Source organism: Ascaphus truei, chromosome 13, assembly GCF_040206685.1.
Source record: "Ascaphus truei isolate aAscTru1 chromosome 13, aAscTru1.hap1, whole genome shotgun sequence".
In the NCBI taxonomy this organism is placed as follows: Eukaryota; Metazoa; Chordata; class Amphibia; order Anura; family Ascaphidae; genus Ascaphus; species Ascaphus truei.
In genome coordinates, this window is record NC_134495.1 from 20,666,458 (window position 1) to 20,738,546 (window position 72,089).

Consider the following 72,089-nt stretch of genomic DNA (forward strand, 5'->3'; position numbering starts at 1 on the left):
AAGTTATGTTTTGGTTTAGCATTTATAGGGTGTGATTTACCATACATAATATTTGCTTCATATGTGTATTTGTATGTGTTTTTGTTTTGTTTATTTCATTTATTGATTATTGTCTTTTGGTCACAGTGACCGTTATTACATTTTGTGATACACTTTTTACTAATCTGTGGTGCGCTTGTGTGTGTTTGCTTTGTCTTACATTGGACGCAGAAGCCAACAACTAATACAGATTACTGGTTGAGCATATTTGGGGTTCTCGCTAAGCAGACTCCCCGCAACTTTTTCATGTATGTTTTTGCCTTTTCCAGGAAAGCTGACTTCCCCTCTATGGATGATTTAAGTTTCGGGAAGTAATTGTTTAGGATCTGCCTTGACATTTAAAGGCAATCATAGTAATTAATTGCGTTAGAAGCATCCGTCCTTACCCCAATATATCTGCGAAACCGTGTCTATTTTTGACGTAGGTGATGTTCCATTTCCTGCAGAAGCTCAAGGCTGAATCATCTTTAAATTAAAACAGTCTCCTGCCCAACAGGAATCTGGGAGATGCACAGAAGCGAGCTTGGATGGGCTTATTATCTGAAGAGCAGGCAAGTGATGTATTATCATGAGGGGTTTGGCATTGCTCTACTAACTTGAAAAGCATTAACTATCATGAACATGAAAAGTCTTTTGGACATGTAACCAGCTTTACCGTTGAAGTTTCAAGAAGAGAAAGAATAATTACAGGCAGGATAACAGGACGCAAAAAACATATCTTGTGGAGACGTCTTATGAGAGACATTCAAAGGGGCAGTCCGTCCAAGGACAAAGGTGAGCCAAGGACTGTGGCACGTTATATAATCTCAATGGAGTTGGTTGATACCATTAAGGAAAAATAGTCACTTTTAAATCACAAAACATACAGGACCCCTATAAGCTCATATTGAACCCCCAAAGCAACCACAACATATATATATGCGTATAAGTGTCAAAGAGGAGTGCTACTGAGCATGGCAATATATATTTAAAACCAGAGACAGAACATGAAACACAGACAGAGCCCAGTGCTACATCCAAATGACACAAATACACAGTACAGTGCCTAAATATATATATACTAGCTGAGAGACCCGGCGTTGCCCGGGAGTCACACTGTCCCCCCCCCACACACACACACTGTCCCCCCTCCCCCACACACTGTTCCCCCCCTCACACACACACACACTGTCCCCCCCCTCCCCCACACACACACTGTCCCCCCCTCCCCCACACACACACTGCCCCCCCTCCCCTACACACACACTGTCCCCCCCTACCCCACACACACACTGTCCCCCCCTCCCCCACACACACACTGTCCCTCCCCCCCACACACACACACTGTCCCTCCCCCCCCACACACACACGGTGTCCCACACACACTGTCCCCCCCTCCCCCCCCACACACACACACTGTCTCCCCTCCCCCACACACTGTCCCCCCTGCCCCACACACACACTGTCCCCCCCTCCCCCACACACACACTGTCCCCCCCTCCCCCCACACACACATCCACACACACACTGTCCCTCCCCCCCACACACACTGTTCCCCCCTCCCCCACACACACACTGTCCCTCCCCCCACTCACACACGGTGTCCCACACACACTGTCCCCCCCCCTCTCCCCACGCACACACAAAGCCCCCTCAAATCTGCCAGGACTCACAGCACCGCTTCTCTCTCCCGCGCTCCTCCGATTGTCGCGCGCCTGGCCCTTCTCTGCTCTCCCTCCTCCCGTCCGGGGAGCGCTGCGCACGCGCCCCCTCTCTGCAGAGCCGCCGGGAAACACAGGGAAGGTGCAGGGCATGTCCGTGTGATGGGAGTGACGGCCACCGGGGGGGGGAAGGTGCAGGGCCTGTGAGCTCTGCGCATGCGCCCCCTCTCTGCACCTGTGAGCGCGAGCCGGCGGGAAACGCAGGGAAGGTGCAGGGCCTGTCCGTGTGACAGGAGTGACGGCCACCGGGAGGGGGAAGGTGCGGGGCCTGTAGTGACGGCCACCGGGAGGGGGGAAGGTGAGCTGCGGTCCGGGTGACGGGGGAGAGTGACGGCACCGGTAGGGGGGAAGGTGAGCTGCAAAGGGGCCTGAAGCAGTGGTGTGAGTGTGTGAGGCCAATGAGAGGTGTGCGGGGGCGGGCCAAGGGGGCCTGAAGCAGTGGTGTGAGTGTGTGAGGCCAATGAGAGGTGTGCGGGGGCAGGCGGTGAGTGTGTGAGGCCAATGAGAGGTGTGCGGGGGCGGGCGGGCCAAGGGACCAATGAGATTGCCGCTAGGGACAGGGAACACAGTACAGACAGAGAAACATACAATGCTTTCAGAAATATATAGTAAGATAGATATATTTTGAATACATTTATAATAAATCACTCTTCCTGGTAATGTACAGGTTATTAAGAATTTATTTTAGTGTTAGGACTCTTGAAACGTGGTCTGCCTTGGAGGGGCTCAAGGGCTTACAACACTTTGGCCAAAGAGTTAAACTAAAAGACCATTTTATTCAAAAGATATATATATATATATATATATATATATATATATATATATATATATATATATATATATATATATTTAGGCACTGTACTGTGTATTTGTGTCATTTGGATGTAGCACTGGGCTCTGTCTGTGTTTCATGTTCTGTCATGGTAAACAAAGGCTCAGAAAGATTTTTTTACTATTTTTATTGAATATCTTTTGGTGATAAGATAGCTTGTCAGTTCTCATATCTACAGGTAAATTGTTTTTTTTGTGCTCTGTTTTTGTCATTTGTAATTATGATGCCATAATGAATCGAAAAGATACAAAGGAAAGGGTTATTTACAGTAAGGGCAGTTACACTGTGGAATTCATTTCCCAAGGAGAATGTGATGGCAGATACAATAGATATGTAAAAAAAAAAAAAAAGTTGGACATCTTTTTAGAAAGGAAAGGAACACAGGGATATACCAAATAAGTATACATGGGAAGGATGTTAATCCAGGGAGAAATCTGATTGCCAATTCTTGGAGTCAAGAAGGAATTTATTTTTCCCCTTATGAGACATCATTAGATGATATTTCACTGGGGTTTTTTGTTTGCCTTCCTCTGGATCAATATACTGTAAGTACAAATATATAGGACAAAGTATCTGTCGTCAAAATGTAGCATGGGTTGAACTTCATGGATGTATGTATTTTTTCAACCTCATCTACTATGTAAATAATACTGTACGGGCAATAAAATATTTCAAAGGAAGCCGATTACGCTGATAAGGTGTGTATGTGGGGGGGGGGGGTTTGGGTGGGGGGCGGTTTATTAGCTGTGTGGGTCCAACCCTTCAACACCATCACCAATGAGGTTAAGGAATCCTCGGTTTCAAAAATGGAGAAAAACAATCGGTGCCCTGAGGACCATGATAGGGCATCAAAGGATATATATTAAAAGCAATTTATTTGAATGGGTGACGTCATGGATTATGGCAAAAGGTACTCTGACGCGTTTCGCGCTTCACGGCACTTTGTCAAAGAGTGTCACTACAACAAAGATCATCAAGTCCTACTTATATTAATTATTTTTACTGACTAACAATTAATATTCATCGAAAATCAAAACCCTATTTCACTGCTTACCCTGCAGCACTGGTTTTGAACTTTTTGTTCTATTTTTGCTTGTTCAATGAGGTTAATTTATTTTGAAAGATGCCAGTCTTCATACAAACACCCCTTTGGGAATATTGAATGAGCCCCCCCTGGGTGTGTTTTGCTGGTAGCCAGATGTAGGAGCGTCACAGGATTGGAGATTTTCATGGCCCTTTTCCCAATCCCTGTTATATTCCATGCACGCAACTTAGCTACAAATGTGAAGAATGCCCGGATACACGGACTTGGATGTGTCATTCTGGCCAGCAGAGCACGGTAAGCGGGAGCTGGCCAAGCAAGAGGGGCAGGCTGGGAAAACTGACGTGGGTATAAGGAAGACTGGTCATACACATATATATATATATAATTTATAGGACCATCCCCCTGCCAACAGAAGTCATTTTGTACCTGGGAAAGAAGCGTATGGACGCTCTCCAGCCTGCTGATCTAACGAAAGCTTGTTTGGAAAGGGTACACGCTGTGCATACAGTATACCAGGATAGGAAGACGGATATACAATAAATGTCACTTTTTTGCATTAAGCGACGTGCAGTTTTCGGTTTTTTTTTGTATTTATACAGCCTTGTAGGGATTTGCGGTTGCACCCCAACATTGATAGTGTGTGTGTGTGTGTGTGTGTGTGTTTATGGTGGGTAAAAAAAGTTACAAAAACCCTCCACAGCAAAGCATATAGCAAATGGAAATATTACTGTATGCTCATCTGCATGTCTTAGACAGGTCTGCAACCCCGCCTTTCACCATTATCACCCAGCACACAGCACTTCCACTGCAGCAAGGGATTCTGGGAAATGACATGCAAATGAACACAATGTGCCACCTTTTGCTTCAAAACCATAAGCATGGTTCCCTATAGGCTTAAGCTTGCTGCATGGTCACAGCTTTGAGCACAGCCAGGGTCAAGTATCATCATCGTTATTAATATAGATATAGAGAGAGAGAGCAGAATATACACATTTCTATGTAAAAAAAAAAAAAAAAACAGCAAAGCATGTATTTATGGGCCTCATGCAGTAAGCGCCGATAAGCTGTTTATCGCCATTTTTGTCGGCAAATTTGCCCTCCTGATTCAGTAAGCGCCGATAAGTGGGAATTATCGGCAAGTTTTGTTGCCGATAAAAACTTATTGGGATCCGGCTGCCGATAAGCCACTTATCGGCACTTTTTGAACTCGGTGGAATTCAGGTAGCCCCGATCAGCTTTTCGCTGCTGATCGGCACTCCAGAATGGAGAGTTTTTCGGGAATCCAGCCCGCCAACTAAAGTTGGCAAGTTTGTGGAGGAGAAGCATCGGCAAGGGCGACACTTAGAAAAAATCAGCTCTTTTTCCTGCCTGTGATTGATGCCGGGGGTCTCCGGAGCTGATACCAGCACCGGAGCCCCCTGGCATGCATCCGAGGCAGGAAAAATGCATGTACAGCCCACTTCATTACCTTAGCGGCTAACCGCTAAGGCAATGAAGGGGTTAACCCACCATGCCAGCTTTATTGTGGGTAGCGGGGGTGGGTGAAGGGGGTATTTGGCCCTTGATGTTTGTTTAGGGCTTGCGAGGGGGTTGCGGGTGCACATAACCCCTTCATGACCGTAGCAGTTAATACCGCTACGGTCATGAAGGGGTTAAGGCCTCCCGCTACCCACCCGCAAGCCCTAAACAACCACCATTGTGGCTAATACCCCCTTCACCCACACCCGCTACCCACAATAAAAAATAATCACACACAGCAGCCCCACACTAAATAAATAAATAAATATATCTAAATAAATAAATGAATATAAATAAATAAATATATATATATATATATATATATATATATATAACCCCAACAACCCCTATAACCCCTAACATACACATATATGCACATCAATGATACTATAGGCCGGCGGGGGCCCTCGGGTGTTACCCGCAGGCCTGCAGTACCAATTATGTGCCCCCCCCCCAAATTAATGTCAAAACACATACATACTTATAAAGAAACCCCCCACCCCCCTCCTTAACACATACAGTATAGTAATGGCCACAATTACTATTATCCACAAATGGATAATAGTGAATGTGCCCATTTAAATACATAAACACCAATCAATACATTAAATACATATAGTACTCACCCATGTCCGGCTGCCACGATGAAGGCCCTCCTCCTCTGCATCCTGCCCATGCGCCCTCCGCTGCTGCAAAACAGACACAAGAATGAAAACATCCAATGTAATGTCCCCTAACCCCTTAATCACTATAGCGGTTATTAACCGCTACAGTCATTAAGGGGTTAACCCACCCTCACCCACCACTCGGGACGCCCCACCCCATGAGGCCTAACCACCCTCACCCACTACCCACAAGGGAGGCCTACCCACATACCGTTGGGGAAAATACCCCCCCCCACCCCCAGTACCCACAATAAAAACAATACACAGCCCCACAATAAGCATCATTCTATTTATTAAATACATTACCCACCCCCTGTGCCCCCCCATAAATACATGATTTATCCTTTTACAAACATGGTTCATAACACAGCCCCACGCGAGTCCTCGGCGGGCTGGCGGGGCACCTGACAGACTTACAGGGTACCAGCAGCTCATTTCAAACCGGTTCTGGAGGCCTGTTGGTGGGTCCCGCCAAGCGCCATGGCCCCCAGGTGGTCTCCTTGGTTCACCGTGGGCCACAATTGGGTCCCCACGGGGGTCTGGGGAACTCACGAGTGCTCACTACGGGTCCGCGGTGCCCCCACAGATGTGGGACCACCACTTCATCCCCGCACCTATGGGTCCACGGTGCCCCCACGGATGTGGGACCACCGCTTCATCCCCGCAGACTACGGGTCCGCGGTGCCCCCACAGATGTGAGGCCACCGCTTCATCCCCGCAGGTGTCACCCGTGGAACCACCAGCCTGATACCCGTGAGATACCCCAGGAGACCGCAGGTGGTCTCCAGAGGTCTCACGCAGAACCAAAAGGAACAAACCCTGAATGTAAAAAAAATAAACCTGGCCGATACATTTAATACATACACCCTCCCCCCCCAACACCTACAGTACAATAATGTGCAAAATAACTATTATCCAGATAGGGATAATAGATTATTTGCCCATTATTAAACACATTAACTAGCATATTCAAATAAATAAAGTACTACTGACCTCATCAATAAGAAGCCCCCATCGCCAGCAACATCCTGGTCTTTCGTTGCCCACAAAATACATAGCCAATACAAAGCCAATACATTGCAATTACATTCAGATATCAATTAACCCCTTAAACACCTTATCGGATAATAACCGCAAAGGTAATTAAGGGGTTAAGCCCGATACCCACCCTTCACCCATTCATTTGTATAGTGGCTTCATCATGCAACTATATATATATATATACAGAGAGAGAGAGAGAGAAAGAGATATATACACACACATGATGAACCAATATACAAATAAATGTAGAAGGGTTATCAAAAACATGCTGTACTCCAAATAACACTTCTCCATACAGACACACTACAATAAAATCAATTTCCTTTAATAATCCTATCTGACCTTACAATCAAAATCCTCAAATGCCAATCAAAAACCTCAAATGACAATCAAAACATTGCATTTACATTGTATATATGATGCATACAATCTATGCACCATATACATTCTGCAAATGAATGTTAACAATAACATTCAAAACAAAATACCAATACCTCCAAACAAGTATACTATTTTAACCAATCCAGTAAACATAAATCAATTAGCATTCATTAATGACATCCCTAAACAATTTACATTCCATCCCTAACAATTAAACAATTAAGTAATTCAAGCGTTGAACAGAACAATTTATCCTGTGAAAAAATGTAAGTACCAACAGGAATACAATATAGAAAAGCAAGCCTCACCCTGACCTAAAGTACACCATACAATAGCAACAATTACATCTATCTAATTTTAAAATACATTATACACACATTTAAGCATAACAGCATAGCCAAATTAATTTAAAACACAGCAAAGCAAGCTTTTAAAACAACATAATTTCTTACCCTGTATGTATATATCGATCTAGACATACATACATACATACATACAGTGGCAAGAAATGATATACCAAAAATAAAGAAATACACATGTTAAAAAAGCTTTTAAAAAAATTAACAAGTTAAATAAAATACATTTCTTTAGTTCACTTACCATTACTTGACCCACTCACCGACTCCCGTTGAACAGCTTACTCTCGAACCAATCCACACACAGGAACCCATAAAATAAAAAACCATAAAATAATAAACTTTCAAATAAAAATCCAACACAATCCACGGGTCTTCTATTTGTAATCCATGTTCATCTGTATTCTTCTTTCTTCTATCTGCTGCTCTCTTCCGGGGTCTTCTTGTCTTCTACGGCCACGCCCTGGCCTTCTTCTTCTGTAGGAGGTCCTTCCTCCTCAGCGTCTTGCTTCAAAATGAGACGACATAGGCTTTTAAAGGCCTATGAAGTCACATTTTCGTCATGGTTCCCACGGCCCTGATTGTAGTGTACATGTGCGGGGGGTCTCCGGAGCTGAACCGCATTGGTTTCAGGTCCAGGGACCCCCTGCTTCCCGAGATACAGGCCCCTTTATGAGGTGCCGGTATCCCTCTGCATTTAAAGGTCCCGATCACGTGACCGCGGAATGTAAACAAAGCAGTTTTCCCCAACGGTATGTGGGTAGGCCTCCCTTGTGGGTAGTGGGTGAGGGTGGTTAGGCCTCACGGGGTGGGGGGGTTAGTGTGGGAGGGTATGTAGGCGTCCCGAGTGGTGGGTGAGGGTGGGTTAACCCCTTAATGACTGTAGCGGTTAATAACCGCTATGGTGATTAAGGGGTTAGGGGACATTACATTGGATGTTTTCATTCTTATGTCTGTTTTGCAGCAGCGGAGGGGGCATGGGCAGGATGAAGATGAGGATGGCCTTCATCGTGGCAGCCGGAAATGGGTGAGTGCTATATGTATTTAATGTATTTATTGTTGTTTATGTATTTTAAATACACAGGGGGTGTATGTTGTTTATTGCAATGTTTATTGGGGGCAAATGTCCCCAATAAACATGCTAATGTCCCCAATAAACTGCCTTAACCCCTTCATTGCCTAAGCGGCTATACGCTATGGTAATGAAGCAGCATTTATGTATTTTAATAATATTTTGTGGAAGCAGGGGGTCCCCTGAGCTGAACCGCATTGATTTGTGGCTCAGAGACCCCCTGCTTCCCGAGTTACAGGCCCCGGTTTGGGGCACCGGTGCCAGTGTCGCCGCCATATTTATAGTGGACATGGCGCGAATGGGACGCTATAAAGATGGCGGCGACACTGCCACCCGATGACACATACCGGGGCCTGTAAATCGGGAAGCAGGGGGTCCCTGGTCCACAAAGCAACGCGGTTCAACTCAGGGGACCCCCTGCTCACAGTACACTATTATTAAAAATGCATTCATGCTGCTTCGTTACCGTAGCACATAGCCGCAAAGGTAAGGAACGAGTGTTTATTTATATATGTGTTTTAGTCATAGTGTAGGTGTGCAGAGGGTCTCCGGAGCTGAACCACTTTGGTTTTAGGTCCGGGGACCCCCTGCTTCCCGAGATACAGGCCCTTTAGGGGGTGCCGGTATCCCTCTGCTTTGTTTACATTCTGCGGTCACGTGATCGGGACCTTTAAATGCAGAGGGATACCGGCACCTCATAAAGGGGCCTGTATCTCGGGAAGCAGGGGGTCCCCGGACCTGAAACCAATGCGGTTCAGCTCCGGAGACCCCCTGCACATGTACACTATCAGTAAAAGTTGTTTATAAATACTTTATATTTTGCCGATGTTTGCGCTGAGAGAGCGGCTGGTCTCTCTCTGCTGCAAACACCTATCGGCAGAAAAGGCCTATCGGCAGGTTATCGGGAGCCAGGCTGTTTCGGCACAGACTCATCGGCAGTTTTACTTTCGCAGTGATTCGGCAGGGATCGGCATGGATTCGGCCCTTACTGAATACTGCGAGGGCAAATCGCCAAAATAAGGCCTATCGGCAACCCTTGGCGATTGCACTTTTTCGGCGCTTACTGCATAGAGCCCTATGTCTTGATTTATATAGCGCCATCTATGTACATAGCGCTTCACATCACTAATACACTTATAGCCGTTATAATATAACACACAATGGGAAGAAGCACTTGTGACATAAAAGTAACATTAGGGAAAAGTGCCCCTGCCCCGAAGAGCTTACAATCTAAGTGGAAAGTAGGAAGAACGTACAGAGACAATAGGAAGGTGTTATGGTAAGTGCGACTGCAGGGGGTTACGGTCGATGTATGAAGTGCATAGCAAGGTTTTCTGTGACATGGCAAAAGAAAGTATTTTTTGTTACAGAGACCAATACCTATACCAATTTTTATACCTATATATACAGTATGCTGTATATATATATTTTTTTTTAAAGTTATGGTGGGTGATAAAGGCAACAAAAAACCTCCACCGTTAGCAACTAGCCAATAAAGAATATCATTTGTGATATATATATATATATATATATATATATATATATATATATATATATATATATATAATATTTTTCATATATCTATTTTTATATGTGTATAGATGTATCACAGACACACACAACGATTAAAGTTAGTAACATATTATTGTATCCACAGTCTCCTTTATAGCAAAGCGTTGCAGGCCCCCGGCGGCACTGAAGATGTTAAACCTACCTTGGCTTGCCCATGGACAGTTATAAATGGAGCTGCAGTAACCTTTAACCACAATGCATTTGAACCTCCTCTAATTGCACACTGGGTTTGGTCTTTGGGAGGTTTCTCTGCCCCGGCAGACGATAAATTATTTCCTTTTGATGAAACTATCTTTGTTTCTTGGCTTCTCCTCCGGCCAGCTCTCTGCGGAGTTAACCAGCGCCTCGCTGCCCCACCTTGTGTTTCGTTCACTGTCTGTAGATTGTATTTAGATAACGTCAGCATATACCATGGCGGAGCACGAAGGGGAGTGGGGTAAAGAAAGCACAGATGTTGGCGCAATGGGAAAGGGCCTTCGCTGGTCACAGGAGCTTGCAATCGAAATGAAAGAGGACAAGAGACAGGAAAGGGGCAGCGATGGGGAGAACTAGCAAAAGGGGAAGATACCGGGGACAGTGATAAATAATTGCAGTGGGAAGATGTACAGGAGACCGTGACATAGGTACGGGGCAGTCACAGTGAGTTAGGGGCACAGAGGAATAATATTTATTTATTTATTTATAAAATATTTTACCAGGAAGTAATACATTGAGAGTTACCGCTCGTTTTCAAGTATGTCCTGGAGCAGAGGTAGAGAGCAGACACGGTGAGACACCATATGGGAGTCAGAGACCCGGACACCGAGGTGAGAAATATGTGGCAGGGCTCTTGTGGCACAGAAGGGGTTAAAAATGGGAATAACTGGAAACTCTAAAACTATAGTAAGCGCTTGTAAGTGTGAACACTGGCACCTTGTGGTCGTTCTGTAGAATTACACAGTATTGTTTCCAATGCCCATTCTGGCCATTTTTAGTTTTAAATATATCAGAAGCAGGCCGGCCAACTTAAAAATCGTGTGTCCCCCCACTTGAACGGACACCCCATTTTCACAGCTGAAACAAGCCCCACCCACCCCCCACCCCCCATCGTCGTACGATTACCTTGCAGCTTCTGATTGGGTGACCCCGCAGTTATCTTTGTTTGTCCCTGCAAGTACTGTCACAGGTAAAAAAAAAAAAATGTATATCTCTGCAATCTGGGAGTCTCTGGAGCTCTGAGTGTTGTGGTCCAGCACGAGGGGACCCTCTGATTCATTTAAGTTTAAAAAAAAACAATGACTTGGTTTTTTTTTTTTGGGGGGGGGGGGGTTGCTGTTTTAACCTTTTTTTTTTTTTAAATACCTGGAGGTCCAGTGGTACAAGAGTGCCCTCGGACCCCCAGGACGTACACGTCTTGTGATCTCTCTTGGATGGGGGTGGCCCCCTGATACAGGTATCGGACATTGGCGGTGCGGGGGAGCGCTACTTTCCATCAGCTCAATCGCTCCCTAGAAAACGAGGATGGTTACCTGGTATCTCATTTAGGATTTATCCTTCTGTCTATCCCAATCATGTTTGAATTCCCTTACTGGGTAAGCCCTTACCACCCCTGCTGGGTGGTTATACCACGAATGTGAAGAAAAAGAATGGTGCAAATAGCGCTACAAGCTAAACAATATATGTGAAGTGCGAACTAGTAATAAACACTTGGATATACCCAGCACTTACTAGGCAAGGCTGCCAGGAATAAATGATCCAAAACAAAGTCAAAAGAAAATACAACAAAAACAATACAAACCGGCGCCTAAAATGTCCAAAATCAGTCTGATAAAAGTCCAAGTGAAGAAAAACTTCAAAGTAGCGCTTGAACTTCTGTACTTCCAAAACTGGATGAGTCCACAGCCAATTGACCCGTGATATGTGGAATAAAAGACAAAAATAATAGTGTAATACTGTTGATCAGACAAACATGTAACACTGCGTGACGTCATCCATCGCCATTGTCATAGCGATTTCGGCCTACAGTGTAGGAGACGAGACGGCGACCAGGGGGGCGTGGCTGTGAATGGTTCGCCCTCATTGGCTGAACCGCCAATCAGACTGCAGTACACTGTGATTTTACTCACAGCATCTTGTGAGTAGGATTCCAGTTTTACACGAACTGGACCAGTTGCCCGCCCATTGTTTATATTTGTCATTCATTTTTGATTTGTATTAAACTAGCTCTTCTTTTTCAGCCTTGCTTTTCATTGTTTATTGTTGTAAGCGGTTGTTTGTCCTGTGTTTGTGTTACACGTTTGTCTGATCAACAGTATTACACTATTATTTTTCTCTTTTATTCCACATATCACGAGTCAATTGGCTGTGGACTCATCCAGTTTTGGAAGTACAGAAGTTCAAGCGCTACTTTGAAGTTTTTCTTCACTTGGACTTTTATCAGACTGATTTTGGACATTTTAGGCGCCGGGTTGTATTGTTTTTGTTATACCACGAATGTACCACCCTCCATGAAGAAGAACTTCCTCATCCTTCTCCTGAGCCTCCCACCCTCCAGCGTCAGAGCATGACTTCTTAGGTCGCGCTTGTAGTCCCGGCTGCGACGGCGGCGCGTCGTGTCAAATCAAGTTGATTTAATCCGTCGTGGGCGTGACCACGACACAGCGACAAAAACCGCTGAAGTCAATTAAAATGGATTTTTTTTGGCGACAGCCGTGTGACGTCAGAGGGCAAGTGAGCGGTTCAGCCAATGAGGGCGAACCATTCACAGCCACGCCCCCCTGGTCGCCGTCTCGTCTCCTACACTGTAGGCAGAGATCGCTATGACAATGGCGATGGATGATGTCACGCAGTCGCGTCGCAGCACCCGGGACTATAAGCGCGGCCTTATTCCAGCATTCCTCTTATATCCATGGAGCAGGTAAAGCTGCGCTGTCAAATTAACCCCGACACTGCCAGGCGGGCCTGCTACGGAAAATGCTGGTGTGTTGTTTCTATGACCAAGCCAAGCCTAGAGCCAAGGCGTTCTTAGCAAATAGCTCTGCTGACCTCGTGTGGTGATGAGCGGTGTTGCAGGCATTGGAGGCTGAACAGGTTTGTTGTTTTTAGATGTTGCTGCAAAATCGAAAGTTAAATATATATGAAGCAAAAAGTGACGCGCTGCGAGTGCTCATTTGCCTGCCTTTACCCAGTATCCTTTGCTGCAGTGGAAGCACGGCAGCTGTGCGATTATGGGGTCCGGCCGGGTTGTGGAGCTGTCTCAAACGCGTGAACGGGCTCATAAGTGTATCTGTGTCAGTATTCTGTATTTACTATAAAACATACTTTATTATCACGTGGCGATGCTTAATGTGAGAACGTTGCCCCTGCTTTCTTTACATAAAGGTGCAGTACCACGTAATATCGATTGGCGCGGTAAAACAACTTTAGCGCCAGCTCCACCTCTGATCAAAAAAACAAACAGTGTTCGTGAGTGCTTATAAACAATAATAATAATAGCATGTCCTTGTATAGCGCTGCTAGTTATACGTAGCGCTTTACAGACACATTTTGCAGGCACAGGTCCCTGCCCTGTGGAGCTTACAATCTATGTTTTTGGTGCCTGAGGAAAGGGAGATAAAGTGACTTGCCCAAGGTTACAAGGAGCTGACACTGGGAATTGAACCAAGGTTCCGCTGCTCAAACTCAGTGCCAGTCAGTGTCTTTACTCACTGAGCCGCTCCCTCTCCCTCTCTCAAACCGTTTGATTGTCCAGAATCCTGGAGAATGGATGATTTTTGGACTATCCACGAATCCTTTTTAGATGCTTGAAAGAAAGTTAGTGCGCCATGGCGCTGGATCACCGGATTTGTGCACAAAATAATGTGAACATGTAGAGAAATAACAAATAATTATCTCAGTGCATATTCTTACATGTATATAATTCAATCAAATATTAAGGTGACCAATTACTCCTTAATCCCACACAGTGAGGAGGTTGATTAGTGGAGAACGGTATATTCAGGACTGTGATATTTGAAGATGGGATATTCTATATAAGGAGATTAAATTCCTGGGTCGCTGATCGTGTATAAAACGCTGAAATAATCAACCTCTCCCTTCTATGGTATACTCAGGAGCAGTTCATATATCCGTTCATGTAAAGAAAACGATAATACGCATGGTACAAAAACGTAAGAAAAACTTTATAAAACAACATAAACCAGAGACTATTGAAATCTCACTCACAACGTACAAATAAAAAGTGCCCGTATATGATATTGAGGTGAACTAATAAGGAGTGATCCGTATCCGAAGGTTAAATCGCAGTGAGTATATATTGATAAATAAACCAGCTAGTACTTTGACTAAGTAGTTCTTTGAGGGAGAGAAGGTTAAGGGACGGAAAAATGTCAAGAAAAGTTTAAAAAACGTATTTGAAGAATAATTACATTTATCTTATTGTCTTGTCAATCCTCAACATGGAAACTATTATATATATATATATATATATATATATATATATATATATATATATATATATATATATATATATATATATATATACACACACCAATAATCATTTAGAGGCTGATAATTTGCATATAGATATAGCAGCCTCTCTACTAAGAATTGCAAACTGCTTTTTTGTTGCAAAAAGTGACACATGGAAATCTCATTTTAAATTGTGTTGTGTTTGTCTACGTACCAACCTGAAATTTCTCAATCTGCAACATCAGCATCAAAAATAGTTTTTTTTTTCATATATATTTTTGCCGCACAGAAATGACCGGCGCTGGGCATAGAGAAATGACCGGCGCTGGGTGTACAGATGTTAATTGGATGCACTTTTTTTTTTTTTAACGATTCTGTGCGGCAAAAAAAGAAAGTAGAAAATGGGTCAAAATCGTCCGTTGGACCTAGCGTAAAGCCTAAAAAGTTCTGTTAATAGCAGCTTAATTCTGCGCTAACTCTATGTGTCCACGATTAATGTATATTATGCAGCGCGGATGTTTCACTGCAGAGGTTACAAAATGTATTATTTTAATAGTATGGCTATTACAGATAATATTACACTATTATTTACACGTTATAAATCAAACAAATACACATCCTTGTATCAATCACGTATTGAACATGACACAACAAGGAATATGCACATTTTATGAAGGTTTGTACTAACTTTCAGCACTAATACTTTGACGCAGCAAAAATCACAGGCCGCATACGTTTGGTCAAACCAATTATTAAGAAAGAGATTAAGACAAAGATTGTAAAAACCTAACAAAGCATTTGACTACAAAAGGAAAGTTTTTTAAAAAAACGCGTTTAAGATACATATATCAAATATATCACGCACATTATTTCTCTTTGGAAATGAAAGGGAAAAATAAGTACAGTCACATACAGTATACACTGCCCCAACTAGCCAGACAAGTAATATGTACCATATACAAATGAAATTCTAATGACATCTGGGCCTCTTTAACTTCAAAAATCCACTTTGCTATTTGTATATATTAAGGCAGGAATGTTTATGTAATGAAAGCCTTTTGAACATTATTAGAAGGAGGATTAGACACAAGAAGTGAAGCCTAATGGGTCTGTGTTTATTCTGCACAAGGAGAGACGGGACAAGATATTTGCAGGCAGAGCACCTCTTCATTTTACTTTGAATAGAGCTCGTAACCCCTCGGCTGCTGGATGGGGCCTGCACCTTGTTTGCACGTTGAATCCGTGTGAAAGCTGGAAATCGCCCCAGCTTTGTAAATTGGACGAGAAAAGAAAATGCCAGTCGTCATGAGAATAGTTGTATTGGATGGGGCCAGTGTAACAGCCTTTATTTGAGTGGGACTCGTAGCTTGGGTATGGGTCTTTTTTAAACTCGGGCCTTACCGCTGCACAACTGGAATCAATGCAGCAAACTTCACTCTGGTACGAGATTGTACAGCAGACTTGTGCATTAGTGGGTTGTGTTCAGTGGGAAGACGTTTGGAGTTCTGCATCCCAACTTAGATCTGAAAAGCTAATACACATACGGATCATTACATGTTCACAAAGGCAGTGGCAGTGTTACCAGCTGTAATGTATGCTGCCAATGACTGTGTGTGTGTGTGTGTGTGTCAGTGTGTGTCAGTGTGTGTGTAATACTGCTCAATACAGTGTAGTGTATTCAATAGTACTCCTATGCAGAAAGTAACCTACTGAACCTAATATCTAAGGTTCAAAATTCTAATAGAAAAAGTGCTCATACAGTGTCCACATGAAGTCCAACAAAATGTGACTAAAGGTATAAGGGAAAACGAGGGGCGAGGGGGTGGGGAAGGGCAGGGGAAAATTAAAAATGTTAAACTGAATTATACATTTAAAAAAAGGATATAGAACGAACAAAAACCTTATTGTGCGATGTAGCTTCAAAAAGGATGTCTACAGCCTTAGATGTTATCTATTAGACAAAACAGATGCGCAAACTGCCATAGTGAAGAACGTAACAAAGTATATTTATGATCAATAAAAACAACAGAAGTGCCCTTACAGAGGGTATATAAAAATAGAGCTTATCGTGAACTGCGGATGATGTCCGTCTCTAGAATTCTTGGGACGTCTCTGTCACTCGCATCCTTTGTTAATGCTGTTCCTGCGTCTGCAGGTCACCCTGCAGCTGACATCTCAGAGGCGGAAATGGCAGTGACGATTTTACCCAAAGTTCTTAAAAATTCTTAGGAGGACTGGAAGGTCTCGTCTAACGCTTCCCACGATCTTTAACAATTGCAGCACAGCACCACTCATGTACGTGTTTCGTGGCGGTATCCACTTCGTCATCTTCAGCCCTTGTCTCCCCATTGCTGGATGACGCCTCCCCAATGATCTTCCACATTCTGCGGTTGCAGCCGCTCTTCTCCACGTCGCTCCAACATAGTTTCTGATGTCATCCTCCCATCTTACTTTTGGTCGTTGTCTTGGTCTTTTAATCTCTCTTGGAATCCAGTCGAGTGCCATCTTTGTCCAACAATGGTCATTGCTTCTTGCGATATGTCTGGCCCTCCGCCATTTTAATTTCTTCACCCTTGTGATGATGTCACAGGCTTGTTTGGTTTCAAACCCATTCATTCTTTTTCTTGTCTCTTTGGGTAATACCCAGCATGCGTCTCTCCATGCTACTTTACATTGTCTTTAGCTTCTGAATTATCTTTGCATTTAGGGTCCAATTATCACATCCATACGTGAGCACGGGCAGGATACACTGGTCAAAAACTTTCCTCTTGAGGCACATTGGGCAGTTCCCTTGAAAGATTGTCTTGCTTCTTCCAAATGCTCTCCATCCCATCATCATTCTCCTATTAATTTGATTTGAAAGGTTCCCGTCCATTGTTATTTGTCGGCCAAAGTAGACACAGTCTTTCACTTCTTCTAGTTCTATTCCGTGTATTTCAATCTTTGTAGACTTGACACATTTGTTGAACATCACTTTGGTCTTGCTGAGATTCATACGGAGGCCACATACTTACTTGCTTTGGCGAGTTCTCCAATTTGTAGCTGAAGATCTTCTGGACGTGTGGCAAAAACAACAATGTCCTCTGCAAATCGGACGTGACTCAAATATTCACCATGGATTTTGATTCCTTTTTCTTCCCAATCTAACGTCTTGAAACAATTCTTCCACTGTTGCAGTGAAAAGCTTTGGTGACATGGTGTCTCCCTGCCGCACTCCCTTGCAGATCCTGGTGACATGGTGTCTCCCTGCCGCACTCCCTTGCTGATCTTGGTGACATGGTGTCTCCCTGCCGCACTCCCTTGCTGATCCTGGTGACATGGAGTCTCCTTGCCGCACTCCCTTGCTGATCCTGGTGACATGGTGTCTCCCTGCCGCACTCCCTTGCTGATCCTGGTGACCTGGTGTCTCTCTGCCGCACTCCCTTGCTGATCCTGGTGACCTGGTGTCTCCCTGCCGCACTCCCTTGCTGATCCTTATCTTGCCAGCTTGTATCTTCATGTTATTGAATGCATCTAGGATCGCTGAGGTGTAGACAGAATCAAATGCTTTTTTGTTATCTATGAATCCTAAACTGAGTGGTAGATCTTATTCATCACTTCAGGACATCACTTCTTGTACTGCTTGAATCATGTCCCTTGTGTTGTATTCACTGCGATAGCCCGCTCGTTCTCTAGGTTGGGAAAAGTCCAGAGCCTGTTATCCGATTAGTGATTCTCTTCATAAAAATCCTGTAAGTGATTGGAAGTAGACTGATTGATCTGTAGTTCTTGAGGTCTTCTTTGTCTCCTTTCTTGTGCATGAGGATTACTATGGCATTACTCCATTGCTCTGGAATTGTCCTGTTCTTCAAGCCGCATGTAAAGAGTTTAAGGATTTTCTCTACTTCTCCACCCGCTTCTAAGATTTCAGTTGTTGTAATTCCATCTTCCCCGGGAGCCTTCCCAGTCTTCATGAACGTTATTGTTTTTGCCACTTCTTCTGGAAGGACGCATGGTACTTCATTGGTGGCCTCTTCTCCCTAGTCCTCTGCTGGATTATGCCCTGTGTTATCTGTTATCTGTGTTTGCATACAATTTCATGTAGAAGTCCTCAACTCTCTTTACGATTTGTGCCTTTTGTTGTCGATCCATCGTCTTTCTTGAGCGCAATGATTTGCTTCTGCCCAACCATGCGTCACTGCTTTGTCTTCTTTAAGATATTGTTATCTTCAATAATCTTCCTCACCATATCATAGTTACGTTTCCTTACATCTTCAGTTATCCGTTTGCAGATTGTCTTGCACAGCTCTGCATATTCAGTTCTTATTCTTACATCCAAAACAGTGAAACTTTTGTGGGTGCTCCTGAAAATGGAAAGTAGACTCCAGTTAGCAAGTTCAGAGTTCTTAGAAACAAGTATAAGGAGATGTATTCACTCATCAACAGTGGGCTCAAACAAGAAAGCTCTTGTGAAAGGTTCTTGTTTGAGCTGTGTGTGTGTGTGTGTGTGTGTGTGTGTGTGTGTGTGTGTGTGTGTGTGTGTGTGTGTGTGTGTGTGTGTGTGTGTGTGTGTGTGTGTGTGTGTGTGTGTGTGTGTGTGTGTGTATATATGGGACTGTGGGAGAGTACCCATGTGTTGGGAGAATGCTCGTCTGGGTGGCGATCTGGTGTACTATGGCCGCTTCATTGATGACTTTATTATCATTTGGGATGGTGAGAGGGAAATCCTGGAGGAGATTCTGATATCCTTCAATGACAATGAGATGGGTTTGAAATTCACACACAACATACACCCAAATACCATTGTCTTTTTGGATTTGGAACTATTTATTGGTAAAGAACATCAAATTCAGACAAGGACACATTTCAAATCAGTGTCGACCAATAGTTATTTACACTATGGTAGCAACCACTAAAAAAAGTGGCTAAATAACGTACCCAAAAGTCAGTTCTACAGAATTAGGCGCAACTGCTCGGAGGACACTGATTTCATATCACAGGGAGAGGATCTATCTAAAAAATTTCAAGAGAAGGGTTATGACATGTCTGTTGTTAAAAAAGCATTTCAGGATGCTAGTCTTATAAAAAGGGACACACTACTAGAACAATCAAAAAATAAATCCAAATCATTACGTGAGATTAGAAAAAGGGATTATACATCAAACAAAGCACCAAAATTTATTACACAATTCAACCAATCCGCTCATCAAATCAGAAACATTTTAAACTGTCACTGGAACATTATACGTAATGATCCTGTAATTGGTCATCTAGTACCTGAATATGCTCCAACTGTATTTAGAAAAGCTAGGAGTATTAAAACCTTGCTGGCTCCGAGCAAACTCAAAACCAAAAAGATCACTGATCCCAATTTGGCCAAGAAAGTAGGGAATTTTGGATGTGGAAGAGGACGTTGTCTTACCTGCGAACACTTAATAAAATCTAATACATTTACATCATATTCAAATGGCACTTCATATGAAGTAAAAGATTACATCAATTGCCTAAGTGATTATGTTGTGTACCTCATTTCATGTGAATGTGGTACACAATATGTAGGCCGAACATCGAGGGCTCTAAGTACACGATTCTTAGAGCATCGGCGGAACATCATCCATGGGTGTCTTTCACGTCATTTTTGTACTAACCATAATAAAGATCCAAAATCCCTATCTGTTATGGGTATTGAGTTCATTCCCCCCTCTTACATGGGAGGTGACCGTTTTCAGAAGTTATGCACACGAGAAACATACTGGATGTATATTTTAGATACAGCACATCCCAAGGGACATAATGACCATATTGATATCAGTACCATAGTTTGAACACTCTTTATGGGTTGTCCTCCAGAGGTCTGGTTTGAATGCTTAGCATTCCCTCTGGGCTATGGTCGTTCATTTGGTCAATATGATTCGCCTTATACCACTAGAGAATCTTATATACTATAGAGAGGTCAGCTTGTAGGGTACAAGGCATATTGCATTGTACGATTTACTTTCACAAATGGTCACTCAACAATTCTTTAATATATCTTTATATATTATTTCACCCAATATCACATTGCACCAAATGTATCATTTTTTATATTTAAATCATAATATATATATTATATAATTTCATAATTATTCATAATTATTCATTATTGTGTATTCACATCACAATTAACTTTATTAACACATCACATAGATTTTTAATACATCACACACTCACAAATATCAATACTATATACACTCATACACATATAGCCACATAATGGTGAGCCATACTTTTATCTCTGTCTTTGCTTTGGATCCATCTATTTCACCTCCTCTGACTCCATGCTGGAATCTACAAAATAGGTAATCAATTTGGAACAACATACATTTACCATATAATCGCTATACTTTATATATTGCTATATGTGATTGTTGTGTATTGTGTATTGACCCTGATCATTTAAGGGTGTATAAACCTTCATTGCGGTTGATGATTCCATAGAATTCAATATATCTAAACTTCAAATATATCTAATATTCATCTGATGTGAGGGTATTTGATATTTGTTATCTCTATCCAATCAAGGTATAATTTTTATTTGGTCTAACATTTATTAGAATTCACTATAAGCTTCATATAAAATGTATCTTTACATATAACTTTCTCTGTTTAGTTATATAACTTTGCTGCCTAGTTATAACTTTATTTAGATCATTTATATTCATCAAATTACTTTTCTATATATATATTTTTTTATTTTTACTGCATAGATATAACCATCATTCCTTCTTTGGAACATTGAATTAGCATATCCTATTCGTAGTTCAAATGTAAATATTATATCATCAAACTATACACCAATATATCTAATGTCATAAACAAGACTTTAATATTAAAATTGTAATTGTGTAAGTAGGATTTTTATCTGCATAATTTTTTCTCTTGTACTCAATGGGGTCCTCCCAATATAACGTGATTTTATTTGTTATATATGTTTTCAATTGTTATATATGTTACCACCATGTGTGTTCTATCAATCACTGATTCAATTATATATTGGTTAATTATGTATAATTACCTCCCTATAAATATCATGGACTGACGTTTGGAGGGTATCCCCTGAAAAAGTCATCATCGATGACGAAACGCGTAGGGCGTGGTTAGATTGCGGCCGCCATTTTGCCCACGAACACTGTTGCTGCTTGCAGTAAGATTTTGGCTCTTGTGTGTGTTTCACGGCCGTTTAACAACAATTCAAATAACTTTCAAGGCATTGTTCCCTGGAGGGACCTATCTCGTTGAACACTGAATGCGAGGAGTTCCGTTTCCGGTTTCGGCTGCACGAGGGAAGGTCACGTGACGACGCCACTAACCTGAACCGGACACTGATGATCGAGCTGTTGGCACATGAGAGCCTATCTCATACATACTATTGATTGCTGTACTTTTGTGAGTGGGCATTTTATAGATTTTATGTTCCTCTAATACAATTTTTTATTATGGTAATGCACTAGGTGTGCGCCTGTTTCTTTTTCTTTCCTTTTTTCCATATATATATATATATTTAGGTCCGGAAATAATTGGACACTGATACAAGTTTTGTTATTTTGGCTGTGTACCAAAATAAATTCAAGTTACAGTTAAATAATGAATATGGGCTTAAAGTGCAGTGTTCCAGCTTTAATTTGAGGTTATTCACATCCAAATTGGAGGAAGGGTTTAGGAATTACATCTCTTTAATTTGTAGCCCCCTCTTTTTCAAGGGACCAAAAGTAATTGGACAATTGACTCAAAGGCTGTTTCATGGACAGGTGTGGGCTATTCCTTCGTTATTTCATCATCAATTAAGCAGGTAAAAGGTCTTGAGTTGATTCCAGGTGTGGCATTCACATTTGGAAGCTGTTGCTGTGAACCCACAACATGCGGTCAAAGGAGCTCTCAATGCAAGTGAAACAGGGCATCCTTAGGCTGCAAAAAATAAATAAAATCCATCAGAGAGATAGCAGGAACATTAGGAGTGGCCAAATAACAGTTTGGTACATTCTGAGAAAAAAGGAACGCACTGATGAGCTCTGCAACACAAAAAGGCCTGGACGTCCATGGAAGACAACACGGGTTGATGATCATAGGATCCTTTCCATGGTAAAGAAAAACCCCTTCACAACATCTAGCCAAGTGAATAACACTCTCCAGGAGGTAGGCATATCATTATCCAAGTCTACCATAAAGAGAAGACTTCACGAGAGCAAATACAGAGGGTTCACCACAAGGTGCAAACCATTCATATGCCTCAAGAATAGAAAGGCCAGATTAGACTTTGACAAACAATATCTAAAAAAGCCAACCCAGTTCTGGAACAGCATTCTTTGGACAGATGAAACTAAGATCAACCTGAACCAGAATGATGGGAAGAAAAAAGTATGGAGAAGGCTTGGAACGGCTCATTATCCGAAGCATACCACATCATCTGTAAAACACTGTGGAGGCAGTGTGATAGCATGGGCATGCATGGCTTACAATGGCACTGGGTCACTAGTGTTTATTGATGATGTGACAGAAGACAGAAGCAGCTGGATGAATTCTGAAGTGTATAGGGATATATTGTCTGCTCAGATTCAGCCAAATTCAGCGAAGTTGATTGGACGGCGCTTCACTTTACAGATGGACAACGACCCAAAACATACTGCGAAAGCAACCCAGGAGTTTTTTAAGGCAAAGAAGTGGAATATTCTGCAATGGCCGAGTCAATCACTTGATCTCAACCCGATCGAGCATGCATTTCAATGGCTGAAGACAAAACTTAAGGCAGAAATACCCACAAACAAACAACAACTGAAGACAGCAGCAGTAAAGGCCTGGCAAAGCATCACAAAGGAGGAAACCCAGCGTTTGGTGATGTCCATGCGTTCCAGACTTCAAGCAGTCATTGCCTGCAAAGGATTCTCGAAAAAGTATTAAAAATTAACATTTATTTATGATTGTGTTAATTTGTCCAATTACATTTGAGCCCCTGAAATAAGGGGACTGTGTATGAAAATGGTTGCAATTCCTAAACGTTTCATACAATATTTTTGTTCAACCCCTTGAATTAAAGCTGAAAGTCTGCACTTCTATTGCATCTCGGTTGTTTCATTTCAAATCCATTGTGGTGGCATACAGAGCCAAAATTATGAAAATTGTGTCAGTGTCCAATTATTTCCGGACCTAACTGTATATATATATATATATATATATATATAGTCAGATAAAGCAGTTGGCACTCCAATAGGTGCTGGTAAGCCACAGGTGCACGTCCCATATAGATAATATAGTTATACGTTACCGTTCCGAAGACTGCTAAACAAGAGACAGCACTCAATGTTGAAGTATCAAAAAGTGTATTGTATAAAAATAAAAAAGTGTATATACATACATATATACATACATACACACATACATACATATACATGTAGAGGTATCAGTACCGTGTTAGCCGAGTTTCAATAATCAAAAATGAATAGATGATACCATTCTGTGTCTAACTAAATGCTTTTATTATATATACTGAGTTAAGTTATGGTGAGTAAAAAAAGTGACAAAAACCCTCCACAGCAAAGCAAATATGCAAATACAACTTGATAATACAGAGAACAAAGTCCTTGGCGGATGTAAGTAGCTAGCAGCGGTGTGGATGAGATCTCCACGACTAGAGGGTACTGCGCAATGGTCTCTTGTCCTCCTTGATTTCAGATTTATACTCACCATCGTAAGAAAATCAAGAGGACCACCTGTGAAAATCTAAGAACTGTTCCTCTCAGACACAGAACCAGGAACATTATATCAGGTTTACGTACTTGATAGTGCGCCAAGGACTTTGTTCTCTGTAATATCAATTTGTGTATAGCTATATGGAAAGGCTTGATATTCAGTCCTAGGCAGCCTCCTACCTTCCCTCATATCCTCCCTTATTTTGGTGGTTGTTTGGGCTTTTATGCTAATTGGTTATCCTTGTATAGTTTGGATATATCATTTATCACATTTTTTATTTATTAATTTCTAATAATTTATTGCATATTATTAATAATAATATTGTACATATCACATTAACAATAGGTTGAGCGCTTGGTTTGTAGTTTAATTCTCTCTTTATCATGCAAATACAACTGTATGCTCATCTGCATGTCTTAGGCAGGTCTGAAACCCCGCCTTTCCCCATTATCACCCAGCACACAGCACTTCCACTGCAGCAAGGGATTCTGGGGAATGACATGCAAATGAGCACACAGTGCCACTTTTTGCTTCAAAAACCATTTTTAACATGGTTCCCTATAGTTTACCAACCCCACACTGATGAGACCCATAAAGGTCGAAACAGCTGTCTGTGGGTGGGTTTTCTGGGTATGCACCTTAACCCTGGCTGTGCTCAAAGCTGTGACCATGCAGCAAGCTTAAGCCTATAGGGAACCATGTTAAAAATGGTTTTTGAAGCAAAAAGTGGCACTGTGTGCTCATTTGCATGTCATTCCCCAGAATCCCTTGCTGCAGTGGAAGTGCTGTGTGCTTGGTGATAATGGTGAAAGGCGGGGTTGCAGACGTGCCTAAGACATGCAGATGAGCATACAGTTATATTTGCATTTATATATATATATATACATGTAGAGGTATCAGTACCGTGTTAGCCGAGCTTCAATAATCAAAAAATGAATAGACGATACCGTTCTGTGGCTAACGAAATGCTTTTATTTGTGCGAGCTTTCGAGATACACTGATCTCTTCTTCCGGCGATGGCACAATGAATGAAGCAAGCAAAGGGAATACTTAAAAACAGTGTCTCTTGGAATGTTATCTGTGCTTGTCCTTCCCCCGGTGTGGATGAGATTTATGGCTAGAGGTATTAAATGGTACCTGAAAGTAAGATAATAAAAAATGCACAAATGCGCACCAGGGATTAGTGGAAGGTAATTTATTAAAAATACACAAAAACTGAGGGGATCCAACCCCACCTCAGAACAGCTGTGCAGCTGGACGGCTAAGTACTACCAAGGAGAACACCTAATGGAGACTAAACCCTAAGCTTTACAGTATACAAATACAGTAAAATTTATTTAAAAAACATGAAAGAAAAGAACAAACATGAAAACAACCTATCAACAGATTTGTATAGAAACCGCCATAGGGTTGGGCACTGGCAAGGGGAAACGGACACTCACACTGAGACAGTCAGCAGAGTCGCGGTGTCTGCACAGGATCCGGATCTCGGCACCGCGGAGATGGATAAAACCGCTGCTGTCTCCTGCAGGCTCCGTCTCAGCTTACCAGCATACACGCGCAGGATGACCTGTCGTGACCTCTACGCGTTTCGTACCAAGTACTTCGTCAGGAGGTCACGTACAGCGTCATCCGCGCGTATATATAGGCGGCAACTGATTGAAGAAACCAGCCCCCTCAGAGAAACACCATTACTTTGCCTAATTGCTACGCTGATTGAAACACCTTGAAATAAGGTTACTAGGCAACAGGGTGTAACTCCACCAGCGCATACCCCCGTGCTTTTGAAACGCTCTCCTGATTGTGTCCTGGTACTTAAATAAAGCGGAGCATAACTGTGGCTCCTTCTCGCCCGCTACGCCCGCCAAGATCCCGAATGCCTGTGACCAGTTGGTAAAAGTGCGCGGGAACAAACGTTTTTCTACGTCCTCCTTCTTAGCCTCGCCTTTCTTGTCTGATTTTGCTACTGCCTCATTATACCCCGGAAGTAGAGACAGTATGTCGACGTAATCTCTGTTGATAAATGTGACCCCAGTGAATGCTAAACTGCGGTATACGAGTCTCCGTAAGCCGCGTCCGGCAACCGTTTTGATGTTGTGCCGGTCCCCGCCCCTGTGGTTTTAGCCCCTCTCCCCCCTTGCCCCGACAAAGTGTTTGTGGCTGCCGAACCTACTCCTACTGCTCCAACCGCCGCCACCTGGGCCTTTCCTTGCTCGTGCGCCTGCGCGGGCCCTACCGCGGTTGACGCCGCTTCCTGAATGACTGGCGGTGCGGTGCTATCTACGCACCCCCTGGGGCCTTCGCTCCCTCCAGCAACCAGCACCGGACCCTGTGTTGCCGCTACTGGTGTAGCCCCGGCCCCACTGATGCCCACTTGCGCTTTGCTTGATTTGCCTAATCCCGCTGCCAATAACGCGACCTGGACACCCTTTACTACCGCGTTGACCAATCTTGCCTCGGCATCGTTCGTCCCCCCCAAGTCCGACAATGGCGGCGTTGGAGAACTGGCGATGCCTGGCAAGGTACCGACTTCCCTGTTTTCACCTGACTTTTTAGGCTTACCCTGTGACGCCCCTGTCCCCGACGGCGATGCGACCCGCCTGTTGGGACCAGCCCCCGGACGCGCTCTCTTCTTCCCTTCCTTTGATGATCTGACGGGGCGGCCGGCGAGCTTACGAGCCGTGGACAACGTACCAGCGCCGTGAGGCGAGGTCGATCGTGTCCCGACAGCTCCTGATTTTCCTGTAAGAGAAGACGAGATTAATGAACACCACAGACTACCTGCGGGAAGCACACAGTCAACTCTCTGATTCAAAGTATTACACCCAACTGCAGGAGGATCCAACTAAAAAAATACATGCGAGAACTCAACAGGATCATTAAAACACTCCCGATCCGCACAAGAGAACAAATTCTGGACCTGATACCAGCTAACCCAAAACCTGGCACATTCTACATGCTCCCTAAAATTCACAAAAAGGGTTACCCTGGTCGCCCTATTATCTCTGGATCTGGCACACTTACCCAGAATATTTCCGGCTGGGTGGAGGGCATTCTAAAACCACTTTTCAGGAACACACCCAGCTATATCCAGGATACCACAGACCTGCTAAACAAACTGAATGCCATTGGCCCCTCCCAACAGGAACACTACTAGCAACCATGGATGTAGAGTCACTTTATACGAGGATGGGATTTCAGCCTGCAGATACTTTCTGGGACCGCAGAGAGACAGTGACTAAATGCATCGAATTTATTCTGACCCATAACTACTTCACATTTGGAAATGACACATACCTCCAGACAACCGGGACCGCTATGGGTACTCGGATGGCGCCACAGAATGCCAATATGTTCTGCGCAAAACTGGAAAGTGACTTTCTTTCCACCTGTCACTTGAAACCCCTTACATATATCTTCGCTACATCGATGACATCCTCCTGATTTGGACCTCTGGCGAACATGACCTCCTACAGTTCTATGACAACTTCAATACGTTCCACCCGACCATCAACCTCAAACTCACCCATTCCCCGGATGAAGTACATTTCCTAGACACCACCATTACCATAACGAACAACCAACTACAGACTTCTGTATACCACAAACCTACAGACAGAGCCAGCTATTTGAGGGACAACAGCTTCCACCCGACACACACCAAGCATGCAACCATCTACAGTCAAGCCATACGATACAACCGGATATGCTCCGACAGAGCAGACAGAGGCCAGCGGATTACAGCCTTGAGATCAGATTTTATAAACCGTGGATATAACCACGGAATTGTAGACCAGCAAATTCACAAAGCCACCAGAATACCAAGAAGTGATCTCCTTGAATACAAACAGAAGGAGACAAGCAACAGGGTACCTTTGGTGGTCACATATAACCCACACCTAGGAGCCCTACGCAAGATCGCCAGGGAACTACAACCCATCCTCCAGGAAGATACAAGACTGCAACAGGTCTTCCCTGAAGCACCCTTATTATCATACAGACAACCTCATAATCTCAAGAATATTATGGTGAGGAGTAAAGTATTCAGCAGTACAACTGAATGCGGGACAAAACCATGCCAGGACCCAAGAAGCAAAACCTGCGCAATGCTCTACACAGCGGACACAATACAAATACCACACAGGAATCGGGAATACAAAATCAGAGGAAGGTTCACCTGTTCCTCCAGCAATGTCGTGTACCTCATCATGTGCATGAAATGCCCAGGAGGCTGCTACTACATAGGTGAGATGGGGCAGGGGCTAAACAAGAGAATGAACAAGAGAATGAACCTGTATCGCTACAGCATCACACGCGGAACAAGAGACAGTCCTGTCGGCGAACATTTCTCTGACTCTGGCCATAAGATGAACGATCTGAGGGTTGTCATACTCAAAGGTAATCTTAAAACACCGAAAGAGAGACGGTTGCATGAATACAAATTTATGCAACTGTTTGGGACACTTAACGGTGGCCTAAACAGAGATCGAAATTTTATGAGTCATTACTAACACAAGTGAACTCTCTCCCCATGAGCGCTTAAGACCATGTCTGTACATACTGTGCTATACAGTATGTATGCACACACAGCTGTCTCTTACACATACCAATACTCCTTGTTTTTCCATCCTTATACACCAATAGGGACCATATAGTATCCACACACACTTTTAGTTATGCTACTATCTCTCACATTTCCACACCTACCCACACCATTTATATTAACTCCCACTCCACACACACCTTTTGTAAAGCACTTGTATACACTGGCTCTCCATTCATTTATATGCACACAGATATACACACACACACTCTTACATCACTTACTTTCAGGAACCATTTAACACCTCTAGCCATAAATCTCATCCACACCGGGGGAAGGACAAGCACAGATAACATTCCAAGAGAAACTGTTTTTAAGAATACCCTTTGCTTGCTTCATTCATTGTAACATCGCCGGAAGAAGAGATCAGTGTATCTCGAAAGCTCGCACAAATAAAAGCATTTCGTTAGCCACAGAACGGTATCATCTATTTATTTTTTGATTATATACAGTGTTCGACAAACCTATACATTTGCTCGCCCCGGGCGAGTGGATTTAACCCCCGGGCGAGTAAATATTGGCCCAAGCAGCACACGTTTGGTACTAGGTGGCGAGTAGATTTTTTTGTGTGGCGAGTAGATTTTTTGGTGATTTGTCAACCACTGATTATATATATATATTTATATTTATATATATATATATATATATATATATATATATATATATATATATACATACATACATACACACACAATTTACAGAGTCAGTCGGCACTTTCATAAGCAAAGGTGTATAGGTAGGTGCAAGTCCCATAAATAATTATAAAGTAACGATACCGTGTAGATTCCACGAAATCTATATATGTGTGTGTGTGTATTAAGATAGATAGATAGATAGATAGATAGATAGATAGATAGATAGATAGATAGATAGATAGCATGCATATGCTTGATATATTCTTTTTTAATATCCACATTTTATCATTCCTATCTATTTCCAGTATTTACAAGTGCTATTACTCATACTGTGTATCATGTAATGTTGTACTGTAACTTCTTGTGGAGCAATATGTCATCTTTACAGCTTCGTCTTTCAGCGTCTGTCTGTGACAGGCAGGCTGGGCTGATCTCGCACTGCAAGATGTGATCTTGTTTCACTGGGGTATATTATTAATTAATTTATTAGTATTCTTGATTATATAGAGAGGAAACAGACAGACGATAGATAGACAGCTAGATGATGGATGGATATGCAGATACAGAGACAGACAGACAGACGGACGGACAGACAGATATATAGATATGGATATAGATAGCTAGATATTCAGATAGTACTTAGGTAGATAGATAGTAGATAGAGAATACATATGGATATAAATAGATAGTAGATAGATAAAACAAACAAATAAATAGATAAGACAGACAGATAGATAGACAGATAGACAGATAGACAGATAGACAGATAGACAGATAGACAGATAGACAGACAGACAGACGGTGATAGATAGATAGATAGATAGATAGATAGATAGATAGATAGATAGATAGATAGATAGATAGATAAGATATAGATAGATAGACAGACGCATGGAGATACTGTAGATATACAGATAGTAAATTGATATACAGATAGTAGTTAGATAGATATACAAATATATAGATTGATAGACATACGGATGGAGATAGATAGATACATAGATAGATAGCTTGAATAATGCTTATGAATATAAGTCATGCCAATAAAGCATTATTGAATTGATAGATAGACTGAGATATATAGATATATCGATAGTAGATGGATAGAGATTGATAAATAGATAGATATGCAGATAATAGATAGATACAGATAGTATATAGATATATAGATATATAGAGATAGATAGATAGACTGATAGATAGATAGATAGATAGATAGATAGATAGATAGATAGATAGATAGATAGATAGATAGATAGATAGATAGATAGATAGATAGATAGATAGATAGATAGAACAGGTGGCTATAGATACATTGATATACAGATAGTAGATATATAAGACAGATGGATATAGATAGATAGATAAGAAACAGGATGGAGATAGATAGATATACATAAGTAGATAGATAAACGGACAGACGGAGAGAATGCATTGATGGCTCCTCTGGCAGTGAACAGGTTAAATCCATGTGTAATCTGTTAATACATAGGGGGAGCTAGGGGCATGATATTTAATCTGCCAGTAGCCCCATTCATCCCAGCTCCCAGAAAAACTACTGTTTTTACATTAGGTTTTTTTTGCAATTAACAAGAGACACCTTCAAACAGACCTGGCAAGGATCAGCCATAAATCAGGGACTTCAAACGCAAGTATGCAGAGCGCAGGGCTGATACTATGCAGGCCAATTACAGAGATGTGTCTGTGTATTAACTTGCAGCTCCTGGAAACCCCGACCCTGTCAGCCCAGCTTTCATCTTTTAAAGGACCAAAACACACGCGCACACACGCACACACACACACACACACACACACACACATATATATATATATTTGTGTGTGTCATTGTAAATACATAATTCAGCATATACATGTATATATGTGTTTGTGGGTACATTATAAACACGCATACACACACATATATTTATATATACATATATTATATTAAACGGAAATAGCCGTGTTAGTCCTGTTGCGGTAGCGCAGCATAAATGAGTTCTTCAGTATTAGGTGCTAGTCCCAAAAAAATTAAAAAGGTATTACATAATACTGAAGTACTCATTAATTCTGTATATATATATATATATATATATATTTTAAGTTATGGTGAATCAAAATGGCCTTTTTCACCCACCATTACTTAAAATGTGTATGGTAAACCTACTCAGCCTTGAAAATTGCAAAGCTAGTACACCCAACCTCACACTGATGAGACCCACAAGATCGAAACAGCTGTCTGTTAGTGTTTTGACTGGCTTTGCATCCAATCTCATGCTGTGCTTAAAAGCTGTGTGAACAGCAGAGCATTGCTTATAAGTACAAATGGATTTCAGGCAAAATGTGACACATTGTGTACTCATTTGCGTGTCATTTCCCAGAATCCCTTGCTGCAGTGGAAGCACTGTATGCTGGGTGATAATGGTGAAAGGCAGGGTTGAAGACCTGTTTAAGACATGTGAATGTGCTCACAAGTGATATTCTTTATTGGCTATATATGTGTGTATAAATACATAATTCAGTATATACATTAATGTATGTAATTAATGCATAATGTAATGCAACTCTGCTTTTCACCTAGCATACAGTAAGTAGCAAGGGATTCTGGGAAGTGACATGCAAATGAGCACACAGTGGGTGTCATATATACTGTGTGTATGTATTGAGAGAGAGCGGGAGCCCGCTCTGCAAATTTATAGATAGTGGGATTACTGTGGTTGCTGAAGTAGCCACGTAACGCAGGCCACGAATACATCATAGGAAACACACACACACTGAAGCAGGTGAACCCAGGTTCAGATCGCAATGTCACCTTTTCTATACCTTCGGCCTGCTGACTAACCCCATGTGCCTCTGCAAGCAGGGGATTAAAGGAAGTCCCATCACCAGCTCTGAAAAATGGTTATTAATTGCAGGACTTCCACGCATAATCCAGAACCTTTCACCGTGTCCATCCATCAGCCTTAAACATCCCTATGAGGGCCCCCTAACCCCTCTCTATCTCCTTATCTGTTCCTACTAGGGCTATTCATCTGAGTTACAGACAATAAGGGAGGCTCATTTTCTACCCGGCAACTGAGTGGAATTTTCATCAGAGGACCAGAGATAGGCCCTGGCTATCCGTCTCCATTAACATTTCTCAAGGGGCTGGCTCGTTTCGTTTGTTTAACCTGTTCACTGCCAGGGGGGGCCTGCAACGCATTGCGAAGCAATGCGTTGCTGGCCCCCCCTGGCAGTGAACAGGTTAATAATATCTGCAAAATAATCCGTGCAATGCATATATATATATACTGTATATATATATATATATATACATATATATATATATATATAGTCAGATAAGGCAGTTGGCACTCCAATAGGTGGTAAGCCACAGGTGCACGTCCCATATAGAGAATGTAGTTATACGTTACCGTTCCAAGGATTGGTAAACAAGAGACAGCACTCAATGTTGAAAATCAAAGTGTATTAGTAAAAGCAAAAATACATCCAGAAACCCAACGTTTCGGTCCTACAGAATGGGACCTTCCTCAGGGGGATACAAGGAAGGGATCCCCCTGAGGAAGGTCCCATTCTGTAGGACCGAAACGTTGGGTTTCTGGATGTATTTTTGCTTTTACTAATACACTTTGATTTTCAACATTGAGTGCTGTCTCTTGTTTACCAATCCTTGGAACGGTAACGTATAACTATATATATATATATATATGTATATATATATAGAGAGAGATATACACAAACTTTAGCCAATCTCTTTTGCGATAAGACTGTTTGCTAGCAGAGAAAATGTTCCAGCCGTTTCTATTTTTTGTTGTCGTCGATGTTGGGTTCGCCTTAATTATGCTGCCTTTGTTAGACAAAAAAGGGGGAGGGCAATAAATGGTCAGATAAGGTTATAATTAAAGAGGGCCCCCCCCCGAAAGAAAATAGAAACATAGTAATTTTTACAATAGGAGCAAGTCAATTATTTCCATTTTTTTTGTTACTTTAAGGGGGAATTATTTTTTTGTAAGGTAGACTAATCAAGGTTATTTTTTTTTTTTTAAATTGTTGGATTTTTTTTTTTACTGCTACGTGGTCTTAACATTTTAAACGCTGGATTCTTTATAACTTGAGATATTATTTATTTATAAAAATGTTTTACCAGGAAGTTACCTCTCGTTTTCAAGTATGTCCTGGGTTCAGAGATAAACAATACACGGTTACATTAAAGGAACAGAGGTTACACATTATAGCAGTTTTTTTTTAAATAAATCCGTTCTGTAGTATTAGATAATACTTACTACCAGCGGTATAACGTAGCGGTGCGCAAACTGAGGGGCGTGCCCCCTGGGGGGCGCAAGACTTTTTGGGGGTGGAGCGGCTGACTTACCCGGCTTCCGTGTCCACCCCATGACAACGCGCCCCCCCCCCCCTGCCTGCTCTCCCCCTGTGTCGCACCCCCCCCCCCCCTGCGGCATTAAAAGACGCCACGGGGCCTTGTGACGTGACATCACATGACCCCGCAGTGTCATTTGCCGCCTGTTGCCATGGAGACGCGGCATCAAATGACGCTGTGGGTCATGTGACGTCGCATGACCCCGAAGCGTAATTTGATGCTGCAGGGGGGGGTGCGACACAGGAGGAGAGCAGGCAGGGGGGTGGCGCAGGAAGTTTGCGCACCCCTGGCATAGCGGGACATGCGCGGGCCCCTGTGCAAAATTTTGCCGGCTCCTCGTGCGCATGCGAGATCGGATCTTGCCGGTCGAGCAGCCGGCAAGTGCCCATTGCGCATGCGCTGTTGGCAAGCAGATTGGCAGATTCGCACATGCGCAGTCGGCAACAAATATGGTCACCATAGAGAGCGGCCCCCCAAGAACGCGGACCCCCAGGCTATAGCTACACCACTGCTTGCTACCTTTTTTTATTTTAAAATGCAACTCTTAATGCCATTTTTACTGTGGTTTAATATACTGTGCAGCCTTTGATTTCTATAGCAGGTTTAAGCCCACCTCCCCAGCAGTGCAAGAGCTTTGTAACACTTTCCTGTTTGTGATCATTTGTTGCCAGTGTTTCCAGCAGTTTGAGCTGCAAACTGTAACAATAGATAATGTTACCTTAGTAATGTTAGGCTGCACTTATAGTGCCTGGTGACGGCGCGCCAAAACAAATACATTGAATCCGTCGCATGCGCTTATAGTAAGCGCGACGGAGCGACCAAAATTTTTTAAGACAGTAGAATTTGATTTTGGGAGAGACAGTTGCCACGTGTGACTGTCTCTACACCAATCACAGAGCACCTACTGCACTCTGCCCTCCCCCTTTGTGACATCACTGGCCTTGTCGCCAGCGACCTCGCTCAAAACTATAGTTCAACTTTCGCCAATGGCGACGGGTGACGTCATCGGTCGCGTCGCCATCGCCGGCACTATAAACACGGCCTAATAATAGATTGTAGCTGCTGCGTTACACTGACTGAAGGATTCATTGAAACTGAAAGGCGGCCATTTAGTGAACCCCGGGAAACAGGATTTTGCTGATCGATCACGGGGCAGCTTAGATCATTTGTTTTCAATAAAATGTAATTAAATGCTGCATATATTAAAGCAAAAACAAAAAATATATTTTGTTTTGTTAAACTGCTTGGATTGCCTCTTTAAAGACCTTTCATGAACAGTTAGAGATAGTATATGTTATAGAGGTATGTAACAGTTACAGACCAGATACAAATGCGAAACAGCTGAAGTCTTGAAATAACTTAGACTTGTGGCGGCTTTGAGAGTCTCAGGTAGATGGTTCCAGGTGTGAGGTGCACGATAAGAGAACGAAGAGCGGCCGGATACTTTGTTGGACCGTGGGACCATGGACAGTCTTTTGGAGTCAGATCCCAGATGATAAGTGCTGCATGTGGTAGGGGTGAGGAGCCTGTTCAGGTAGATGGGGTATCTTACCCAGAAAGCAAGACAGGAAATATGTTCGCTTGCCAGATGTAGGTTCTAATGGGACAAGCGCAGTAACGGCGCAGAATTAACAATGCGCTCTGCGAAAATGAATTGGACTTCTCTGAAGGAAATGCAACGATTCCAGTGAAGTGGTGATCAGGGGTGAGCTAAACTAACAAGGGTGGCCATTTTTAAAGCAGCAAGCCGCGCTGATCGAAATTTATTTTGCCCTCTGCCCAAATATTTTTTTTACATGTATAGGAAATAGAGGGTCCCCAGAGCTGAACCGCATTTATTTCAGCTCCAGTGACCCCCGAGATACTTACCGGAGAAAAGGCTGCGGTTACTTTATGGAGGTTTAAATCCCCTGTGCCATGGAAAGCGTTGCGGCTTCCTATTGGCCCATGTGACGTGGGAGATTTAAACCTCCATTTTGTTTCCCGGACACACACACAATACTGGTGTACACACACCTTCCCTGTGAGTATATGGGGCAGCAGGGGGTTCCCGGAGCTGAAATTAACACGGTTTTAGCTCAGGAGACCGACTGCTTCCGACGCATGTGAACGTGGGGCGTAGGGAGAACGAGTAGGCGGAATAGAACTGCCCCTTTAAAAGGAGTAAATGCACCCCAAAAAATGTTTTTTTTTTAACCCTGGGTGGGAAGCAAGGGGTCTCCGGAGCTGAACCCCATTAATTTCAGCTCCGGGAACCCCTCACCAATAGGAAGCCACAAGGGATGACATCACGGATTCCTATTGGCCAGCGCAACGCGGGTGTTTTAAATCCGCCATTTTCATAGCCCCACATAGCCCAGTCAGTGCTGCTACCGGCACCCCCTACGGAGGTAAGTATCTCGGGAAGCAAGGGGTTCCCGTAGCAGAAATTAATGCCGTTCAGCTCCAGAGACACCCTGCTTCAATCCTACGACTATTAAAAAATGTTTTTAAAAAAGGAAAGCAGGATTGCTGCTTTATTAAGAGATCACCTTTCCTCTTTTTTTTTTTTTTTTATCCAATGCTCTATTCAGGAGATATACGCGTTTGAAATATTAAGTGTTCGGGAAGTTAAAATGGAGCTCTCCCCAGGGCCCAGTGCGGTCAGAAGGTTACCATGGAAACCTCAGATGCTAGAGATAAAGAAAACCATGATTTTTAACACGCACGCTCACACAAAGAGCAGGACATGCTTAGGGGAGGGGGATTGCTGCTTTAAGGCTGCCTACAAGGAACGGTTTTGTTAAAAAAAATGTCAATATTACTACATTTGAACCCCTTCCGAACTAGAGGGGCCTGTAACCCATTGTCCTGCAAATTCCACACTGCTTGTTTCAAATTATATATATATATATATATATCATTTGTGTTATTTGGGCACATTGGAGAAAAATAAAATCCGATAATGTGAATTATTTTATTCGAAGGCTTCTGTCAAATAGGAAACAATAAATTGCCAATCTTCTGAAAGGGGCCAAATCGCTGTGAATTAGGAATGTCAGCTGCCTTCTTACCTTAATTAAGCATGAGTCCTTAATTAGCTGCTAATGGTAACGAAAGCAGCATGTGTAAGATATCGCCAAAGAATGCGCCAGTCCCGTTGCTATTCAGGACAAGGCTTGAAGTATGGTGTTAAATGTCTTTAAGGCATGGGTGCTCGACTTCAGTCCTCAAGACCCTCCAACAGGGCAGGTTTTCAGGATATCCCTGCTTCAGGACAGGTAGCTCAATGGCACAGTCGAAGACTGAGCCACTGATTGAGTCATCTGTGCTGAGGCGGAGACTGATTGAACCACATGTGCTGAAGCAGGGACTGATTGAGCCATCTATTTGAAGCAGGGACTGTTTGAGCCACCTGTGCTGATGCTGTGATATGCTGAAAACCTGACCTGTTGGTGGGGGGTCTTAAGGACGGAGTTGAGAACCCCTGGTCTAAGGGGTGGAACTTCAGAGCACCAGTAATTTGTACTTATTAATGGCACGTTCATGAAATAGTGAATGGATGTTATTTTTCTTCTGGGATATTCTTGCCCCACAGATCTGTTTTCCAATACACTGCACATGCACATTTGTCAAACTTTTTAAGGCTCTTTATTAAACAGGCAATCCAAGCAGCACTTACAAATATTTATATATATACTTTAATATATGCAAACAACAAGAGGGAAGCAACCTTTAAATAGCACACGGACATAAATGAAAGTGTAACAAAAATGATATTTATTCAGGTGAATTAAAACAGGGGATGAAATTTTTAAAAGAAGAGGGGGGCTCAGCGCTGCCTAAACATATTGGACATGGAGGCAAGAGTCAAGTAAAGATAAAAATTCAAGACACATACAGGGTGTAGGTGGCTATATCTAAGCACACCTACGTGACAATCCACCTAAACTGAGACCTTGTGACCACATGTAAAAGATATTATGCCATATAATTTGATGCAATAATTACATGATAGAGGTACACAGGAATTAAAGGTAACAGGTTGCAAAATACGTTACCACTCAGCAGGTGATTGTCACAAACAGTTAAGTCAATACTCCATGTTGTAGATAGGAAAGGTAGGGGCCCCCCTCAGCAAGACTCCCACTCCAACGCGTTTCGACGGGAAACTGTCTTCTTCTGGGAGTTTAATATATGTAATATATGTAGACTATAATTACCGTTATTGAAAACTAATTGCCTACGCCGCCAAATCGATTTGTTCTCCCGAACCCCTGCTTCCCTGGGTTCACTAAATGGCTGCCTTTCAGTTTCTAGCTATACTTCAGCCAGTGTAACTCAGCAGCTACAATGTATCCTTATATCACTAAGGTCACATTATCTATTGTTACAGTTTGCAGCTCAAACTGCTGGGAATATTGGCAGCAAAATATCACAAACAGGAAAGTGTTGCAAAGATCTTGCACTGCTGGGGAGGTGGGCTAAAGCCTGCTATAGAAATCAAAGGATGCTTTAAAACTCATTAAAAGTGGCATTGACTTGAATGTAAAAAAAAATTAGTAACTGTTATCTAATACTACAGAACTGATTTATTTTAAAAAAAAAACAACAACAAAAACCACATGTAGGATATTGCATGGGATGTTCCGTTAAAGCAGCTCTCCAAGCTGCTGTTTTTTTAATAATTTTATATTTTTTTCCCCTTTAATATGTGCATCAATACTATCCACACATTGATAAGTAATTTGCTAAATTGCCGATCGATCCGTTCTCCTGTGATCGATTGGCGAAGATTCGGCTCTTCTGGGGGTTCACTAAATTAATGTAGAGGAGTATTGACTGGTTGCTATAGAAACAAAAAAGGCTTGTTACATTATAATACATTAAAAATGTCATTCGAAGTTATTTAAAATAAAAAAAATGCTACAAGTATTTTCTCATAGTACAGAACTGATGTATTAAAAACACACACGTAGGATATTGCTGGGTTTGCAGCTTTAAGGCAGCACTATAAACAGAAATCTTTATGTGCGTTACCAAAATCTAATGCAAATCTTGTCATAATATTGAGAAATGTATCATTTTTACACTTATTAACTTAATTATATGGTATATAAAGTAATAATGACTGTGTAAGGTATGGGTGTACAGTAATGTATAGCCATACATACCTCATCAATATTAATTAATATTTAACTTTTATTAATGTACAATTAAAATAAATGAAGGAAGGACATCCTTCATTTATTTTAATTGCACATTAATAAAAAAATGAAATATTAATGAATAATGTCGAGATATGTATGGATGCACATTATTGTACACCCACTATACTTTATACAGTAATTATTACATTGTATACCATAGTAGTTCACATAAACATATCACTTTAATCACTAAAAACATAATATAGTTTAGGATGTGTTTCAGACATTTATATGATCCCTAATATATATCTTTGTATGGCACATGTAACTTTTTATCATGAAAGGGTTAAGTCCTATACTCATTAGGCTGCGTCCATAGAGGGGGGAGCAGTGCTGCACCGCGCTGACGCTGAGGCTCGCCTGCTGAAGCCTGTGCGATTTCATGCACATGAAGGCGAGCCAGCGGGCGCGATCGGGAGGCTGGGGGAGGCTGAGGGAGGCGGGGCAGTGATGTCGCTGGGCCAATCGCCCGCGCCGCACTGACGTCAACGTCACGGCGCCATGACGTTGACGCTGCTTCGCGCTGATTGGATGTTTTCAGTCGACAGCGCGCTGAAAAACAGCTTGGCTGTCGGCTGAAACCTCCAACTCCACAGCACGCCTGCGGACGCTCGTGTGAGCCCCCTCTAAAGACATCCTCATTGAGGATGCCGGGGCTCAGCGCGGAGCGTCCGCACGGCTCAGCGCGGCTTCCCCTGCTATGGACGTGGCCTTACATTGCTTTTAGGCTGTCTCCAGAAAGAACTCAATGATAATCAGGATCTGGATGGGAGTAAGGGCGGCTTTTGGTAAGGTGCTAAATATCGTATTAAGCCTCTGATTTAGCCACCTGCGCTGAAGCTGGGATATCCTAAAAACCTAACCTGTTGAGGGGGCTTGAGCACTGGAGTTGAGCACTCCTGCCTAAGGCCTGGGACCCGCTGCGCCCGGCCGCACGAGCGTTCCCCACCAGCAGGTGAATCCTCCCGAGCCGGTCCCAGTCCCCCGGGGGGAGTTCATTAACCACAACATACTAGTGGTGGACCTATTACGGTTCATCTTAACTCACAACTTTTTTACTTTTGACGGTAAAATGTATCACCAGCTCCGAGGCACTGCCATGGGGACCACCTGCGCCCCCACCTATGTGAATCTCTATCTTGGGTGGTGGGAGGCGGAGGTGGTCTTCCAGGAGCAATATCATCTGTATACCTCGCACATTATATTGTGCACGAGGTATATAGATGATATCTTTATCTTGTGGAAGGGCACTCAATCGCTCTTTGATGAGTTTATAGGACAGCTGAATACCAACTCCCTCAATCTTAAACTTACATCAGAGATTGACCGCATGAGCATCACGTTCCTTGACCTTACCATCACTAGATCCCCTCAGGGTGCACTGGTAACGTCCTGCATCGTAAATCCACCGCCACCAACAGCCTCCTCAGAGCTGACAGTCACCATCCGAGGCACCAAATTAGGGGTATTCCCATAGGTCAGTTTCTACGCCTGAGGAGGAATTGTTCATCTTTCGAGGACTTCGAGCTGGAAGCCTCAGCTATGAAGCTTAGATTCAAATCTAGGGGATACAGTAATAGATCGATTAAAAGGGCCTACCAACGAGCTATGTCCACGGACAGGAATGTGCTCTTGGCCGACAAAGTGACTCCTGTTGATGAGAAACAGATCACACGCGTTGTCGGCACGTTCAATAGCCAATGGTCAGATATAACTAACATTCTGAATAAACACTGGTATTTTGCGTGACGACGAAGACCTTAGAGAGATACTAAATGAAAGAGTCGCTTTAGTTAGTAGAAGAGCCACTAGTATTCGTGACCTTTTGGTCCAAAGCCACTACCAACGACCAACTGCAGGCACATGGCTGGCTAATAGGTCTATTGGTTCCTTCACATGTCCCAACTGCAGAGCCTGTTCATCATGCACACCGACTAAAAGGTTTAATAACTGGAACGACACATATAGCTTTGGTATTAAGCAATTTATTAACTGCAGAACTGTGGGGGTTAAATACCAGATCATATGCACTTGTAACAAGAAATACATTGGGAAAACTAAACGTCAACAACGACACAGAGTATTAGAACACCTCGGCGATATTCGCATAACCGTGATACTCCCGTTGCCAACCATGTGCATACTCATCATCAGGGCCTAGCCACAGTTTTGCGGTTCATTGGTATCGAAGCTGTTTCTAATCATAGCAGAGGGGGGGATTGGGACAACGAGATTCTTAAACGAGAATCTCGTGGGATCTGGATCTACACTTTGGGAACTCTTAAACCCAAGGGGCTTAATGAGGAATTTGTTTTCTCTCCCTTCATCTAAACCCTCACTGTCATGAAGTGTTCAATTTAGTGCATTTGGTCACGGCTCTGCGTCTGAGCAACATACACATTATACATGTCAATCTCTATTACATACTTACCCTAGATTTGTTTGCATATTATCCCAAGTTCACATGACCACTTATTAGGTGGATCAGCCTTCATGTATGTTTCTAAGCTGTTCTGCATACGTCTGTAATTCGTGGTCAGCTACTGTTTTTTAGTTGGGACCTGTTGCAGGGTACATGCAACTACACACGTGGGTTTCTTGACAAGGCTTATTTATTTAGCCTTAAAAGATATACAGCACACAAAAACAACAATAGCTTTTCATCAGCAAACAAAAGAAAAATGGCTTTTCATCAGCAAACAAAAGAAAATGGCCTTTTCTTCAGCAAACCAAACAAAACAGTTTCTCTTTAGCAGACAGTCTATAAATAAGGTAGCTACCCTTTTCTATGCAGGGGACAGACAGTTCACAATTCATCTACTTTGCTAACAGACCTTGTATCAGTAATCTCTTCAGCAGCTTACTCCTCTCTCCTCAACAGCCAGCACCATGTGTTTACAGCCTGGGGTTTTAATACACCTTGATTAGGCAGCTGGGATCCAACTAATTGTCCTGAGGTTCCCAGCTGAAGTTAACCTAGTCAGTGCTGCACTGCAGACTAGACATAGGTTTTCCAGGCATATAGCTGGTGGCTTTTATTTACCCTGTCACATTCCTCCCCTGTTAGTGTGTGGCTCGGGCTACGCACGGCTGAAGCCCGACCATCCACCCCTTCTCTAGAAAAGAAGTCAGCATTTGCGTTCTCTTTTCCCGGCCTGTGCTGAATCTCAAATGAGAAGGGTTGGAGGGCCATATACCACCTAGTCAATCTAGCATTGGAATCTTTCATACTATTTAACCACTTCAGTGGAGCATGGTTCGTCACCAAAGTAAAATGGACTCCTGCCAGGTAATGCCTCAAAGCCTCTATTGCCCACTTTACTGCGAGGACCGCTTTCAGCCTATTTAAATGGGCCCGCCAGTGTTTACTATAAATGACAATGTCATCTAGGTAGGCTGCGGCATAAGTCCTATGTGGCCTCAGTATCTTATCCATGAGTCTCTGAAATGTGGCTGGGGCTCCATGCAGTCCAAATGGCATTGTCACAAACTGGTATAAACCCATGGGAGTGGCAAAGGCTGTTTTGCATTTGGACTTTTCCTCTAAGGATATTTGCCAGTATCCTTTGGTCAAGTCCAGCTTGGATATATATTCCGCGTTACCAAGGGCGTCAATTAATTTGTCCGCCCTTGGCATCGGATATGCGTCAAACTTGGATACCGCATTGACCTTTCGGAGGTCCACACAAAATATGACCTTCCCTTCGGGTTTAGGGACCATAATTAGTGGACTACACCACTCACTGCATGATTCCTCAATCACTCCTAAGTGTAACATTTCTTGTACCTCCTTCTCTACCAGAGCCCTACGACTTTCAGGCAACCTATAAAGACGGGAACGTACTTTTACCCCAGGTGCTGTCTCGATCGCATGGGAAATTAAGTTAGTTTGTCCTGGTAAGTCAGAAAAAACATCATGGAATTGTGTAATTATTGCTAACAAGTCCCCTTTTTGTTCAGAGGACAACTGTTTACCCATTGGGATTTTATCGTCACTCACGATGTTCTCCCGTGGAGGCTGAGGACCCAAGTCTGTTTCCTCCTCCACCAGGTGGATGAATAGAGACCGCTGCATCTTCCAGGGTTTCAGCAAGTTCACATGGTAAATTTGTTTACCCTTCCTGGACCCTGGTTGAGCGATCTCGTAATCCACATCACCTGTACGGCGGAGTACTTCGAATGGGCCCTGCCATTTGGCCAGGAGTTTACTCTCGTAACTGGGTAACAATAACATCACCTAATCTCCTGGGTGAAACACTCTCATGCGAGCATTCTGATTGTAATGTCTCTCCTGACTGTCCTGGGCTGATCTAAGATTCTCCCTGGCAAAATGGCCGACCACATCTAGGTGCTTCCTAAGGTCTAGTACATATTGCAGGGTATTCTTAGAAGGGGACTGCTGTTCCTCCCAGGACTCCTTTAGGAGGTCTAGGATACCCCGGGGTTGGCGGCCATAGAGCAATTCAAAAGGAGAGAGTCCCGTGGAGGCCTGGGGAACTTCCCGCACTGCAAACAGCAGAAAAGGGAGAAGTTCATCCCAGGCTCTCTTCTGTGAATCTACAAATTTCCTCAGCATCCCTTTTAGAGTTCGGTTAAATCTTTCCACCAATCCGTCAGTCTGTGGATGGTATACCGATGTCCGAACAGACTTGACCTCTAGTAACTTTAAGACATCCTGCATCTGTTTAGCCATGAAATTTGTACCTTGGTCTGTCAACATAACCTGGGGAAGTCCAACACGTGAGAACAGTTACAACAACTTGTTGGCTACTTGCTTCGCCGTTGCTGTTCTCAGGGGGAACGCCTCAGGATATCTTGTCGCATAATCAACTATTACAAGGATAAACCTGTGTCCTTTCGCAGAAGGTTCTAGAGGTCCTACCAAGTCTACCCCAATCCTCTCAAAGGGAACTGACACCAAGGGTAGAGGAATCAAAGGGGCTGGTTTTTGTCCTTTTGGACTAGTTAGCTGGCACTCCGGACATGCCGCACATAGCTTAGCAATATCACTAGGCATCCCTGGCCAATAGAATCAGGATGAAATACGGCCCAATGTTTTATCCCTGCCCAGGTGACCACCCCAAGGGACAGTATGGGCTAGAGTGAACACAGATTTAACAAATGCCTTGGGAACCAATATCTGTCTGGTGACCTCCCCTGTTTGTGTCTGCCTATTCACCCTATATAGGATATCCTTTGATAGCTCAAAATGGGGGAATACTATCACCCTCTGTGCATCTAAAATCTGTTCATCAATTTTCACCACCTTGTCATACTGTCTAGCAAGGACTGGGTCTTCCCTTTGCTTCTGGCGAACGTCAGGGAGGTACAGGTCTGGTAAATCTCCAGGGCCCATATCCCCCTCCCTTTGGCCATCCCCAGCCATCACTTGTGACCTCTGACTACTAGAATGGTCACCTTGAGACCTAGATTTCTGCAACCAGTCCTGTTTGTCAGAGCGTCTTTGCTTCTGAGTCTTTTGAACCCGGTGTCTACTGGGAAAAAGGTCTGCCGAGAAGGGAAACAGTTTGCCAGGGTTCTCCTGAGCCCTAGAAGGAGGCTCCTCATGAAAGACTGGGACCATTAGGTCCGAAAAGAAAGGCCAGTCCCGACCGAGCACAACGGGGGCAGGGAGCCAAGGAGCAACTCCTACTTCGAGGTAAGCCTCCGGACTTTTACCTATAGCCGGATTTTGGCCGTCGGATAGCGTTTTACATCGCCGTGTATACATTCTATGCTCCATGGGGAGTCAAAAGAACACACGTTAGGCGGTAACAGTTTCTGGAGGACCAGAGTTTTCCCAGAGCCCGAATCTACAAGGGCCTGGATGGTTTTTCCCCCAATCAGGGCTGGAAGTAGCCAGGGCTTGTAATTTTCTCCAGTAAAGGCCGAGGCGACGGTTCTGCTGAATGAACAATCCATCTGTGGACAGTCCACATACCGGTGGCCTTGTTCTCCGCAGGCGGAACATGGAGAGGGTTCCCTCGCAGGAGGGGGCTGTGGATAGCGCTCTGTTGGACCGGTTACTGGGGACCAGGCCTCTGGTGGTCCTGTGGGCGACATCCTCGGAAGTTCCTCTCATTTTGCGACGAGCCGACATCCGGAAGGAGATGAGGGTCTCGGCGGGGACCAGCATTTGGACTCCGTCCTTGCTGGAACGACTGCTCCTTCCGTTGGACTTGGCGGTTGCGTATGGCCGGGACGTAGGTTCCCCGTTGATCCGATCTCCCTCTTTGGGCGTCCGCAAGTGCCGTTGGAGTCGGGTCCAGGACACTCGCCTGCTGCTCAGCCCCAAGGAAGTTCTCCACGAGTCGGACCGCCAAAGCTAGGGTTTCAGCAGCATGGCGTTTTAACCATGAGCGTGCGGAAGGGGGTATTATTTGTAGAAATTGTTCCAAAACCACCTGCTCAAGAATTGCCTCCTTAGTGCACTCCTCGGGTTGTATCCAGCATGTACACAAGTTCAATAACCGCTGTGCGAGGACCCGGGGTCTCATCTTAGCGGTGTACTTCATGTTCCGGAACTGCTGCCGGTAGGTCTCTGGGGTCAGACCTAAGCGATCCAGTATGGCGGCTTTTACTTGTCGGTAGTCCATTGCCTGATCTGCTGGGAGGCCCTGATATGAGGCCTGGGCTTCTCCTATGAGGAGCGGGGCCAAAGCAGTTGCCCAGCGATCTGTAGCCCAGCCCTGAGCTTCGGCAACTCTTTCAAATGTCAGTAAAAAAGCCTCTGGATCCTCGTTCGGAGCCATTTTCCTCAGGAGTATCGGGGGTTTGCTTGAAAATTCTGGTCTGGCAGACCCCTGGAATTGGGTCAGCAGCTTGGCCATTCGCTCCTCCTGTGCTGCCTGCTGCTGGGCTACGAGCTGGGTTTGCTACTGCAATAGTCTTTCATCTCTCTCTGCTTGCAGCCGGGCCTGCTCCTGCATTAACAGTCCCTGCTGTTTGGTCTGCTCCTGCATTAACTGTCCTTGCTGTTTGGTCTGCTCGCACAAAAACTCTTTCAAAGATTCTTCCATTTTTTTCATTCTTGTGTGTATGTGTGTGTGTGGCCCTTTAACTGCAGGGGCCTTTCAAAATCCCACTTCTGACACCATATGTTGCAGGGTACATGCAACTACACACGTGGGTTTCTTGACAAGGCTTATTTATTTAGCCTTAAAAGATATACAGCACACAAAAACAAAAATAGCTTTTCATTAGCAAACCAAACAAAACAGTTTCTCTTTAGCATACAGTCTATAAATAAGGTAGCTACCCTTTTCTATGCAGGGGACAGACAGTTCACAATTCATCTACTTTGCTAACAGACCTTGTATCAGTAATCTCTTCAGCAGCTTACTCCTCTCTCCTCAACAGCCAGCACCATGTGTCTACAGCCTGGGGTTTTAACACACCTTGATTAGGCAGCTGGGATCCAACTAATTGTCCTGAGGTTCCCAGCTGAAGTTAACCTAGTCAGTGCTGCTCTTCAGACTAGACATAGGTTTTCCAGGCATATAGCTGGTGGCTTTTATTTACCCTGTCACAGGACCATATGATTCAATTATATGCAGCTTAATCCATGTGGTCACTTATTGATATGTGATTCCCCAGACAGGGGACATATAGATAGTCCCTACAGGTTTGGGACTGCATAACACTATATATGCCACTATACCTGACATAACAGTACAGCTACTTTTAGTCCACTGCCTATCAGTTGTTGCCAAATCCCTTGAGTTTGGGATGCGTAGACATTTATATTTGACCCTGGATTTAACAGGCCATGTATGTTGGCCATTTAGTCACCCCACAGCTCTACCCCTTTAAGAAGCTGGGATGTAGTTAGAGCACTGTGTAACAAATGGGTAGTTTCTGGCACTGTGACTCGTTACCTAACAGCAGTGCAGGGATTAAATTTCCCCATACCTGCTATTACTACCAACAGCTATAAATTGAGCATGCTTACAGCGTGCTTTCACCTTTGAAAAAGCGCGAACCTGCGCGAAACGTATGTCAGGTGACCATACGGCGTGACGTCACCTCACAGCACGATCCACACTGATACACGCTCCAGCTACATTGTAGCGCGGGCTCCTGTTTACCTCCTCCCTATGGGCTACACAATGCAGCATGGAGTACTATCTCCCAAGCTAAGTATATCGCGTGTATAGCCCTTCCTTGTGTAAGGAATCCGCTCCTGGCTTTGATTATAGCTTTTGCAGACTTCTGCATTTGCAAAAGCTTCCTCTGGCAATCAATGGCACATGTGCTGCCTCTCATTGCAGCTTCTGCCATGTGCTTCATCATTGGAGGAATACTCACACACCCTCCTCCTGTGATTGGATCTCCGCCCTTTATATCCTGGGCTTTGGCACTGAAACAGTGCCGAGCATAAATTCCTACCCTGGATGTTACTGTCTCTGCCACAAGCCACCCTGGCTTGTATCCTGGTGTACTAACCTTTCTGGTTCTTGCCCCTAGTTCCTGAGGCCGCCTGCTAGTTCCATGCGGGGGCCGTTCCTGACTTCTCTGCTGAAGCATTGTTTCCTGAGGCCGCCTGCTAGTTCCATGCGGGGGCCCGTTCCTGACTTCTGTGCTGAAGCGTTGGTTACCCGATGCTGCCCTGCGGTGTACTTCGGCCAGCCTGCTGTCTCCCCCTGCTGAGACCGGCGTCATGGGCCGAGGCCGTTCCTCACGAAGAGGCCACCCCCGCGCTCACGCTCCTAAGCTGAAGCGGGGAACTCCTGACTACCTGTTGCCGAACTCCTGCTTGAATAACGACGATGCTGCCTTCTTCAATCCTGACCCTGCTACGTACGACTACGAACTGCGCACTCCGGATCAGTCTGCGCGGACTAAGGTCGGTGATTATATAACCCCACCGCAGCCCTGCGGTCCGGTCCCGGTTTGTGGCGAGCACAATCGTAACAGTATGCTCGGCCCCACAAAACCGGACCGCGCCGTGGCGGGGGTGGGTACATTTTTTACTGTACCTATGTCCCAGGCTGCGGACCAGTCCCTGTTTGGAAGACCATACCTGTTTGAGAGACTGCCTCCACCTGAGAGTGCGTTCTTGTATGAAGGTTTAACCCCTCAGGAAAGACTGATTCGTAAGGAACTCCTCACTAGATCTCAGCAATTTAATGAGGAAAGAAAGTCTCAACAGGCCCTGCTCTCCCAACGGTCCTGGGTTTTGTCCTCTTCAGAACAAAAGACTCTAGATCAGATTCTAGATGCCACCCGTGTGTTATGCCAAGATCTTGACTTAATCATAAGTGAGCGGGACCCTCTTCTCGCTGCCTACGCACTTTCTAATCACAATTTCTATGCTGCCAGTCCTGTTACTAAAGCTGTGGGGTTACTACCCACTCCTAAGAAAGGCCAAACCATCTCCCTGTCACTCCCCGCTAAGGAAGAAGCTGCCACGGTCCCTAGTCCTGAGTTAACCTCCCTGGGTTCTTTCCCTGAGGTTATTCCTGTCTTAACCCCTGCTAGACAGGCCTATGAGTCCCCCACTGTAAACCCTTGCATCCCCCAGGTCAGTGTGTCTTCCCTAGCACCAGAAAATAAATCCTGTTTGCCCTCTCTTTCTAAACCAGAATTTCTAAGCTCTGTTCCCGAGGTTATTTCAGTTTTAACCCCTGCTAGTCTGCTATTTGAGGTCCCCATTGTTAACCCTTGTATCCCGCAGACTAAGCTGAGGTTTCTAGGGCAAGAAGCTGAAAACCCTATGTCCCCACTCTCGGAGACTAGCGTATCTTTTCCTGATTCTCAGGTACAGCCTAACTTAACCCTTGAGGTTTTTCCTATGTTAACCCCTGCAGGTCAGCCCTATGAACCTCCCATGGTAAATCCCTGTAGTCCGCCAGACAAGGACAACTCCTTAGCTTCAGAGGATGAACCCCTTATGTCCCCTGACCCAGCTAAAATTCTCGGGGCTACGCCCCCTGAACTTTCGGCAATAATACTGGCTCCAGTTAAAAGTGTTCTGGAACCGTTTGTTTCCCTAAGCCTATTCGCAGAATCCCCACTCCTAGGTATGTCGCTGACCCAGTCTGTCACTCAGCAACCTGAAATCCCTGCTTCTGAGCATAGACCCCTTTTCGTGGAATCTGTAGTCGTTTCTGATGTCCCAGACACTCTTTCCCAAATACCCACTTCAGAGACCAGCACAGTTGTGGTTGCCCCCCTTGTACTGTCTGTGTTCTCCTCTTCTCAAATCCTAGGGTTAAAAGTGAACAGTACATATTATGCCCCTTTCCAAGTGACCCCTTCTAAGATCAGAGTATCTGCTGTTGCTCCCTTAGTACAATTACAGTTAGGGCCCTCCTTTTTGAAGGATCAGGTTTTCAAATTTAAAACTCCCTTTTCCCTTGATTTTGTAAACCTGCAGTCCCTTCTCACTGTAGTTAAAAGTTTTCCAGCAGCCGCTGAGTTAAGCTCTGCCGCTGCTAAAACTTCTGTTGTAGAAGCAACCTTCCCTAGTTCACTTCCGTTTGTCCTATCTGTTATTCCTGTGACTCTAAGTCTGTCTCCTTGGGACCGGTGACAGCTATTAGCCTCCCTTCTACGGTCCCTCAGTCTATCACTTCAGAGATCAGCTTATCTGTCCCTGATCCCTTACTACGCTCTGAGCCTCCCCTTATAGCTTCTAGGGTCTCCCCAGCACTCCCTGTGTTAACCCTTGGCTTCTCTCTGACTCCTGAGGTAGAGCCTGACTGCCTGCTCTCCACCTCTGCGGTAGTCTGTGAGATGCCTATCACCTTTTCTAAGATTCCTGTTTTGCAAGGTATTTCTCCTATTAAGTCTGTGATACCTGCAATTCCTGTAATGGGTTCTAAGACCCCTATCACTGAGTCTCCTATGGAGTCTGATGCCCTCACTAGGGATTCTCAGGGACCCAATTCAGAAACAAGCACAATGTTCTCTGATCTTATTACAGTAGCTAGTTCAGTTCCTGCTGGTTCTCAATCACCCACTTCAGTGACAAGCAAGATGTTCATTGTTTCTATTGGAAAGTCTACCCCAGTTTCTTTCACGGATCATGCCACAACCTCCGGGATGATTAAAGATGACTTTAAGTCTGGGATGCTCACTCCTTTAATAATACTGTTTCATGCTGATTCGCCCACAGTATTCGGGGTATCCACTACTGACTGTATGTCTACTACCACGAACTCAGGGGTATCGCATTTGGAACTTTCAGTAATACCCGCTGTGTCCCTTTTTTCAAAAAACCCGCCTTTAAGATGGACTTGTATTTCTCTGTGTCTCCCACAAGACTTGGGGTACTTACTATTGACTGTCCTGTCGCAAAACTAGGGTTACCTCTCAGGAAGGTGCCTGGAACTACCGATGTTAAGAACCCTATGTTTAAAACAGTAATATTTCGCATTGCTTCTCCCACAGTATCATGCGAGACCTGGGTACCTGGGACCTCCACTCCTAAGCCAAGCTCTGGTTCTCTGTTTTCCTTCTCTATGTTGGAGGTACCCAGCATTAACCCCAAGACTTCTATTCCTAAGCCTGTTGCACCGCTTACCTGGCTTCCTGCTTTCTCGGATAAGATCTGTTTTCTCACCTTTCAAACAGAGTCTTTACTCGCAGGTTTCTGTGCGGTGTCTGAAGTGCCCTTTCTGGATTGCATGTCTTCATTCTCTAGGACGAAGACACTCATGCTGGACCTCGTTGCTTTGCCTGAGGCATCCATCCCTGTTCTTGATGGCCCCACTATGGGTTTGGACGTGCTGTCCCCTACTGTCTCCGTGATGCTTTCTATGCCCTTCACCAAGACCATAACTTTGGATTTGATTCCCCCCAAATTTCAGAGGCCAAAGAAGGCGGATCCTGCAACTGCATGTACCACAACCAACAATTATGTAAACACTACTACCAGCTCTCTCGAATTGCTTGGGATTACAAGCTTGGTTCGTATCAAGACTACTGCTCCAATATCTTGCAGTGAACCCGCCCGCCCTATATCCTCGCTAACCACCACCCTGAATTCCTTGGGAGCTAAAGACTCTCGCAACTTCTTACATGCTTATTCCACCAAGGCCATTGTCTGCCCCGGATTCCCCAATGTAATTTTTGTCCGACAATCAGTGTCCTGTGTCCCGTATTCTTGGATTATTACTATGCACCGGACACCTGGCTGCTGCCCTTCTAATGTCTCTATTCCGGAGTCCCCTGGTCCCATTGCCCATGTACCAAAAACCGCAGTGCCACCACTGTTCCTTGCCAATGTACACCTGGATTTTGGACCTAAATCTCGCCTGAGACACTTCAGGAACAACTCAATGTCTCCCAGACCTATGAATGGTCCTGTCCACCCAGGCTTCTCACCCAGTGGTGGAGGTACTGTAAGGAATCCCAACAAACCATGGGCTTTCAATGCCACCTCTCGCCTAAGGAGGTTTAGAAACAACTCCATGTCCCCCAAATCTGTGATGGACCTTGTTCGTCCGGAGGTCTCACCTGAAGGGGGGGGGGGGGGTACTGTAAGGAATCCGCTCCTGGCTTTGATTATAGCTTTTGCAGACTTCTGCATTTGCAAAAGCTTCCTCTGGCAATCAATGGCACATGTGCTGCCTCTCATTGCAGCTTCTGCCATGTGCTTCATCATTGGAGGAATACTCACACACCCTCCTCCTGTGATTGGATCTCCGCCCTTTATATCCTGGGCTTTGGCACTGAAACAGTGGCGAGCATAAATTCCTACCGTGGACGTTACTGTCTCTGCCACAAGCCACCCTGGCTTGTATCCTGGTGTACTAACCTTTCTGGTTCTTGCCCCTAGTTCCTGAGGCCGCCTGCTAGTTCCATGCGGGGGCCCGTTCCTGACTTCTCTGCTGAAGCGTTGTTTCCTGAGGCCGCCTGCTAGTTCCATGCGGGAGCCCGTTTCTGACTTCTCTGCTGAAGCATTGTTTCCTGAGGCCGCCTGCTAGTTCCATGCGGGGGCCCGTTCCTGACTTCTGTGCTGAAGCGTTGGTTTCCCGACGCTGCCCTGCAGTGTACTTCGGCCAGCCTGCTGTCTCCCCCTGTTGAGACCGGCGTCATGGGCCGTGGCCGTTCCTCACGAAGAGGCCACTCCCGCGCTCACGCTCCTAAGCTGAAGCGGGGAACTCCTGACTTGAATAACGACAATGCTGCCTTCTCCAATCCTGACCCTGCTACGTACGACTACGAACTGCGCACTCCGGATCAGTCTGCGCGGACTAAGGTCGGTGATTATATAACCCCACCTCAGCCCCGCGGTCCGGTCCCGGTCCCGGTTTGTGGCGAGCACAATCGTAACACCTTGCCCCGATTTTGCTAGCATGCATTATGATGAGTTTCTTAGGATTCTATTGTAACTAGACATTAATTGGGCAGCTGCTACTTGTGGAGACTTATGCAACGTGTGTAGCGTTTTTTCCTATTCACAGAGACTGCTACAATATGTGCTGTGTTTATACCAATTAAGAGCAGTACCTAAGTAGATCTTTCTGTTTATTTGCAGCATGTGTGTTCCCGTGAAACTCTCACTATGTGTTTCAGGGTGAGAACTGCTATGTGGTAACTGACACTAGCTCATTATACCATACGTGTTGGGATTTTATTTTTATCACTATTGAGACATTTGTTTTTGTTTTTTGTTTTTCCATATTTTTTTATTAGGCATTTAGATAATACAGTTTATCAGACATTTTAACATCGCCTAACATTTTTCCAGGTAACATTTTTTTTTTTTTTTTTGGGGGGGGGGGGGAAACAGGGTGGCAACCTCAGTTGTCGGGAGGGAAAAAAGGGGGAAAGGTGGTGTCTTCCGAGAGTGAAGACCTAGGAGGGAGGGGTGTGGGGAAGTGGGTGGGAGAGAGAGAGGGGGGGGGGGGTACGGTGAGAGGGGCAGCCCATTTGACTGGTAGGTAGAACTCTGAGTGGGGTCGTCACTGAGTCCCATATGGGGGGGGGGGAGAGTAGGCCTCTATCTTGTTGGGTTTGGGTGGCGGTCTCTGGAGAGGAGGAACCAAGGTTCCCAGATAGCTTCGTAAGCGGGGATTTTATGCCTCACGGTGGCGGTAAGCCTTTCCATGATCATTACCTCGCTAATTCGCTTTTTAATCGTGTTCAGTGCCGGGACTGTTGTTTTCCTCCAGGAGGCCGCAATACAGCATCTCGCCGCGGTAAGAATGAAGGATATTAATTTCCTGGTGGGCCGAACAATATTCGGCATGGGTGCGGCCAACAGGAAGGTCAGTGGTTCAATAGGAACTTCTAGGTCGGTGACCTCTTTTATCAGAATTTGGACCTTGGTCCAGTATTTCACAATTTCTGGACAGGTCCACCAGATGTGGACCATGTCCCCTCTATTACCACAGCCTCTCCAACATTGGTCTGAAGCCAGAGGGTAGATCTGGTTTAATCGTGCTGGGGTAAGATACCAGCCTAACATGATCTTATAAATGTTCTCCTTAATTGTAGTGCATAGGGAAGTTTCTGAGGCTGCCTGCCAGATTTCCTCCCAAGTCTCTCTTTCTATATTAATGTTCAGGTCAGCTGCCCATCGGAGCATGTAATCATGCTGTGTGGGAGTCGTTGTGTGCATAAGCACGTTATATATATCTGAGATTAGACCCTTCTGGTAGGTCTTGGCCTGACACAGGTTTTCAAACGTAGTGAGAGTGGGGTATTCTGGAAGAGGGCAGGTAGTTCGCACAAAGTTTCTAATTTGGAGGTATTTGAAAGTGTCCAATTCTTTGAGTTTAAATTTGGTCCTCAGTTCTTGGTAGCTCAGGAGCTTCCCCAGGCTCAGTAGATCGACAATCGCCTCTTTACCCCGTGTGTTAAAGTGGGCGAACAGTTTAGATCCACATCCCGGAGGGAATTTGGGGTTATTAACGAGTGGGGTGAGTTGGGAATTATTAGAGGAGAGGTTATATTTATATTTACATCTGGACCAGATGTCCCACGTAAATCGTGAGGTCTGTAATTCAAGATTGTGTAAATGGCCATCTCCTCTGTCCAGGCTCCAGAGGCAGGCTTGCAGAGAAGGCTGTTTGGCACATTGAGTCTCCATTTTAACCCAGCAACAGCGGGTCGGGTCTGAGTTCCACATTACCACCTGCTTAAGCTGTGCAGCTAGATAGTATTTATAAAGATCGGGTACCCCCATCCCTCCTCTGGATCTAGTGGTCATCAGGACCGATCTGGCGACTCTGGGCCTCTTACCCTGCCAAATGAAGTGGAGTAATCTATTCTGTATATATTTGAGATCAGTGGCCGGAACCTGGATTGGGAGTGTCTGAAAAAGGTACAACATTCTTGGGAGTATATTCATCTTGGTAGAGATCATCCTCCCGATCCATGAGATCTGATAACCTTCCCACCGATCTAGATCTTTTTTGATCTGTTCCCACAGTGTCGGGTAGTTATCCCGATATAGGTCCCGATAGTGCCTTGATACATTAATTCCCAGATATTTAATGCACGAAGGGCACCATCGATAGGAGAAATTTAGTTTAAGGAGCTTAACTACGGGGTCAGGGAGGTTAAGATTGAGGGCCTCTGATTTGTCGCTGTTTATTTTATAACCTGATACCTTCCCAAATTCCGTCAGTTCCCTCTGGAGGTTGGGGAGGGAAGTGAGGGGCCTGGTCAAGGTCAGGATGATATCATCAGCAAATAGGGAGATTTTGTAGTGTTCGTTGGCAATGGGGATACCTTGGATGTTTGGGTTTTGTCTGATTCTAGTCGCCAGTGGTTCAATCGTGAGAGCGAAGAGGAGAGGGGAGAGGGGGCACCCCTGACGGGTTCCATTTCTAATGTGGATCCGCTCGGGTCCTCCTCCTGTTAGTCTTACAGAGGCAGACGGATTCTGATAGAGCGCCTGAACCCCTCTCAGGAATGAGTCACTGAACCCGAATTTTTTCAATGCATTGTCTAGAAATAGCCAGTCAATTCTGTCAAATGCCTTCTCTGCGTCGAGGCTTAGTAACATTGCTTTTGAGTCTGAGAGGTGGGCATAATCCACTAAATTTATGATTTTACGGGTATTATCCGAAGCCTGACGACCCAGGACAAACCCGACCTGGTCTATGTGCACTAATCTCGGGAGTATTGGATTAAGTCTGTTCGCCAGTATTTAACTATACAGTTTTAGGTCATTGTTCAACAGTGAGATTGGTCTATAACTTCCACACTGGGTGGAGTCCTTCCCGTCTTTGAGTATTAGGGCCAGATTGGCGGACGACATTGAAGATGGGATAGGATTACCTTCTAGAAAAGAGTTGAACAAGTGTAATAGGTGGGTGGACAAGATGGGGAGAAATTTCTTGTAATATGCATTTGTGAAGCCATCAGGGCCCGGTGCTTTTGAGAGTTTTGAGGCCTTGACGGCCGTTTCTAATTCTTCCGCCGTTATTGTGGCATTTAATATAAGGTTTTCCCCCTCTGTTAGCGAGGGGAGGTCGCAGTCGGCTAGGTAGTCAAAAGCAGCCGTTTGCTCCTTCGAGCCTGGGGTTGCAGAGTGGGCTCGTAGGTTGTATAATTTAGTGTAGAATTTAGTAAATTCCTCTGCAATTTTTGTTTCGTTATATAAGAGTTCACCAGCACTACTCCGGATCGCCGTTATTTGTGACTTTTTTTGTATGCCTCGTAGCTTGCTAGCAAGAAGTCTATCAGCCTTGTTCCCTTTATCATAATACCTCTGACCCGTCCATTTAAGAGCTTTTTCTACGTTTTCCAATTGTATTATTTTTAAGTCATTTCTAGCAGAAGTCAGCTGTTTATAAATTTTCCGGGAGGGGTTAGTTTTGTGTTGCTGTTCTAAGCTGATTATTTTGTCTGTTAGCTCTTTGGTTTGCTTGAGTTTAATTTTTTTCCGATGGGAGGCAATCGAGATGAAATGTCCTCTGATTGTCGCCTTATGGGCTTCCCATAGGACTGCTGGGGATGAGACTGAGCCTGAGTTTATACGAAAATATTCCTTAAGGGATTTTTTGAGCTCCCTTACTGTCTCAGAGTGATTCAATAAGGAGTCATTAAGTTTCCAGCAGTATGAGATCATTTTTACGAATGGGATGGATAGGGTCATGGTGATGGGAGCATGATCTGACCACGTGATTGGGCCGATATCTGATTCTGTGGCGGCTTCTAGTATGTTCTTGGTAGCAAGGAAGTAATCTATACGGGAATAGGTCTGGTGAGGGGCCGAGTAAAAGGTGTAATCCCTTTGCCCCTGATGCTGTGTTCTCCAAATGTCTATAAGAGAAAAGTCCCCCATAATGTCCTTGAATTTTTTCCCCAGTCTTTGTGACTGGGTGGAGTGTTGTCGTCCTGGTAGGCTCGATTTGTCTTCTCTGGGGTTGAGAGCCATATTTAAGTCGCCTGCTATAAGCAGCGAGGATAAGTATTGTGGGTCAATTTCTTCCAGAACTTTTTTTAGGAATTCTGTCTGGTTCTCATTTGGGGCATATAGGTTAATAAGGGCGATTGTCGAACCTGAAAGTGAGCCATAGACTACAATAAATCTTCCCTCTGGGTCTGCCTGGACTTTTGTTAAATTGAATGGGGTGCCCTGACGGATCAGAATGGCAACCCCTCTGCGCTTACTACTATATGAAGAGAAATAGCTCCACGGATACACACGTTGGAATGTTTTAGGCGGCTCCTGAGACGTGAAGTGCGTCTCCTGGAGGAAAACAACATCTCCCCCTGATCTCTTGATCTCCTGTAGGGCCAGGCGCCTCTTTCTAGTATTATGGAGGCCCTTAACATTTAGGGATACAAACTTTAATGCTGTTTGGTGGGACATTATGGGTATTGTTCACTTTCGTTACGTGTGGACTGTGAGCTAAGGGTAGGGGTGGGTTGTCAAATGGGCAGGAGGGTTGGGGTGGGTAGGGAACCGCTGGGTTAGAGACAGCAGGTGGAAAAGGGGAGGAGGGTAGACCCGGATGGGGTCTAAAAGGTGTGTAACCGGTCTGACCTAAAGGCCGGTTGGAGTGGTTTAAGACCCTTGGGGGCGGGTCTGACAACAGTCTCCAGCAAAGGCGGGCCAAGGGGAGACCCTTAGTTATGTGAGGATATGCTCGAATTTACTTACTCTGATGCATCGTACCTGGGGAGGTTCGTGGGGTATCCAGCGCCGGCACGGCTAGTAGGGTCCGTTGGGCCTCGGCCTCTCTTTCCCATTGTGCGCGAATATGCTCAGGAGTAGGGATCGTCCTTTGATTCCCCTTTCAGTGGGGTGTGGGTGTGGTGGGGGGGTTATATGGGAGGAGGGGGAGTAGGTGAGGGATGGTACAGAACTGGGGGTGAGTGCTAACTGGAGGAGGGAACTAAGGAGGGGGGGGGTAGGAAGAGGAGGGCAGAGGAGGGTTGGGAGGGGGGGGGGGAATTTGGGGGTGGGAGGAAGGGGGAGTAGATCACCATCTCGACCTGCGAGATTATTATATCAGTCAAAATGAGGCATAGCAGTTATTCAGTACATGTACAGAAACAGGCAGGTTAGGAATAGGCACATTGACAGAAAACTGTAGTCTCTTGGGTTCCTTCGGAGTGGTGGGGGTCAGGGGTTTCTCAACCTGGAGATGAACCTTGGGGGGGGGGGGGAATGGGGGTCAATGGGGGGGAGGGGAGGGAGTGGTTTCGCAAAACCTTCCCACTTAGTGTTTTGGTGGGACAACAGAAAACTTATAATACATTTAGGATATATAACACAGAACAGATTAAATACAGGTTAGACATTTGCAGCGCCCGCACGCGGGTATGGGGACTAGCCCCCTGTTAGTGTGAGAGTGGAGCATGTTGCTTTTGAGAGGTTTTCCGCTTTGTGAGGGAGGGGGGGCTTGAGTAAGCTAAGGGCGCAAAGGGAGGCCAACCATCTCTCTTTCTGTCTGTACTAGGGGACATTGTTGCAGGGGTAATTTCTGTTTGTGCGGGGGGGGAGGGAGGGGTGAGGGGGGGGAGGGTTGGTGGGTGAAGGGGTGGGGGGGGGTGAGGACCTCGGTGGTGGGGGGGAAGATCTGGGGCGGGGTATTAGTGAATTGAGCTCCATTCTATTGGGCCTGTGTAGACTGTGCAGAGTGCAGTTGATTAGTCATTAGGGGTTAGTCAGAGTTTGAAATTCCCGCCCTCTCGCTGCTCCGTGCGGCTAGGGCTGCCGTTCACTCCTCCATACTCTGAGTAGTTGGGATCGGGATGTGCGGGGGGGCGGGGTAAGTTGTTGGCGGTGGGGGTGCGGGGGGGGGCGTGGAGGGGGGGGCTGAGAAGGTGGAGGGGGGAGAGAGTGGGAGGGGATGGGGAGGGAGGAGGGGGGGGTGATGTGGTCAGGGGAGGTAGGGGAAGAGGGAGGGGGGGTGATGTGGACAGGGGAGGTAGGGGTAGAGGGAGAGAGGGGGGGGGAGGGGGATAGAGGGGATTCCAACGGATGGGCTTATCCTTGGGGGTTCGGGGTGGTGGCGGGGAGTCGGGGGCTCCACTTGATGTGAATGCTGGTGTGGGGAAGCGCAACCGTAGGACAGGGGGGGGGGGACAGTACTGACCTTGGGGCTTGCGAGGGGAGGTGGACGGGACATGTTGTGGGACATTTGTACCAGGCCTGTCTGTCGGTGTTTGGCTGCTGGGGTTCTGTTTCGCGTTGCGTGGGTTTTTGCAGTTGTGGGGGGGGGGGGGGAGGGGAAGGGTGATCGGGCGACTTGAGCCGGGGTATACAACATGGCGCCGCCCCCCCCCGGCCGGGGGGGGGAGCGCTGAGTCAATCCTGGCCGGGAGAGGTAGTGGAGGAGATCTTCTAGGGGGTGCCGCCGGGGAAGTCCAGCATTCTGTGCCGGATGACGTCATCACGCCCCGACGCCGCCGCCACCGCCATATGCAGGTAATGCAGGCGTCGCTGACGTGAGCCCGTCACGTAGCGCGGTGACGTCAGTCGGAGCTCGTCTGGATTCGGCGGGGTTCGTCTCGGTGGTGTGGGGCCTCCATGGACGCCATCTTGGTAAGCAAGGCAGCTGAGCGACCGCTGATCGGTGAAGGACCACGAGGAGAAGCATGGGCACTCCGGCCGCCATCTTGGGGGAACTGCGGAGCTGATGTCGGCGGTCAGCCAGGTGAGGATCGTGGACCACTGCGGGGCTCCGGAGTCAGCTGTTCACCGTCTTATGGCTGGTGTATCCCTGGAGAGATCTCAGGGGCTGGCTGCAAGTCTGTTGCTGGGTTAGAGGACCGGTGAGGCCTGGGTCGAGGGGGAGGACCGCGTGGAAAGGTAGGGATGTGTCCGACGCCATTTTGAGGGCTGTTTTTATGTTTTTTAATGTTTTGTGGGGAGGATGGAGGTATTGGTGATTGGTTCTGTGCGGCCCCTCATTTTTCCCGGGATTGCCTCTGACCCGCGATTCTCTCAGAGGCTCTCACAGGTACGTCGTCTCTCTCCCGGGTCCGGTTACCGGCAGAGTGGGTAGGCTGGAAGGAATCATCTGGGAGGCCCAGGGCTTTGGCAAAGGGTGCCATGTCCTCGGGGTGCCTAATAGTTAGGTATTTGCCCTTGTGGGGGGCCACCAATTTGAAGGGGAATCCCCATTTGTATGTTATCCCTTTTTCTCTCAGGAGCAGTGTTAAAGGGCGAAGAGCCTTGCGTCTGTCCACAGTTAGTTTAGAAAGGTCGTTATAGACCTGTAGTTGCTCGCCTCGGAACGCGATCGTGTTTCTCTCCCTGCTGACACCGATCAGCTTATCTTTGGTAGAATAGCTGTGCAGTCGCACGACCGCGTCCCGCCGGCGATTGGGATCCTCGGAGCGCGGACCCAGAGCTCTATGCGCTCTGTCGATTTCCAGGTCTCTTGGCTCGAGGTCTGGGCACAGGAGAAGGAAAATATCCACCAGGTAGGCCCGCAGGTGCGCCGGTAGGACCGCCTCGGGGATGCCGCGGATGCGAAGGTTCTGGCGGCGATCCCTGTTTTCCTGGTCTTCCAGGCCATCCCGCAGGGTATTGATTTCGTGGCCCAAGCGGATGATTTCGTCGTCCGCCTCTGACTGATGGTTTAGGGCCTCGTCGAGTCTGGATTCTAACGTGGTGGTGCGCTCCTGGAGTCCATTAATATCCTGCCGGATTTCGGCCACCGCCTCCTTAATATTTGTTTGGAGTGAGCGCTGTAGTTTGGCATGTAGTTCCTCCAAGTATGCCTTCGTAATTCCACCCTCTGCGGGTGGGGGGGACTCGGCAGGGTGTGCTGGGTCCGAGGGGCCTTGTGTGCCTCGTGGGCCTGGAGTCTGGGGGCCATCTTGCCGCTTTCCACCTGCCTCTGTAGGCCTCTTTGCAGGGGTAAAGAAGTTGTTAACTCCATGAGTCGGGGGATTTTTCCCCTTATTTGCCATCCTGCCGGGTTTAGGAACCTTTTAGGGGCTTTTTATAAGTTTTTGGTCGGGCTAAAACTCTTTAAAAAGTAAGTTTATGCTGAAGGGTCTCAGGAGCTCTTCCTCTACCCGACCGTCCTGGATGCCGTCATAGACACGCCCCCTGAGACATTTGTTTTTAATGCAAAAGTTAATCTATATCTATATTTTTGAAACCATTGTATGTCCGTGTCTAGGGGGAATCTGATTGGTCCGTCGGCCGCCGCCCTCCCACGGCTCTCATTGACTCACCCCCCCCCTGTGTCCCACCCCCCCACGGCTCTCATTGGCCGGTGTACCTCGCCCCCCTCCCCCCGTGTGTCCCGCCCTCCACGCCTACACCGCGTGCCCCTCTGAGCGCAGTGCAGCCGCAGATTCTCCTCACCGAGCGCCCCTGCAACCCCCCCAGCCGCACCTCACACCCGGCCCGCCATGAAACCTACCGGCCACACCTGGGCCGCAACCTCCATCCGCACCCCCGCCGGATCAGTCCCTCACACCCGCATTACCACCCCCCCTCGAAGCGCACCATCAGCCCCTCTCACCGTCGCCTCTCTCCCTGCAGCTCACCTCTCACGGCCGTACGCCGCATACTCCAGGCCGTCACCTCTCTCTAACGCACGCCGCACACTTCCAGCCCTCGCCTCTCTCCCGCACGCCGCACACTTCCGGCCCTCGCCTCTCTCCCGCACACCGCACACTTCCGGCCCTCGCCTCTCTCCCGCACACCGCACACTTCCGGCCCTCGCCTCTCTCCCACACACTGCACACTTCCGGCCCTCGCCTCTCTCCCTGCCGCTCACCTCATACTCCGCACAGGCCTGCACAACACGCGGCCCCACTGTGCGGACCGCGGCTGCTTTCCTCCTCCTCCTCCTCCCGAGCCCGCTCTCCCTCCCCCTGCGAGCCGAGCCCGCTCTCCCCTTCCTCCCCGGGGGAGCCGAGCCCGCTCTCAAGTGCGGCGGAAGTGCCGAGTGAGCGCGCGCAGTCCCGCCGTGATCGGAGGTCATGTGAGGTTCAGGGGGATATGTGCAAGGGGGGGGTGATGATATGCAAGGGGGGGTGATGATGATGTGCAAGGGGGGGAGATGATGATGTGCAAGGGGGGGGATGATGATGTGCAAGGGGGGGGGGATGATGATGTGCAAGGGGGGGATGATGATGTGCAAGGGGGGGATGATGATGTGCAAGGGGGGGATGATGATGTGCAAGGGGGGGATGATGATGTGCAAGGGGGGGATGATGATGTGCAAGGGGGGGATGATGATGTGCAAGGGGGGGATGATGATGTGCAAGGGGGGGATGATGTGCAAGGGTGGGGTGATGATGTGCAAGGGGGGGTGATGATGATGTGCAAGGGGGGGATATGATGATGTGCAAGGGGGGGGGAATGATGATGTGCAAGGGGAGGGGGGGGAATGATGATGTGCAAGGGGAGGGGGGGATGATGATGTGCAAGGGGAGGGGGGATGATGATGTGCAAGGGGAGGGGGGATGGTGATGTGCAAGGGGAGGGGGGGATGATGATGTGCAAGGGGAGGGGGGGATGATGATGTGCAAGGGGAGGGGGGGATGGTGATGTGCAAGGGGAGGGGGGGATGATGATGATGTGCAAGGGGAAGGGGGTGTGATGATGTGCAAGGGGAGGGGGGGATGATGATGTGCAAGGGGAGAGGGGGGTGATGATGTGCAAGGGGAGGGGGGAGGATGATGTGCAAGGGGAGGGGGGATGATGATGTGCAAGGGGAGGGGGGATGATGATGTGCAAGGGGAGGGGGGATGGTGATGTGCAAGGGGAGGGGGGGATGATGATGTGCAAGGGGAAGGGGGGGTGATGATGTGCAAAGGGAGGGTGGGGGTGATGTGCAAGGGGAGGGTGGGGGTGATGTGCAAGGGGAGGGGGGGGTGATGTGCAAGGGGAGGGGGGGTGATGATGTGCAAGGGGAGGGGGGGTGATGATGTGCAAGGGGAGGGGGGGGTGATGAAGTGCAAGGGGAGGGGGGGGTGATGATGAGCAAGGGTAGGGGGGGTGATGATGTGCAAGGGGAGGGGGGGATGATGTGCAAGGGGAGGCGCTCACCCGCTCACCCACCCGCGCACCCACCCGCTCACCCACTTGCTCACCCACCCGCTCACCCACCCGCGCACCCACCCGCTTACCCACCCGCGCACCCACTCGCCCACGCACCCACTCGCCTGCGCACCCACTCACCTGTGCACCCACTCACCCGCGCACCCACTCACCCGTGCACCCACTCAGTCGCCCACCCGCGCACCCACTCAATCGCCCACCCGCGCACCCACTCAGTCGCCCACCCGCGCACCCACTCAGTCGCCCACCCGCGCACCCACTCAGTTGCCCACCTGCGCACCCACTCACCCACTCAGTCACCCACCCAGTCACGCACCCACTCAGTCACGCACCCACCCGCGCACCCAGTCACGCACCCACTCACCTGTCTTTTGTGGAAAATATAAAAATAAACAGGTTGCATTGTAATCTTTTTTTCGGTGTGACAATAACAAAACAGTTACGTTCAAGTTGTGCGCTAAAAAATATTTTTCTCTGGTAGGTGCGCTATGGGTTGGCAGGGGGGGGGGGGTGCCCTGCTCCTTTCATTTGTCCTGGACCCCATGCTTTCTGTTGACGACCCTGCTCCCGCCCGCCACCGCAGCGGACACCCCGGCCCATAGTAAGTCCGCTGCCGCCACCCCCCCTGTCACACCCCCTGAAGCGCTATGTACATTAATGGCGCTATATAAATAAAGACATACAATACACACCGAACCCAAAGTCAGCCGCCGCACCCTGTCACTAACCCACCTGCAGTGAGCCGCACAACACTCCCGCTTGCAACTGGGGGGGGGAGTGGAGAATCAAAGTGACACACTGCTGCCGAGCTCTGAAGGAAGGGGGGGGGGGGAAATCACTAACCAAAGGTGAGCAACCGCCGCTAACCTCTGAAGGGGGGGAGATTCCAACCCGCCCACCCAGGGAGACGCCGCCTAGCTGTGAAGGGGGGGGGGGGTATCCCAACCCTCCCGGCCACCCCCCCCCCCAGTGACCCGCCGCCACAGAGCTATGAAGGCGGGGGGGGGGGGAGAATTGGAGATGTGAAGGGGGAAATCGGAACTGTGAAGGGGGGGGGGGGGAAATGGAGATGTGAAAGGAGGGGTGTGAGCGTAGAGCGAGGCGGAGCGGGAAAATGTTATCCCGGGCAACGCCGGGTATATAAGCTAGTGTCATATAAAGTTTTCCTGGTTATGAGGCTACAAGTTGATACGGTCAGTGAACCGTGCCTCAGGGATATACATTTGCACATTTTGTGCTAGCCCTTTCTAGGACTTTATACTTCTGCTAGTTGTCTCTCCCACTTCATCATGTTGATGATACAGATTGAATCGGACGTGTTGATACTTTGATTTCACGCTGATTTCTGCATCTACACCATCACACTTTACTGGTCTGACTATTTATTGCGGCCAGTACCTATCGGTATTTTAATGATTACCCTCCTAGGTATCATCTCCTCCAGATTCAGTATCGACAGTTCTTTTATCACTTGAGACTGCCGGTTTATTAGATATAAGCGCTGCCTGATTATAGGTTTGCGCTTAGTTCTGCAGGAGTTGATCTATATAGACTGAGGCTATATACCAGTGTGTTTAGGTGTAGTGTTTCTCTTTACCTTTTTTCCGTATATGTACGTAATACTGTAAATACGGTAATATATTTGGTATGTAATTCGGGGGTGGTCCTGGACTTGTTTACCACACCCCTCTGTACAACTACTATTTTATGTTTATTTTTGATTCATTAAATTATTTTAATTTGCTACATCATATCAATTAGATCGATCTGAGTGCATTCGGGGGGGAACCTTTCGTTTGTTTGTTTACTTATCCCCTTGTCCCCTTTCGCACCGGAAACGATTTCCGACTATTTACTTACTTATTCTATGTACTTCAGCTGATGCGGGAGCTTTCCCCTTTTCCCTTCCCCTTATTTTATTCTGGGTAATGAGTAAGCCAAACGTCCGTTCAAATTGATTGATCCGCTATTTGTAAGGGAAATGGCAGGCCGCCGTCGCGCTAAGCACCTTTGGGGATTTGCGTTACAGACATGGATACGTTAAATTGAGATAACGGAACGTTAAAAAAAATGGCAGTATGTAAAAAACTCTGCATGTTCCCGGGAGTAGTGGGGATGAGACAGCTTCTGTCTGCAAACTGAGGCTGAAAAGAAAGATGTAGGTGTTATATTTTATCGACACATAGAGAGTAAAAAGAAAATTGAATTTTATTAGATAATGGCTGATTTTTATCGGTGGTGATTATGTTGAAGTTTGTGAGACGCTGATGCTAAAAATCAGTGCGACTGACCCCAAATCAGTGAGTGACAGTTAAAATGGCCGCCTCATCAGTTACACAGATAAGAGCGTAGTCCATTAAGGGGGTCATTGTATATCGTCTGTATCAGTGATTCCCCACAGGGGATTCGGGAGGTGTCTCCAAGGGGTGCGCCAAATAAATTCTGGCTCCCAGGCCGTATAGCGGGGTCCTCAGCCCGTGTGGGGACTGCGCACTTAGTAAGGCCCCAAACTGCATCTTAGCGTGGGGGATATAGTTGTCACTTACAGCAGGAGCTTCCAAAGTCGCTACCCACAATGCTTTGCATCCACAGCAGCAAGGCATTGTGGGACATGACTTTGGAAGCTCCCGCAGTGAGTGACAGCTATACCCCCCATGCTGCCTGCACACACTGAGGTGCAGTTTGGGGCCTTATTAAGCGCGTGTTCCCCCGACAGGCTCAGGACACTACACTACCTGGGATCGGTCACACAGCTCTGTTAGCGACAGTCTGATGAGACAGCAATAAGATTTATTCATTAGGGGTTCGCGGGACAAATATTTTCTAGCAGCGGGTGCACATTGTAATAAAGGTTGGTCTATAGTGACATCAATGTGAATATTTCAGTCGGAAAAGGCACAAACAGCCACTTCAGAAAATATAGATCGACCCTAAGGGCATCATGCAGTAAGCAGCGAAAAAATGCATTAGCCAGTTTAGCAATTAGCCATGTTTTTGGCGTGTTAAACTCGCTGTATGCTGTAAGGGGCGAATCCCTGGCGAATGAATTAGCCACCACCATTTGATAAAATGGCTAGTAACTGGTGGCGAGACGGCTGCCTGGTGAGAAGCTGCCGAGAAGCCGTCCCCTGCCGAGATGTGTTTGCAGCAGAGAGAGATCCGCTGCTCTCTCGGCGCAAACATCGGCATATTAAAAATGATTGTTAAAACCATTTATATTCATAGTGTACATGTGCAGAGGGTCTCCGGAGCTGAACCGCATTGGTTTCAGGTCCGGGAACCCTTTGCTTCCCGAGATACAGGCCCCTTTATGAGGTGCCGGTATCCCTCTGTATTTAAAGGTCCCGATCACGTGACCGCAGAATGTAAACAAAGCAGAGGGATACCGGCACCCCATAAAGGGGCCTGTATCTCAGGAAGCAGGGGCTTCCCGGACCTAAAACCAAAGCGGTTCAGCTCCGGAGACCCTCTGCACATCTACACTATGAGTAAAACACCCATATCAATAAAGACTCGTTCCTTACCTTTGCGGCTATCTGCTATGGTAGCGAACCAGCATGAATATTTTTTAAATAATACTGTACAGTGAGCAGGGGGTCCCCTGAGCTGAACCGCATTGCTTTGTGGACCAGGGACCCCCTGCTTCCCGAGTTACAGGCCCCGGTATGTGCGATCGGATGGGCAGTGTCGCCGCCATGTTTATAGCGTCCCATACGCTACGTGCCCGCAATAAACATGGCATCGACACTGTAACCGATGCCCCAAACTGGGGCCTATAACTGGGGAAGCAGGGCACAATATTATTAAAATACATAAATGCTGCTTCATTACCATAGCGGGTAGCCGCTAAGGCAATGAAGGGGTTAACGCATAATAGTATGTTTATTGGGGACAATTGCCCCCATTAAACATAGCAATACACAACATACAATACAGTAATGGGCAACATTACTATTATCCACAAATGGATAATAGTGCAGTTGTCCTTTTAAAATACATACAGAACAATAAATACATTAAATACATATAGCACTCACCCATGTCCGGCAGCCACGATGAAGGCCATCCTCATCTTCATCCTGCTAATGCCCCATCCGCTTCTGCAAAACAGACACAAGAATTAAAACATCCAATGTAATGTCCCCTAACCCCTTAATCACCATAGCGGTTATTAACCGCTACAGTCATTAAGGGGTTAACCCACCATCACCCACATACCCTCCCCCACTACCCCCCTCCACCCCCTGAGGCCTAACCACCCTCACCCACTACCCACAAGGCCTTTGGGGCCAATACCCCCTCCCCCCACCCCAACACATACTGTACAATAATGTGCCAAATAACTATTATCCACATAGGATTAATACATTATTTGGCCATTGTTAAACACATTAACTACCATAGTAAAATAAAGAAAATTCTACTAACCTCTTCAATAAGAAAGCCCCGTCGCCAGCATCATCCTTGTGGTCCGTTGCCAAAATAATACATAGCCAATACATTGCAATGCCATTCACATATCAATGAACCCCTTAATCACCTTATCGGGTACTAACCGCAAAGGTAATTAAGGGGTTAAGCCATCCTGTCAATGCCAATACTACTGATCCATAACATCCTCAATGAAATCAAAAGCAATTTCCTAAACAAATCTAATGTAATCATCCAATCTAAAGCATCAAATGCCAATCCAAAGCCTCAAATGCCACTTAAAACATTGCATTTACATTGTATACATGCTGCATAAAATGTAAGCTACATGTAGACGCTGCAAATCAATGTTAACAATACAATATTCCAAATAAAATAGCATTACATCAAAAGAACTATACAATGTAATCCAATAAAGTCACCATCAATCAATTAGCATACATTAATTACATCCCCAAACAATTAAAATAGCATCCATACCAATTACACAATTAACTATAGCAACCGTTACAGAGAACAATTTACCATCATACAAAATAGGACACCAACAATTACAATACCAGCAAGCCTCACCATGACCTAAAGTACAGCATAGAAGCCCCAAAATTACATCTATCTAATTATAAAATACATTTAACACACATCTATGCATAGCAGCTTAGCCAATATCATTTACAATAGTGCAAAGAAAGCTTTTAGAACACTATCATTTCTTACCCTGTATGTATATATCTCTCTAGACATACATACATACATACAGTGGCAAGAAATGATGTACAATAAAAAAAATATACACATGAAAAAAGCAACAAAAAACACAGTTACATTAAATACATTTCTTTAGTTAACTTACCATTACTTGACCCACTCACCGACTCCCGTTGATCAGCTTACTCACGAACCAATCCACGAACAGGAACCCATAAAATAATAAACCAGAAAATAATAAACATTAAAATAATAAAACACGACAATCCAGGGGTCTTCTACTTCTAATCCATCTTCATCTGTATTCTTCTACCTTCTTCCGGGGTCTTCTTCCCGTCTGCTGCCACGCCCTGGTCTTCTTTCTTCTCCAGAGGTCCTTCCTCCTCGGCATCTTGCTTCAAAATGAGACGACATAGGCTTTTAAAGGCCTATGACGTCACATTTTCACCATGGTTCCCACGGCCCTGATTGGGCCGTGAAAACCATGTGTTTTGGCCGATGCAAAAAAAAATGATGTCGTCACTTAAAGGCAACGAAAGCACAGCCAATCAGAATGGCTTTGCTTCAATTGCCTTTAAGATGACGTCATTAAAAGAAACATGGCCGCCCTCACATGGTACGGCAGCCAATCAGAGCGTGGGAAGTCTATCCCTACTCTGATTGGCTCTAGTAGACAATGTGACAGAGGCTTGGGGAAGAACGGATATGACATCATTGAAAGCCTGTCACATGGTACTAGAACCAATCAGAGTAGGGATAGACTTCCCACGCTCTGATTGGCTGCCGTACCATGTGAGGCCGGCCATGTTTCTTTTAAGGACGTCATCTTAAAGGCAATTGAAGCAAAGCCATTCTGATTGGCTGTGCTTTCATTGCCTTTAAGTGACGTCATCATTTTTTTTTGCATCGGCCAAAACACATGGTTTTCACGGCCCAATCAGGGCTGTGGGAACCATGACGAAAATGTGACGTCTTAGGCCTTTAAAAGCCTATGTCGTCTCATTTTGAAGCAAGACGCCGAGGAGGAAGGACCTCCGGAGAAGAAAGAAGACCAGGGCGTGGCAGCAGACGGGAAGAAGACCCCAGAAGAACGTAGAAGAATACAGATGAAGATGGATTAGAAGTAGAAGACCCCTGGATTGTCGTGTTTTATTATTTTAATGTTTATTATTTTCTGGTTTATTATTTTATGGGTTCCTGTTCGTGGATTGGTTCGTGAGTAAGCTGATCAACGGGAGTCGGTGAGTGGGTCAAGTAATGGTAAGTTAACTAAAGAAATGTATTTAATGTAACTGTGTTTTTTGTTGCTTTTTTCATGTGTATATTTTTTTTATTGTACATCATTTCTTGCCACTGTATGTATGTATGTATGTCTAGAGAGATATATACATACAGGGTAAGAAATGATAGTGTTCTAAAAGCTTTCTTTGCACTATTGTAAATGATATTGGCTATGCTGCTATGCATAGATGTGTGTTAAATGTATTTTATAATTAGATAGATGTAATTTTTGGGCTTCTATGCTGTACTTTAGGTTATGGTGAGCCTTGCTTTAGTATATTGTAATTGTTGGTGTCCTATTTTGTATGATGGTAAATTGTTCTCTGTAACGGTTGCTATAGTTAATTGTGTACAGGCATACTCCGCATTAACGTACGCAATGGGACCGGAGCATGTATGTAAAGAGAAAATGTACTTAAAGTGAAGCACTACCTTTTCCCCACTTATCGATGCATGTTCTGTACTGCAATCGTCATATACGTGCAAAACTGATGTTAATAAGGCATTTGTAACAGGCTCTATAGTCTCCACGCTTGCGCACAGCTTCGGTACAGGTAGGGAGCCAATATTGCTGTTCAGGACGTGCTCATAGGCGCATGCGTGAGCTGCCGTTTGCCTTTTGGGCGATATGTCCTTACTCGCGAGTGTACTTAAAGTGAGTGTCCTTAAACCGGGGTATGCCTGTAATTGGTATGGATGCTATTTTAATTGTTTGGGGATGTAATTAAAGTATGTTAATTGATTGATGGTGACTTTATTGGATTACATTGTATAGTTCTTTTGATGTAGTGCTATTTTATTTGGAATATTGTATTGTTAACATTGATTTGCAGCGTCTACATTTAGCTTATATTTTATGCAGCATCTATACAATGTAAATGCAATGTTTTAAGTGGCATTTGAGGCTTTGGATTGGCATTTGATGCTTTAGATTGGATGATTACATTAGATTTGTTTAGGAAATTACTTTTGATTTCATTGAGGATGTTATGGATCGTGGTATTGGCATTGCCAGGATGGCTTAATCCCTTAATTACCTTTGCGGTTAGTACCCGATAAGGTGATTAAGGGGTTCATTGATATGTGAATGGCATTGCAATGTATTGGCTATGTATTATTTTGGCAACGGACCACAAGGATGATGCTGGCTTATTGAAGAGGTTAGTAGAATTTTCTTTATTTTACTATGGTAGTTAATGTGTTTAATAATGGCCAAATAATGTATTATCCCTATGTGGATAATAGTTATTTGGCACATTATTGTACTGTATGTGTTGGGGTGGGGGGAGGGGGTTTGGCTCCAAAGGTATGTGGTAGGGCTCCCTTGTGGGTAGTGGGTGAGGGTGGTTAGGCCTCAGGGGGTGGGGGGGGGTAGTGGGGGAGGGTATGTGGGTGATGGTGGGTTAACCCCTTAATGACTGTAGCGGTTAATAACCGCTATGGTGATTAAGGGGTTAGGGGACATTACATTGGATGTTTTAATTCTTGTGTCTGTTTTGCAGAAGCGGATGGGGCATGGGCAGGATGAAGATGAGGATGGCCTTCATCGTGGCAGCCGGACATGGGTGAGTGCTATATGTATTTAATGTCTTTATTGTTCTGTATGTATTTTAAATGGACACATGCACTATTATCCATTTGTGTATAATAGTCATTGTGCCCATTACTATACTGTATGTTAGGGGGGTATAGGTGTTGTTGGTGTAATATATATTTATTTATTTATTTATTTATTTTTATATATATATATATATATATATATATATATATATATATATATATATATATTTCTTTAGTTAGTGTGGGGCTGTTGTGTGTGTTTTCTTTTTATTGTGGGTAGCGGGGGTGGGTGAAGGGGGTATTAGCCCCAACGGTGGTTTGTTTAGGGCTTGCGGGTGGGTAGCGGGAGGCCTTAACCCCTTCATGACCGTAGCGGTATTAACTGCTACGGTCGTGAAGGGGTTAAGCGCACCCGCAACCCCCCCCCCCCCGCAAGCCCTAAACAAACAACAAGGGCCAAATACCCCCTTCACCCACCCCCGCTACCCACAATAAACCTGGCATGGCTGTTTAACCCCTTCATTGCCTTAGCGGTTAGCCGCTAAGGTAATGAAGTGGCCTTTAAATGCATTTTTCCTGCCTCGGATGCATGCCGGGGGGGTCCGGTGCTGGTATTAATGGTATCAGCTCCGGAGACCACCGGCATCAATTCCAGCCAGGAAAAAGGCCTGAATTTTTTCTAAGTGCCGATCCGCCGCTCATCCGCAGCCTCTCACCAGCAACTTGCCATCTTTTTCTTGCGTGGCTGATTCGCCAGCAAAACGCCATTCTAGAGTGGCGAATAGCTCCGCTTAGCTACTCACCACTACTCGAATACAGCGTGGCGGAAAATGTTTCATTTTTAGGCGGAAAGTGCCTTCTCGCCTCGCCACCGACGGGGAAAAAAAGACGCCAGCCAAACTGCCGTTTTTTTTTTAATCTCGCCACTTTCTCGCCCCTTACTGAATAGGGATAGACATTTTTGGCGGGAAAGTGGCGAGAAGTGCCTTTCCGCCGCTTACTGCATGAACCCCTAAGTGTCTGATAAGAATAGATTTCCTAGAACACAGAGGCGGAAGTTTAATTTTTCACGGGAAACGTAAACCCCTTTTATTGCCAGAATTTGGGTTACAGAACTGAGCAGGTTTTTAAAATACAACACATTGGGGTTAAATGTTGTTCGTTGTACACTGTAGTTTGTATATTTAATGGAAAGTTTAAAGGATTTGATTTCCTCTGGCGTGTAAAAACACGCCTCTGTGCAATCGTAATAAACCTCCAGGGAAACCAGAGTGTAATTGCAAACACACGTTTTTTTTTTATTAAACCATTACAAATTTATTTCACCAATAAAAACTGTGCGCTGTACCCACAAATTACTGTTGAATTTGAGTTTCAGTTAACTGACGATTCGACGTGTTAGAAATCTGCCCACCGCCTCTGGCTACGCCGTTTTTAAGAGAGTGTCTCAAAAGTTCAACAAAAAAGGTGCAACTCCACCCAAAAATGA